The sequence below is a fragment of the Arvicanthis niloticus genome, chromosome 26, assembly GCF_011762505.2.
Source record: "Arvicanthis niloticus isolate mArvNil1 chromosome 26, mArvNil1.pat.X, whole genome shotgun sequence".
NCBI lineage: Eukaryota > Metazoa > Chordata > Mammalia > Rodentia > Muridae > Arvicanthis > Arvicanthis niloticus.
This window is the reverse complement of record NC_133434.1, coordinates 7,694,778-7,766,866: the sequence shown is the minus strand read 5'-3', so window position 1 is coordinate 7,766,866 and position 72,089 is coordinate 7,694,778. Positions and strand designations below refer to the sequence as shown.

Genomic DNA, 72,089 nt, shown 5'->3' with positions numbered 1-72,089 from the left:
GACAAAATTTTGCTAATTATGCAACATTACTGTGAATATTGGTATACTTCTGTATTTAATGTAAGCCCATGACTATGCAATAATAATCACACTGATTAGAACTTTTATTGTCTCTTCATCCCAATTTTATCTGATCTGTAAATTTTATATATTCAGATATCAGTTCTAATTAATATAATTATAATAAGGGAGATCTAGGTTGTGAATTCTTTAAAGCAGAGCAGAAGTTCTTTTATTTTATACTTCAGCAGTGACCTAAGGATTTTATACTTCAGCAGTGACCTAAGGTCATTATCATTTCCTTTTTAATTCAGCAATATTGAGAGAGAGAGAGAGAGAGAGAGAGAGAGAGAGAGAGAGAGAGAAAACTAAAAAGAATATATATATATATATATATATATATATATATATATATTCCCATGAGTAGATTATCTCTGTTGTCAGCAATCATTAGTTGCCCATAGCTCTTCATTTGGAAGCTCTCTTCATCAATGGGGTCCAAATGGGGGTTGTTGAAATTAACAAACCCCTTATACATTGGCATGTCATCTGGATAATTTTTGTTTCTTGTCTAGATAACTTTATTGTTGACATTTGCTGTGCCACTACCCTGGAGTACATAGAAGACATGATCTTACCACAGACTTCCTTGTACTGTTGTCAATAGATTACTCTTTTCTTCTCTTACAAAATGTTCCTGAGCTTGAAGCAGGTGGTGATGTAGCTGGATAAATTGTGGCTCTTCAATCCATCATGAATTATTTACCCTATTGACTTCAGTTATGGAATTCTGTAATTGTGGCCATCTACTATAAAATGAGTTACATGCACCTGTGTGTGGAATAATAAATAGTAGATATGCAGTTAATTAGTTAACTAGTTTACTAGTTTGTGTATTTGTCATTATTAGATTCTACCTAAATTCAATAATCTCATCAGAAACTCATAGTTGACTATGGTTTAGAACAATGAGGCTTTAATATTGAATGAGATCAAAATCAACAATCAGAATGCCTAAGATTAAAAAAAAATCTCAAGAAACAGCAAACAATGGCTAGGATGTAGAGAAAGGGGAACACTTCTACATTGCTGGTGGGATTGCAAACTTGTACTACCACTATGGAAATCAATGACAGTTTGTCAGAAAATTGGAAATAGTTCTACCTAAGGACCCAGCTATACCATTCCTAAACACATTCCAAAAAGATGTTTTACCATACTACAAGGAAATGTGATTTACTATATTCATAGCAAAATTATTTGTTTCCAGATGTCTCAAAACCAAAGAACTGATGCAGAAAATGTGGTTCATTTTCAAAATGGAACACAACTGAGCTATTAAAAACAAAGACATCATTAACTTTCTAGTTGAATGTGACTAGAAAATATCATCACAGCATCCTTTACATACCCTTGTAAATTTCTGACGGCCACCAAAAAAATTGTAGGCCTTGTTCCCATAAAGATGTGGCACTATTTGGAATCAGTGAACAGTAAAAGGCACAACCAGAACCAAAAAACAACCAAAACCAGAAAGAGATGCAGCCTGCAGTAACAAGAACCAAACAGAAGGTGACACAGAAGATGACTGTGGTACCATTCAGACCAGGAAGAAAAGCATACAGCCAGCAGTAATACAAACCAACAAGAAGATGGCAATCACACACACAGATAGACACACACACACACACACACACACAAACACACAAAAGTCATTACTACACAGATGTCTACTTAGACCTGAAAAAATTACCATAGCAACAGCAGACCACATAGAAACCTTCTGCAGTACGGCTCAACCCTAGAAAATTGCCATGGCTACACAAGCAACCAGGTTCCAAACAAATAAATATTCTCAGCAAAGCTGGAAGAGTCACCACATTTATCACTACACATGATAGCTTCTGTTCTACTCTATAGATCTCACAGAAAGCTCAGACAAATTCAGCACTCATACAGGCAAGAATCAGGAATTTTAAAACAGTGTTACAAAAATTAAAATATAAATATGTAGGCTAGTTTTGCTGGCTTCAAGGCCCTCTAGATCAGTAGTCCTGTGTATCAAGGGGAACTTCCTGGACAATGTACCAAAATGTAGTGCCAGGGAAATGTTAGTGGTTCCCCCCAAAGCAGACAGAAACCAATCTGATGCTACTCACAGCAGGGTCTTTTTTCTATTTGAGCTAGCTCTGCTCCCCACACTGTAACACTGTCATGCGGGTCTCATTTACTATGTGGTTGAGCCCCGAATATCTCTTGGGGCAAGACTTTATAGTAAGCAGCAAGCAGGGGATAAGTGTGCAAGCATTTCATTGGAAATTACTGTGGGCTTTTCCATAATCAGCTAGTGCTGGGAGTTATATAATAACTTAATTTCTGCTCCCCTCTGCATTGGTGGTTATTAGGAAGTAGGTTGGCTTGTATCCTGGGACTACAGGTTTTTTGGGGGAACAACCTGGAGACAGTGAGGGTGTAACCTGGAGAAGCTGGTCTTCTTGTGGGTATAACCAGGAGAAGATGGTATTGTTGGGGATTATCCTATAGAGTGGAACTAGGTTTGATTCGTTTACCTGAGTTTAAATTAGGTCAAGTTCTTTAAATTGGAGTCTGAACTTAAAAGATTTGGCCTCTCCGAGCACAAGAAATTAGGGCCAGAGGGCAACAAGAATGAACAAAAATCTGCAGTTCAGGAGAGTCAGGAGCTTAGAGAGCACCTCAAGGATCTGCCAGAACCTGGGAGGGGAGAGACTCCCAGAAATCAATGCTACTGACCTTGGCTGAGAATCACAGCAGTGAATTATGTTACCTAAAGTGGCCATTTCCTGTATCCAGGCAGTAACCTCATTGGATTGATAGGGACACCAACCCACCCACACAATTTTCAAAAAAAAAATTATTCTGTAAAGATATTCAGAGAAGGAGGATGGAGCAGATCCTGAGGGAATGGCCAAGCAATAACTGGCCCAACTTGGGACCAGTTCAGCGGGAAGTATAGGGAGCCGACAGAAGGCAGTATATCATCCTTGCAGCCATCTAGAGCCATATACCCTGATAAGAGACTTGATTACAATAGCTGAGCACACTCTTGATAACATCTTGGTTTAGATACCCAGGATATTTTCTTGGGTGTGTGAGATTAAAGGTGTGTGACTTAAGGGCGTCACTTAGAGATCAGATTTAGAAACAAGACCTAAAGGCATGACTTAAAGGCATGACCTAAAAGGCGTGGCTTAGAAGTGAGACATATAAAAGGCAAGAGTCAGACAGAAGAGTTCAGTACAACTTGGAGTACAACTTGGAGTTAGTTGTTAGGCATTAGGTAGCAGGCACTTGGAAGAGAACTTGGAACTGGAAACTTGGAACTTGGAGGCACTAGTGACTAGGAACTAGGAACTCGGGACTAGGAACTCAAGACTTGGGACTTGGAGAGAAGAAGAGAGACTGAAGAATAAACGGGATTGAATCACACTCTGTCTGGTCTCCATTCCTCGAGTCCGTCCTCCCTCTCTCTCTTGCTGAACACTAACCCGAGGACCTGACCAGCTTGGGGCAGTACAGGCTCTAACAACTTAGCCCCCAAGGCTTTTGGCAGTGCCCGTTCCAACATTGACAGAGCGGTCCCCAACAGGGAAGGAGTAGTCCCTGAGACTATTAATGATACTCCATTATGGTAGCAAACAGATGCTTAACATAAGAGTCCTTTGAGCTCCATCCATCAGCTGACTGAAACCTATTCAGAGACCCACATTCAAACATTGGATGGAGCTCAGAGACTCTTATGGAAGAGCAGGTAGAAGAATTGAGGGCCCAGATAGGGATAGGATCTCCACAAGTAGACCAACCTAGTCAACTAACCTGGACCCTCAGGAACTCTCAGAGAATTAACCACCAAACAAAGAGCATACAGAGGCTGGACCTAGTTCCCCCTGAACATATGTAGCAGAAGTACTGCTGGGTCTTCATGTGGTTTCCCCAACAACTGAAGCAGGGACAATATAAACTCACTTAACTAGGCTGCCTTGTCTGGCCTCAGTGGGAGAGGATGTGCTTAGCAGTGCAGAGACCTCATTTGCCAGGGTTGGGGAATTTGGGGTGTTGGGGGAGCATTGCATTCCCAATTTTTATAAACTAAACCAAGGAAGGATCTCTATACTGAAGTATTGTATCTATGAATAAAGTAATTAAAGAAGGCATTCTAAATTGGAAAGATGACATCTTTTGGTCTTGATCTTTAATTAAATGAGCTTTCTTCCAAAAAAACATTCATAGATACAATGTTAGACCAATTCCTATGACATTTCTCACAGATATAGAAAAATAGTCATGAAATTCATAGGGAGTACAAAGATGTCAGATAAATGAAACAATCTTTAATGAAACAATATAACACAAGAGGGAAAATTATGCATGATTTTAAATTATAGCACAAACAATCAGCAAAAGGAAAGATTTCATTGTAAAAGGGAATTATCTAGCTAGATTCATCACCTGTCTAGCTCCACAGGTTTGCTCAAAGTTTGAACTATAACTTAAGAAATTAGTGAAGTTTTGTATAGATAAACCCAGGCAATATTTTCTCTTCTGTCCCGGTACCTATAATAAATTGTGAATTCCTTTAGTGACCTAGGTTAATTGTTTTACAACTTCTTGGAATGTGCTCTGAGAAGGAGAAGGTTCTGGTTACTATCTCTCTCAGGGCAATTAACTGATGACACTCAGGAGACTGGCAGAGTTTTCATTGCAATTTAGACTATGTGTGAGGGATCTAATAGCAGTCCCATTATAAAAGAGCTTAATAATCATTGATATAATTTTAGGAATTCTTATAGGATCATCATTAAGACTTAAGAAGTCATCCATTTGTCTATATAGCATCACTACAAGACAGTACATCTTCATGGATCTGCAGAGATCTGCTACAAAGAGGTGTGCTATTACTTAGTGATTGTTACATATGTTTAATAATAGTAATAATAGGAAAAGGTTATTAATAGCAGGAATATTTCCTAAATTTATGTCTCCACAGCCTTGCTGGACGGAGCACACTCATCGCAGATTATATAATAACCTGAGGCAAGCATTTCAGGATGATCATCTGCTAATTATTAGCTTGTCCCATTATGCCTCCTGACACTTTTGTAAGAACCTTGCATTCTACAATTATTGTTATTGACTTCTAATAGATTTCTTTTGCAGATTCTTCATTGTGTATAGTATAGACTTAATATATTAAATATATTAATTTCTATAGACTTAATCATATTTATTTATATGTAAGCATGTTTTTTTTTAGTTTTTTTCTTATACTGGCTTCATATTTTAGAACTATATCTATACATATGGATACATAAAATGAAAGAATGTGAGGAATTGTGTAGATGACAGGGGATCATTGATAGAGAGGGAAGGTAAGAATAACCAGGCATTTTCAAAGTGATTGTATCACTGTGAAATCAGAACAGCAATGGAGGAGTGCTCTTCTTTCTCCACATCCTTCAACATGTGCTGTCATCCGAGGTTTTGATATTAATCATTCTGATCGGTATAAGGTAGAATCTCAAGGTCATTTGATTTGCATTTCCCTGGTCACTAAAACTTTGAAGATTAACTGCTTATTAGCCATTCAAAATTCCTCTGTTGTGAATTTTCTGTTAACGTCTATAATCTAATTTTTGATTGGGTTGTTTGGTCTTTTGGTGATTAGCTTCTTGAGTTCTTTATATATTTTGAACATTAGCCCTGTATTAATTTTTTATATTAAAACGCCTCTGTTGTAGAAATTTTAATCCCATTCCAGACTTTCCACCTTGCTTTTAACCTTTTTGTTCCTGAAAAAAGAAAGTCACAGTCTTTATATTTACAATAAACCTTAGTATAAGAAATGTTCAGATATCTACCGTCTATGCTAGTATGTCTATTTGCAAGTCAATAATCCCATCATATAATTTTTCAGCTTTCAGTTGGGCTACTCTTAACATCAGTTAATCAATCCACAAGGTCATTATATTAATATTCTTACCTCATGGATGCCTCTTTCTCCATTCAACTTCTTTTCCTTCATATCCCCTTTTACTACCTATGTCTCTTCTGCACAGTTATTGGACACTGGCATCTTCTTTTTGTTTTTATTATTAAACACTCCATTCATTTACACCTCAAATGATCTTCCACTTCCTGATTACCCATCCACAAACTCCCTTTCTACACCTGCCCTCTCCCTAATCTCCTTTGCCTCTATGAGGGTGTTTCCACACACCCACCTTCTCCTGCCCTACCACTCCAACATACCCCTACCCTGGGGCATCAAACCTCTACAAGACCAAGGACTTCCCCTCCCACTGATGTCAGAAAAGGCCATCCTCTGCTACATATGTATCTGGAGCCATAAATCCCATCCTGTGCACACCGTGTTGGGTGGTCTTGTCCCTGAGAGCACTTGGTAGACTGGCCAGGCAACATTGTTCTTCCTGTGGGGTTGCAATCCCCATCCGCTCCTCCAGTCCTTCCACCAGCTCCCCTTCAGAGTTCCCAAGTTCAGTCTGATGGTTGGCTCTAAGCATCTACCACTGCATTGGTTAGTTGCTGGCAGAACTACACAAGGAGCAGCCATACCAGCTTCCTGTTAGCAAGCACTTCTTAGCAATAATGTTCAGGATTTGGTGGTGTCTGCAGTCAGAATGGATCCCCATGTGGGGTAGTCCCAGGATGAGCCTTCTTCCAGAGTCTGCTCCAATTTTTGTCCCTGCTTATCCTTTGGACAGGAATGTTTCTGGGTTAAAAACTTTTAGATGCTTTTGGAGCTGCTTGGCAAGAATCTGACATGAGCCAAGGACAAGGAAAAGGTGTGCTTGGCAGGAATATGACATTGGTCAAGCAGAAGGAAGTGGGCTTCAGGCAGGTATCTGACATTAGACTAGAACAAAAAAGTAATTTCAGGCAGGAATCTAAATCTTAGGCTAGAACAGAGAAGTAATTTCAGGTAGAAATCTAAATATTAGGCTAGAATAAAAAATAGGCTTCAGACATGAACTTGAATTTGGGCTAGGAAGAGGGAAGATGGCACAGATATTTTGGTCATCCTGATAAGCCCTTAGAAACAGTGATCATGGGAGTGTTCATGGAATTTTGTTTGTTGTCTTATTTGTTCCTTGACTATTTGCATCTAGTGTATTTCTAGTTCCTCAAACTGGAACTGACCTTAATACTTTCATGTAGTTAAAATGGTATAAAAACAAAAAGAGGAGGGGGATGAAATAGACAGTTTCTAGGGGGCAGAAATGAAGAAAGGGGATGACATCTGAAATGTAAATAAATAAAATATCCAATTGTAAAAAGGAAAAAAACAACTTTGAGATGGATAAGTGACCCTATCCCTTGACTAGAGGCCTTTCCTCTCTACTGGAGGTAGTGTTTAAAGGTTCTATCTCCACTTGTATGCATATTTTAGCTAAAGTCTTCCTCCTTGAGTCCTGGGAGACTCTCACTTCTTTTGTATCAGGGATCCTCCGGTGGCTACCCCCAGTACTTACTTCCCCCATTGCTACATACATTTATTTAATTTCCTGACTCTCTGTACCTCTCTGGAATACTCTCCAGCACTTTATATCCTCCCCCTCCTCTCTGTCTCCCAGCACCTCCACACTCCAACTTCTGCAATCACACTGTTCTGCCTTCAATGCCGGACTGAAACATCTACATCCTAGCCTTCTTTCCTCCTACTCCATATGGTCTGTGGGTTGTGTCATGGGCATTGTGAGGTTTGGGGCTAATATCCACCTGTCAGTGATTATATACCATGTGTGTCTCACTCAGGATGGTATTTTCTAGTTCTATTCATTTGTCTGCTAAGTTCATGAAGTCATTGTTTTATAGTACTCCATTGTGTAAATGCACCACATTTTTGTGCAGTCATTATTCTGTTGAGGGACATCTGCAGTGTTTTTCAGCAACCTACAGATTGGGAAAATATCTTTACCAATCCTAGATCCAATAAATGGCTAATATCCAAAATTTGCAAAGAATTCTAGAAGTTACACTCCAGTGAACCAAATAACTCTATTAAAATTGGGGTACAGAAATAAACAGAGAATTCTCAACTGAGGAGTCTCAAATGGCTGAGAAAGACTTAAATGATCAACACCCTAAGTCATCAGGGAAATGCAATTCAAACAGACCCTGAGATTCCACCTCACACCAATCAGAATGGCTAAGATCAGTAACACAGGTGACAGCAGATGCAGGCAAGGATGTGGAGAATGAGGAATTTTCCTCCATTGCTGGTGGGACTATGACTGCAAGCTGGTAAAAACCAGTTTGCAAATCAATCTAGCAGTTCCTGAGGAAATTAGAAATACTTCTAGCTGAAGAACCAGCTCTACACTCACTCCTGGGCATATACCCAAAAGGTGATCCAACATATAACAAGGTCAGATGATCCACTATGTTTATAGAAGCCTTATTTAGGGGCATGTTTATTTGCCAATCAGAAATAACTTGGAGGCAAGTTCACACAACATCTTTTGCATCTATATGTAGAATCTCTAGTCCCTGGAACAACCAAGTCTTAGGATCCCACACTTTGCATTACAATATAGAACAAAAGACTAAACCTCAACACACCCCTGCATCCCTGGGAAGAAGCCTACTTAAATATGGTGAATGATGTCTTTGATGTGTTATTGGATTCAGTTTGTTAGTATTTTAACATCAATGTTCATAAGGGAAGGTGGTCTGAAATTTTTTTCGTTGAGTCTGTGTGGTTTAAGTGTCAGGGTGACTAAGGCCTAATAGAATGAGTTTGGCAATGTTCCTTCCTTTTTTGTTTGGTGGAATATTTTGAGGAATATTGGTACTGAGTCTTCTTTAAAAGTCTGGTATTATGCTGTCTTAAAACTTTTTGGCTATGACCTTCTTTTTTGTCCCCCTGGTGGGTAGACCAATAATGACTTCTTCTATTTTGTCAATAGGTACAGGACTGTTTACATAGTTTACTGATCTTGATTTATCTTTGGAATGTGGTATCTGTCTAGAAAATCATCTACTCCATTGAGATTTTCAAGATAAATATTAAAACTAAGAGTCTATGTATTATGTTAACATAAAGGGTATCTAAAATCTATTTCATCCAAACACAAAAAAATATAGTTTCTTCTCAGCATCTCATGAAACCTTGTCCAAAAATTGACCATGTACTTAGTCATAAAGGAAGCCTCAACAGATACAAAAAAGATTGAAATATCCCTTGCATCTTATCAAATCACCATGGACTAATACTGTACTTTAACAAAAATAGAAACAAGAGTTAACATTAAATTCCAATGACAACTTGGTCAAAGAAGAAATAGAAAAGAAATCAGTGATTTTCTAGAATTTAATGAAAATGACAGCACTGTACCCCCAAATTTAAGGAACACATGAAAGCAGTGCTATGAGGAAATTACAGAACACTAACTGCCCTCATAAAGAAATTGGAGAAGTCTTATTTAACAACAGCACAGCTGAAGCTCTAGGACTAAAATAGTCAAATGCACTCAATAATAGTAGATTGTAGAAAATAATCAACGTCAAGGCTGAAATCATCCATTTAAAAACAGAGACAACAATATAAAAATCAACAAAAGCAAGAGCAGGTTATTTATGAAAATCAACAAGATAGAAAAACCCTTAGCCAAACTTACCAAAAGACAGAGAGACAGCACCCAAATTAACTAAATCAGAAATGAAAGAGAGACATAACAGCAGATAGTGGGGAGATTTTAAAAATGATTAGGTCTTACTTCAAAAGCATATATTCCACAAAATTGGAAAACCTAAATGAAATGATTGATTCTCTAGATAGATACCAATTATAAGAGTTAAATGAAGGTCAGGTAAACTATTTAAGTAAACACTTTATTTATCCAGCCTGATTCAGTACTGCTACGTTGTATCTGGTGACACTCTAGTTTTTACTTTCCTGTTTTAGCCAAAATCATTGTGACTCATATATACAAGCAGAAATTTTTGTTATCAGAAACTATTGCTGCCCAAGTCTTAGAATAATATTTTCCTTAATAATTATTTATTTCTTATTGTTTAATCCTTTTGTTGGTTATTTTATTTATTTACATTTCAAATGTTATCTCCTTCCCAGTTTTGCCCCACCAGCCCACTATCCCTTCCTCTCTCTCACTGCCTCTAAGAGGGTGCTCTCCCACCTGCCCTCCATCCACTCCTGCCTCAGCAGCCTAGTATTCCCCTTTCCAGGGTCATCAGACCTCCACAGGACCAAGGGTCTCCTCTACCAGTGATTCTAGATAAGGCAATCCTCTGCTACATATTCGGCTGGAGGCCTGGGGCCCCACTGTGTACTCTTTGGTTGTTCATCTTAAAACTTATTATATCTTTAATGATTTTCTTATGACTTTTATGAAATATTTAAGGGAAGCTCCAGGAAATCATAGTGTCCATATCTGTCAATGATTTGGTATTGTTTCTTGAAGCTATGTCTATTATTAAACTAAATTTAGTCTAGTACATTTCTGTAAATAAAATACTTTAAGGTTTATGTGTTTTCATTCTTTCAGGATATGTAAAATCATAATGACACTCTGATCTATTTCACATAAGGCTTAAAAGTTTTAATCTTGAGTAGTATATCTCTGGCAAACCATTCCAAAAGAGATGATATGTGAATTATCGATTTTAGAGTTCATTAAAATCCTGTTAATAAACAAATTCTTAAATTAAGTCTTAGTTTTTAATTGTTTTTCACACATTGGAAAGGTAAAAATAAGTAAGTTTGACAATTTATACTTCAAGTTGAAAATCTGTGAAATATTGATTGTGCAAAATCAAACCACTTGTAATAGTGACAAATTTCCAAATATGAGTAGAATATAATTTTGCTTATGATGAAATCAAAAAATTGTGGCACATATTCAATTATATATTTATGTAAAATCAGCTATAGAAAATGTAACAAAATGAAAAACACCATATTATTAAACACAATACCATGATTAGAGAATAGAGATTTTTGGGCTATCTATCGATCTATCTATCTATCTATCTATCTATCTATCTATCTATCTATCTATCTATCTATCTATCTATCTATCTATCCCTACGTAGCCATTCATTCATTTATCTTCACTGGGTTGAGTAACCATTCTGATTATTTTCCCATTAGTTTATTGTTTTTGTAGCCTTTTTCATATTGCAAATTGTTGTTTCTCTGATACTTCAGATAAAAGGATGAAGGACAAATGGTATTGCTACAGCTCTATAGAGTTGTCCTTCTATTGGACTCTTAGATTCTCTAATAATATATCAATAATATATCATGTGTCAAATTGAGCACAGCATAATGTTGGACCTCACTGTCTCAGTAATTCTTTGTCATTCATGATTTCTCTGGATCTGAGCTTAAGGGGATTCTACTGTTAACCTAGTGTGCATGGATGAAAATGACACACTCAAATCCAGTGACATATAAATATAAAATATACAATACATAAACATATATGTATAAAAATAATGTATATTAATAAAATAAATACATAAATGTAAAACAACAGTCTAACACATATTATAAACAGGATTTGCAGAACACTTGAAGACTGCTACTGTATGATATATAAACTATTATTTGCTAACTTTTAATCATTTCCCTATAATTTATATAATATTAAGGATATTGTTTTGTGAAATTTCTCACATCTCACATAAGTTATTATTCACACTAAGCAATCACATGCAACAATTTATGAATGCATACCAGTGTTTCCTATAATTCTTTTCTACGAACATTATCATCAAAGATATTTTTAATTGCTACAGAAAATTAAAGTGTTGGTATATGCTGAATGGTATAAAATTTTAATCATATTTTATGTGCTCCTTATTAATTTGAGTATTTATTATCTTTAAGGCTTACAGAAGAAAAATAGAGAATGAATTATTTAAATCATATAAAATTGGTTAGAATGTAAGACACAGTCTTACAAACTACACTGATAGTTTAAGAATTTAGATTCTTCTGGTTTCATCTACTTAGTCCTGAAATAATTCAACTCCTCCTACTTCCATCTCTTTCTTTTAGACCTTTCCTTTGCTTTTCAGGTTACTTAAATGTGGAAGAACGCAAGGCAGTTTGTGATCTTCAGGAAACTGTTAATAATGTTCTTGTGAATAAATTTATTATTTAAATAATGTTAAACTTATGAGAAATATAACTCATTGGAAAAGTCATTGTTCCTGTAAAACCTGGTTACAAAACCCGTGGCCTTTGTATATTGTTTAAGCGAGAGCTCCTAAGAAATGTACAGTCTCTCACATCTACACATACATGGTGCATCATAAGGATTTTAACATAGTAAGCTTCTCAGTGATCCATATTCACTAAATCTTTATTAGGAGTTGAAAGTTTACAAATTACAGAAAATCATTTTTAGAATAACTAGGCAATTGGGGAACTAGCAATAATAATTGCTTACTTTTCTCATTCAAACATATCTAGAATAATGAATGTCCTTAGGGAATACTTATTTAGTAACACACAGTACCTGAAGAAGTTAAATTCAGGACAGAGCCTCATAACTGTTCAGTTGAAAGTAGATATGAAATTGAAACTGCAGGGGCACAGACTAGGTGAGTCCTGGAAGAAGGTGACCAGGATCAAAGGTACTGTTGACATTGAGGACTAGGTCTTGTCTTTTAAATCCTAACTGTAGAATGCTTGGTGCCTACTTCTCCCTATTTCTGGATGAATGCCATTGGCAAGAGGCAAAGCAAATTTGATATTGAATATTTCGGGAATAGTTAGGTAGTGTGTATTTCTCACATACTAACATGTTTTATTTAGAATTACAAGGACTGGAGCAATCACTGAAAGAAGTCAATTAAAAATTCCAAATATTTCCATTTATTCATGTAATTATTTCCTTATTCTGAAAAATACCATAAAAACCCATAATGTGTCAGACAAATATTACTGAGGGGGGGGGTGGTAAATAAGGCCAAAAGGTCATCTGGTTAGTAGTATTGTTTATTTCCTGAGGAATTGAGAGGTTCAGAATTTACAACTTTCTATGCATATTGTAGCAAATATGATTTTGGAGAATCACACTATGCCAGCAATAGTTTTAAATGGGATATACTAGGAATTACATATTTACCAGATAACAAAGAAAAAAGTGCATAGTGATCTCTTTCAAATAGAATGAAGAGCATGCTAAAATGTAGATAACAAATAACTATGATGTATTCTAGGTACTGTAGCAGCCTAATATGTACATCACAGAAGGAGGGGTGGTATGCATGAAGAATTAAGCAGAATCAAGTGAGTGGACTATTGGAAAAGTTTTTAACCCCTACTTGGGTGGTTTTCTTTTGTGTGTGTGTGTGTGTGTGCCTCTAACCATTTAGTTCCCAGATAAAATACACACACACACACACACACCTTTTATACTCATAACAAGACTTAATCCGCACATGAGCAGGACAGATTTTTTTTCAGCTATACTGTTGTGTCAATTTGCCAATATTTCCATTATATAATTTGACATGTTTAATCTGGACTGCTCTTAACTCCAGTTAGCCAACCCACATGGCCATTATTTTAAGATTCTTCCTCTATGGCGGCTTCTCCCTCCCACTTTCTTCTCCCTAATTTGTGGTCTCCTCTGACCTTCAACCCAGGAATCCTAAACCCTGGTTATGTCTCTTCTAGCTCATTATTGGTTGTTTATATCTTTATTTATCAATCACAGAGACTTGGGGGCAAGGTCACATAGCTTCAGTTGGCTCTGTGTGCAGACCCCCTCTTTACAGGGGATGCCAGGTCTTGGGGGTCCTCGCTTGGCATTACAATACACAGCGAAAGCCAAACCTTAACAGTGGACAGTGGTGTTTTTTGGGGCAGTGGGTTGTGAGAGGCAGCTGGGTACCTGATTGAGTGCAGGCCTCTAACCCCATATAATACCTTAATGGGACAGTAGGTGTTTGGCCATATCAGAAGTCTTTCAGAAATCACTGTGAAATAATTCATTAGGATATTCAAAAATTATATACTATATATACTATATACTATATATATACTATAATTATATACTATATAATTATATACTATAATTTGATACATTCTAAGATTTTCATGAAAAGTTATGCATTTCCATTCATTTTCACTTAGTCTAGAAGTTTATTTTTTCATTGATTGAATATTTATCTTCATTTTTACGTATGAATTGGACATTTATATACATATAGTATGTTAATAGTCATTTTAAAACAAGTGGTTAATTAATTTGCCCTTGTTTAATTTATTTTCACTGTTTCTATATGAAACAAATTATAGCTGATTTTGTATTTTACTTTTAATATGTAATGAGTTAAAATTATGTTTTTCTTGTATGGATGAGTCATAGTAACTTCAAAAGCCTGCTGGGTAGAAATGGGTGATCTCTCATTCAATTTAAGTCAAAAAGAAAAAAAATCATAGTTTTAGATGGTATGAAACCCTCTTAATCTGTAATTTTCACAATTATGACTGTAATTGATGTAATTAATCTCAATAACAAGATTAGACCTCTTTTATTTTATAGAAGTAGCACGCAGCTAAATTTTGATTAGGTACATGATTTATAACAACTATGCATACATACAACATGTTTTGAATTTTTATTTTATTATGATAAGTATTGGAGACTAACATGAATTTTCAGAGAAAAATATTAAGATTTATAGACATTGGAATAATTGTATAGCATAAACATATTTATCAATGATAAAAATATTAAAATGTTAAAATGAAAACCTTGAATATTGAATACATTGAATAGTATTAATTTTATGTTTGCAAATTTAGCCAAATTTTAGTTTGTTAGGTATCAATGCTGAGAATATTGTTACAATTCTGTATTTAGTATAAGCCCGGGATTATGCAATAATAACTTCAGGAATTTGAAGTTCTTTACATACAGATCTTTCACTTGCATGATTAGAGTTGCACCAAGATATTTTATATTATTTGTGGCTATTGTGAATGGTGTTGTTTCCCTAATTTCTTTCTCAGCCTGTTTATCATTTGTATAAAGGAAGCCTAAAGATTTGTTTGAGTCAATTTGATATCCAGCCACATTGCTGAAGTTGTTTCTCAGCTATAGCTCTGGTTGAATTCTTGGTGTTTCTTCTGTATACTACTCATATCATCTGCAACTAGTGATACCTTGATTTCTTCCTTCTTCATTTGTATCCCCTTTGATCATCTTTGTTGTCTAACAGCCTTAGATAGAATTTTGAGTACTATGTTGAATAGATAGGGAGAGAGCGGGGCAGCTTATTCTTGTCCCTAATTTTCATGAGACTGCTTCTAGTTTCTCTCCATTTAATTTTATACTGGCTGTTGGTTTTCTATATATTGCTTTTATTATGTTTAAGCATGTGCCATGAATTTCTAATCTCGAATTTTTTAGCGTGAAGGGGTGATGTAAATTTTCAAAGGCATTTACAAAATATTATAGGTGATCATGTGACTTTTTCTTTGAGTTTGTTTATTTGGTGGATTATGTTGATGGATTTTTCATATATTGAACCATTTCTGCATTCCTGGGATTAAGCTTACTTACCATGGTGCATGATGGTGTTGATGTGTTCTTGTATTCAGTTTTAATCATTTTATTGAGTATTTCTGCATTAATATTCATAAGCATATTTTGTCTGATGTTCTTTCTGTGTTGTGTCTTTGTGTGGTTTAAGTATCAATTAATTATGTAGATTTTCTTGTGTTTCTATTTTGTGAAATAGTTTGAGGAATCTTTGTATTAACTCTTCTTTTAATGTCTGGTAAAATTTTGAACTAAAACCATTTGGCACTGGCCTTTTTGTGGTTGGGAGGATTTAATGACTGCTTCTATTTCCTTAGTGGTTACAGGAGTTTTTAGATGGTTTACCTGAGTTGATTTAACTTTGGTAAGTGGTATCTGTCTAGAAAATCCTCCATTTTATTTAGATTTTCCAGTGTTTTTGAGTACAGGCTTTTGTAGTAAGATCAGATAATTTTTTTTTTTTTTTTTTTTTTTTTTTTTTTTTTTTTTTTTTTTTTTTTAGTTTCCACAGTTTCTCTTGTTATGTCTCCCTTTTCATTTCTGATTTTGTTGATTTGGATACTGTCTCTGTCTCCTTTACTTAATTGGCTTAAGGGTTTATCTATCTTGTTAATTTTCTCACAAAAAAAAAAAAAACCCACCTTTTAATTTTCTTGATTCTTTGTATAGTTCTCTTTGTTTCTAATTGGTTGTGTTTAGACCTGAGTTTGATTATTTCTTCCTTTCTACTGATCTTGGGTGTGTTAGCTTCTTTTTTTTTTTCTTCTACAGGTTTCAGATATGTGGTTACGTTGCTAGGGTAGAAACTCTCAAATATCTTTATAAAGGCACTTAGTGCTATGAATTCTCCTCTTAGCACTGCATCCCATGAGTTTGGGTATGTTCTGCCTTAATTTTCATGGAATTCTGAAATGTTTTTAATTTTGTCCCTTATCAATTAATCACTGAGTAGAGAGTTTTTCAGTTTCTATTATTATGTGGGCATTCTCTTGTGGTAATTGAAATCCAGTCTTTTCTGTATTGATCTAATAGAATGCAGGGGAGTAGTTTAATCTTCTTTTATATATTTATATTTGTTTTGTTGATTTTATTGTCCATTTTGGAGAAGTTCCCATGAGGTGCTGAGAAGAAGGTGTGTCGTTTTAGAGTAAAATGCCCTGAAAATATCTGATAAATTCATTTGCCTCATAACTTCTGTTAGTTTCCCTCTGTCTCTGTTTAGTTTCTATTTCAATAATCTGTCTGTTTTTGAGAGTGGGGTCTTGTTATCTCCCATTATTCTTGTGTGAGGTTCAGTGTGTGTTTTGAGCTTTAATAAAGGTACTTTTGTGACCATGGGTACCCTTGCATTTGGGGCATAGATGTTCATAAGAGTTCATCTTGGCGGACTTTCCCTATGATGAGTAGGAAGTGTCCTTCCCGTCTCTTTTGTTGTATTTTGGTTGAAAATTTAAAGTATTAGATATTGTAATGTGTACTCAAGCTTGTTTCTTGGAACCACTTGCTTGGAATTTTTTTCCAGCCTTTTTCTCTGATGCAATGTCTGTCTTTGTCACTGAGTTAGGTTTCTATATTCAGCAAATGCTTGATCCTGTTTATGTATCCAGTCTGTTAGCTTTCATCTTTTATTGGTGGATCGAGCCCATTGATGTTTAGAGATATTAAAGACCAATGATTGCTATTTCCTGGTATTTTTGTTATTGGACATGGTGTTATGTCTGTGTGGTTCTCTTCTTTTGGGTGTTTTCTTGGGTGTAGTTACCCTTCTTGTGCTGCAATTTTCCTTCTAGTATCCTTGGTAGGGCTGGATTAGTAGAAAGATGTTTAAATTTGGTTTTGTCATGGAATATCTTGATTTGTCCATCGATGGTGATTGAGTGTTTTGCTGGGTAAAGTGACCTGGGCTGGGATTTCTGTTCCCTTAGGGTCTGCATGACATCACTTCTGGGCCTTCTGTCTTTTAGAAACTTTGTTGAGAAGTTTCATGTAATTCTGATATGTCTGCCTTTTTCCTTTACATTCTTTAATATTCCTTCTTAGTTCTGAGCATTTAGTGTTTTGATTGTTATGTGAGCTGAGGATTTTCTTTTCTGGTACAATCTATTTGGTGTTTTGTAAGCTTCTTGTACATTTATGGTTATCTCTTTCTTTAGATTAGGGATTTTTTTTTCTGTGATTTTGTTGCAGATATTTTCTGGGGCTTTGAACTGGGAATCTTTACACTCTTCTATTCCAATTATTTTTAGTTTTGGTATTTTTGTGTGTCCTGTATTTCCTGGATGTTTTGGGTTAAAATCCTATTATACTTTGTGTTTTCTTTGACTGAAGCTTCAATATCTTCTATGGTATCATTTATGCCTGAGATTCTTTTATCTCTTATATTCTGTTGGTGATGCTTGCATCTGTAGCTCCTGATCTCTCTCCTGGAGCCTGTCTGGAGACAGGTTTTCTGTCTCCGGTGTTTGTGATTTCTTTATATTTCTATTTTCATTTCTAGATCATGGACTGTCTTATTCATTTATTTCACCTGCTTGATTTTGTTTTTCTGTATTTTTTAAAAGGATTTATTCATTTCCTCTTTAAATGCTTCTACCTAATTGCCTGTGTTTTTCTGTATTCCTCTAAGGGAGTTATTTATATGGTCCTTAAAGGACTCTATAATCTTCATGAGATAGGATTTTAGGTCAGAGTTTTGGTTTTCAGGTATGTAATGGTATCCAGGACTTGCATGGTGGGAAAAAAATGGGTTCTAATGGTGCCAGATTATCTGACATCTGTTGCTTATATTTTTGTGCTTGCCTCTTGCTGTCTGCCTATCTCTCTGTTAATTGGCCTGTGTGTCTTTTATTGGAACCTGCCTGCTTGGAAGCAGTAGAGCTATGTGACCTGGGTTAAGTCAGACATCCTGGGAATCTGGCAGTGCTGTTTATGTTGGGAGTAGGGCCCTTGTGTCCTTCATTAGAGCCTTAGAGACAGGCATGCTGTGAGGTGGGGGACAGAAGGCAGGCAGCCTACATATCCCAGAGGGAGGTGCAGATCTAAAGGATGATGGGACTGTGGCAGAGGGCAGAGATCCACCTTCTGCTCTGTTGGGGTTCCAGCTGACTTGGGTATTAGGGCAGGGGTCTCACTTGTGTTTCTAGTTACACCAAACCACTTGGACACAATCAGGCTGTGGGGTGTTGGAGAGGGGCAGGCAAGCCCATTTGATCTGAGTAGAGGTGCAGAGTGGAAGGAAGGAACTTCTTACTTTTTAATGACAAAATTTTAATTCATTTAGAAATTTACTTTGTATATACAATCAATAATTGATTCAAAGTTTAATAGGATAGAAGACAGTAATTATATTTTTCCCTAGTTAATAATTATATTAGTTTTACTGGCATGTCATAGGAATGAATATGGGCACATTGTCTTAGTAAGATTATAAGGTAACCTCTAGTGACTGTTTCTCTTCCAAGAATTGCATCCCAAACCAGAATCCCCTGCTAATAGCTCCATGTGTTCACTACTTAACCTTAGTAGAACCAGGTTTCAAGTATTTAATGCAATGGATGTTCCAGAGGTGAAATAATTTTCACTTTTGGGTATTCAAGATTTTATGTATCTTAAGCATTAGAGAAATAGTAATGTCTAAAAGTAGAAAGGTGGAAATCCCATCTGAAATTAGATTTTGGATAAAAATTCACTGTTTTGGAGAAAAGCTTACTTCCTCAACACAGTGGGACATTCTCCCATACTAATGTCTATACAACATCTCAAATTCAAGGCATAGTTTTGAACTCATGACAATTCTAAAGCTGCAATTCAGTGATAGTATTTTATATGAAATGTATTCCTAATCTTAAGCATATGTTTAAAATTACAATAAAAGATTAATTGTATTTATCTAAGTTTATTCAATTAAGGTAATTACATTGAGGGGCAACATATACTAATACACAAAAAATTTATATGAGGATTTTGTGAAAACGTAAAAGAAAAATAAAATCTTAATGTTTAATTGGCTTACAACCCTTTTTCTTTTTTAGATCTGAATAGAGGACATGGCAGCAGGAAACTACTGCACAGTGACTGAGTTTTTCTTGGCTGGGCTCTCAGAGAAGCCAGAACTCCAGCTACCGCTCTTCCTCTTCTTCACAGGAATCTATGTGATCACTGTGGCAGGGAACCTGGGCATGATCACACTGATTGGGCTCAGTTCCCACCTGCACACACCCATGTACTTTTTCCTCAGCAGTCTGTCCTTCATTGACTTCTGTCAGTCCACTGTTGTTACCCCTAAAATGCTGGTGAGCTTTGTGACAAAGAAGAACCTCATCTCCTACCCTGGATGCATGGCTCAGCTCTACTTCTTTCTCACTTTTGGCATTGCAGAGTGCTACACATTAGCTGTAATGGCGTATGACCGCTATGTTGCCATTTGTAACCCCTTGCTTTACAATGTAACCATGTCCTATCAGATGTACTGTTCCCTTGTTTCAGAAGCATATATATTTGCTGTGTTCTGTGCATCCTTAAACACTGCCTTGATGTTTAGGATTCATTTCTGCAAATTAGATGTGATTAACCACTATTTCTGTGATCTTCTTCCCCTCTTGCAACTTGCATCCTCTGATACCTATATCAATGAAATATTGATTCTGTTTTTTGTTACACTGAATGGCTTTGTCCCAGTGCTGACAACTATTACTTCCTACATCTTCATTATTGCCAACATCCTGCACATTCACTCAAGAGAGGGCAAGTTTAAAGCTTTCAGTACTTGCAGTTCTCACATCTCTGCTGTTGGTATCTTCTATGGTTCAGGTGCATTCACGTACTTTCAGCCATCATCATTAAATTCCATGGACCAAGCGAAATTGTCCTCTGTGTTTTATACTATAATTGTACCCATGCTGAACCCCTTGATATACAGCCTGAGGAATAAGGATGTAGGTGTTGCATTGAAGAAAATACTTCAAAGAAAACGATTCATATAAGCAGAACTTATGTAAAAAATTATTTATTACAGCAAAGTAATTAGAAATAAATAGAAATAATTATTTGACTCCACCTGTCATTATTATTACATATTGGATAGGATTCTTTAATAATTTTTACTATTACAAATTACAACTAAATTTTAAGCACCTAGTAGGTTATATGTTTATCAGAATCAAAAATGTATACAAATAGTATGGATGACATGAATTGTTATGCCAATAGATCATATCCCATAATGTTATGTATACTTTTCTTTGTATTTAATAATCATTACTTTAGAAATATAAACCTTATTCTTAAGTACAGAAGAATGATAACTTTTAAAAATTTTATTTCATCTTTTTTATAGTCTAAATTTCATCCTCCTCTAGATCTACCCACTGACTCTTCCACATCCCATACTTTCACCTCACATCCCATCTCCATAATAATATCCCTATCTCCCACTCCCTGTCCTACCAGATTTCCCCACTTCCTTCCTCCAATCTCTTGAGGCTTAGGTGCATCTTCTCTGACTGAACCCAGACCCGGAAATCCCCTGATGTATATGTGTTGGGAGCATAATATTACATGCCTGTACACTGCCTGGTTGGTGACTTGGTGTCTGAGATATCTCAGGAGCCTAAATTTGTTGAGATTTCTTCTTGTCCTACAGGGTCACCATCCTCCTCAGCTTATTCCAGTTTTCCCTAATTCAACTACAGGGTTCAGCAGCTTCTGTTCATTGGTTGGGTGTAAATATCTGCATCTAAATCAGCTGCTTGTTGTGTCTATCAGAGGACAGTCATGATAAGTTTCTTTGTGTGAGCACACCATAGCCTCAGTAATAAGGTCCATCCTTTGAGCATCCCCTTGTGCCTGATCACAATTTGGTCCTGTCACTGGACCTTCTTTTCTTCAGGCTCTTATCCAATTTTATACCTGCAGTTCTTTCAGACAGGAACAATTATGGATCAGAGTTTTTGATTGTGTGATGGCAACCCCATTCTTCATTTGATGCCTTGACTTTCTCCTAGAAGTGGGCTCTACAAGTTCCCTCTCCCCACTGTAGGGCACTTCATCTAAGGTCCCTCCCTTTGAGTCCTAAGAGTCTCCCACAACCAAGGTCTCCGGTACATTCTGGTTGATCCCTCTACCCCCTACCTTCTGAGATTGCTTGTTTCCATTCTTTATGCTGGCCTTCAAGGCTCCAATTCTGTTCCCCTGACCTGATCATGTTCCCCTCTTCTCCTCACTGTCTCCTTTCTCACCCTGGTCCTGCCCTTTCTCCCATTTCCATCCTTTTCTTTCCTTTACCCTCCCATGAGGGATTGAGGCCTCCTCACTTGGGCTCTTCAGCTTGTTAACATTTTTGAGTTCTGTGGACTGTATCCTGGGTATTCTGTACTTTATTTTGGCTAATATCCACTTATTTGTGACTACATACAATGCTTTTTAAATTAATCTTTAATTCATTTTGAGAATTTTATATGCATGTACTGTAATTTTATAAATTCACTGATCTCCATTCAACTACTCCCATGCTTTCTCTGCTCTATCTCAAATTGGTGGCTTCTTTTCCTTTAAGCCATGTATACTCATAGGAAGTCTCATTCTCTTCTCAGTGATCATTAGTTTTTCACAGTTCTTCATCTCAGCATGGGACACTTGAGATTTCTGTTTGTCCTTCTGTTTCTGAGTCACCTCCAACAATCTTTTCTAGTTCCATTTATTTACCTGAAAATTTCAAAATCTCACTTTACTTTATACATAAATAAAATTCCACTATATTTTCATTATCATTTAATCACTTTAAGTCATTGACATTTCTTTGCTCTTGTGAATATCAGTAGATGGAACATGAATGAACAGTTAAGTGTGGTATAGAATGTCAAGGTCTTTGGTCATAGGCCAAACACTGGATTTTCAGAGTCATATGTTATTTTATTTACTTATTTACTTACTTAGTTGCTTATTTACACTCTTAGTTACTTATTTAACTCACCACAGTAATTCAAATGTAGCTACAGCAGTTTGTAATACTTTGTTTTTATTTTTTGTTTTGTTTTGTTTTTCGAGACAGGGTTTCTCTGTGTAGCCCTGGCTGTCCTGGAACTCACTCTGTAGACCAGGCTGACCTCGAACTCAGAAATCCACCTGCCTCTGCCTCCCAAGTGCTGGGATTAAAGGTGTGTGCCACCACTTCCTGGCTGTAATACTTTTAATAATGAATGAGGTTTAATTATTTAGTTACCATTTCCCTATATCCTCCATATATATATATATATATATATATATATATATATATAACTATATATAGTCTTTTATTCTTGAATTCATTCTGACTAGGGTAAGTTGAAATTTGAAATTTGCATTTTTGTTTTATGCTTCTTTTCTTTGTTTACTAACTTGTTGGTTTTGTCAAAATGGGATTGCTGAGGATTTGATTTAATAGATTTCCACATCACATGAGAATTTGTATATCTGCTTGCAAGAAACTGTGTTGTTGGGAGCTGACTTTTAGCAGAAAGCGGCTATCAGCTTTGCAGCCATCTTGAGCTGTATACCCTGACATGAGACTTATATTACAATAGCCTACAACAGCTGAGCACACTCTGATAACATCTTGCTTTGGATACCCAGGACTTTCCTTGGGTGTGTGAGATTAAAGGTGTGTGGGATTAAAGTTATGTGACTTAAGAGTGTGACTTAGAGATTAGATTTAGAGACAAGACCTAAGGGCATGATTAAAGGTGTGACTTAGAGGCATGGCTTAGAAGTGAGACATATAAAGGCGAGAGGCAGACAGAACAGAGAATCAAACAGATCAGAGAGAGAATCAGACAGAAGAAACAGAATCAGACACTTTAGAGAGAATGAGACACTTTAGGAGACACTTCAGAGAGTACAACTTGGAGTACAACTTGGAGTAGGAATTAGGCATTAAGTAGCAGGCACTTGGAAGATAACTTGGAAGAAGTAACTTAGAACTTGGAGGCACTAGGGACTAGGAACTAGGAACTAGGAACTCAAGATTTGGGACTTGGACTAGGAAGAAAGACTGAAGAATAAAGGGGATTGAATCACACTTTGTCTGGTCTCCATTCTTCGAGTCTGTCCTCACTCTCTCTCTTGCTGAACCCTAACCCTTGGACCGGAGCGGCAGCTTGGCCGGGATACAGTGACAACCCCAAACGTGGGGCAGCCCGGGCCTCAACATTTTGCTCGGGTCTCGACACTGTGTGTCTTTGCCCCCAATTTGTTTTGATTTGGAAATGGAGTTTCAAGCAGCCAATTGTTGGGGGCCAACTTTTAGCAGAAAGCAGCTATCAGCTTTGCAGCCATCTTGAGCCATATACTCTGACATGAGACTTGTATTACAATAACCTACAACAGCTGAGCACACTCTGATAACATCTTGCTTTGGATACCCAGGACTTTCCTTGGGTGTGTGAGATTAAAGGTGTGTGAGATTAAAGGTGTGTGACTTAAGAGTGTGACCTAGAGATCAGATTTAGAGACAAGACCTAAGGGCATGATTAAAGGTGTGACTTAGAGGCATGGATTAGAAGTGAGACATATAAAGGTGAGAGGCAGACAGAAGACAGATCAGAGAATCAGAGAGGAGAGAGAGAATCAGACAGGAATTAGGCATTAGGTAGCAGGCACTTGGAAGAGAGACTGAAGAATAAACAGATTGAATTACACTGTGTCTGGTCTCCATTCTTCGAGTCTGTCCTCACTCTCTTGCTGAACCCCCAACCCGCAGACTGGAGCAGCAGCTTGGGCTGGGATACAGTGGCCGCCCCAAACGTGGGGCGCAACATTTTGCTCGGGTTGAGACAGCCAATGGCTTGGCAGGGAGACAGATGCAGGAATTTTAGGAGTCAGATGCCAGAAACCCAGCTGAGGAGGAAGAAGGGAGTCCACCATGAGAGTGGTGTAAGACAGACCGCACCTTGGTAGCAGAAATTCAGGTGCTAGAAGGAAAGAAGCCTAGGGAGAACTGTTCCTAAGGGTCTAGAAAAGGATGGCTTGGTTTCATGTAGAGCACTGTCTAGAAATGGCTGGAGACCCTGCTAGGGACTGCATGCATTTCACTATGCTCCTGGACTCCAGGCTCCCAACAGGAGGCCAAAACCTCCATTGATCCATGCCTTTCAGTCATGTAGGGCAATGCACCTATCAGCCCCTTGACAGGTAGAGGGTGTGACTACAGGCCTCAAGGCCTCAAGAAATTTGTATACAAATGAGATAGCTAGAGGCCAGAGGGCATAGCCAATTAAGCATTCCTTCCCAGACCCTCCTCCCTGCTTTCTCTTCCCTCCCCATTTAACTCATGTCTGTCCTGAGAGAGGGGGGAGGGTTGCAGCCAGATTCATCTACCCTCAGCCATGACAATAAACCCTTTAAAACCATGGACTTCCTTGTGTCTTCCATGGGCCCCACCATGAGGAACCATGGAGAAGGCCTTTAACTAAAGAGTCTTTGCCTTCGATGTCAATGCTGCTGTCTAATGTCCCTCCAGAAGACCTCTCTGCATTCCGGCCACAACAACCACCAATTCAAACAAGCTAGCTGAGCTGCTGAGTACATTAACCAAGACTCTCCTTCCTGCAGGGCACTGTTGGGGCTTTTCTTCCCCTCGTTCCCCTTGCATATCTGTTCTTCTGTGGCCCCCAGCATCTTCTGGGAGCCCAAGGACAAAGACCATAGGCCTCCAGTTCCACTCAAGAGCCCGGCACCCATGGGACATTCAGACTGAGACCTCTTCATGCCTGGGAGGAACTCCGAGCAATTTCTCAGTCCAGCGTTTGCCAGACACCATGTGGAGACCTCTCCACGCTTCTTAGTCCAGCATCTGCCCAGTGCTCCTTGGAAGAAGCTCAGTCAAATTTCCGAGCTTTTGCTCCCAGGAGCTTCAGTTACAACTGCACTGGGGAGGGGTGGGGGAAGGGGGCAGACATGCGGGAACAACAACTCCACCCAACAGGACCCACACCTGCCCCCACACACGAGCTAACAACCCCACAGGAGGGGAGTTTGTTAGCCACATGGATGTTCAGGAATGACCAGCCTTTGAGTGAGTTAAGGCATTATAAATTATAAAGGGTGTGTGCGTGTGCGTGTGCGTGTGTGTTTCTATCTTGGATCCAGAACATTAGGGCAGATATAGAGGAGGGGTGCACAAGAGGAATCAGGCAGCATCCACTGGAAGTATAGATTGGTTTAAGTATTAACTGCAACATGGACTGTTTCTTATCACCTTCAGTAGGAGGTGGGTGTTCTTGCTCCTCAGATAAAACTTTCAATAAACATGCTCATATGTAAAAGTAACTTTTATTTGTCTAATATCATTATTGTCTCTAAGGCTTACTGCCTCCATCTGCTAACCCAGGCCTAGTCCTTGAAGATTGTAACCTCTCTATTAGTATAATTTAGGCTTAGAATTGTTTTAGCCTCTGAGACTTACTGCTGAATAAATCCACCCTTTCTAGCTCTTTCTGAACTGTGGCTACATGGTTTACTTCATGTGTCTGCCTCAAAACTCCTTTCTAAGACGATTAATTCAAACTAGTTTCTCTCACTTATGACTGAATTTCTCCACTTGACCTAAAACTACCTCTAGCAATCTGTTCTAATATTCTGGCCCTGTCTACCTCTGTCTTCACCTGTGTCTAGCTTGTTCCATCTTCAACCTGTCTTTGTATAAACCAAAATAAAACTGCCTCTCTCTCTCTCTCTCTCTCTCTCTCTCTCTCTGTGTCTCTCTCTCTCTGTGTCTCTCTCTCTCTCTCTCTCTGTCTCTCTCTCTCTCTCTCTTTCTCTCTCTCTCTCTCCCCCTCTCTCCCTCTCTCTCTTCAGTTCTCTCTTCTGCCACATCCTCTTTCTTTATGTTCTTGTTAGCATTGACCATATTCTATTCTGTTGAAGCTTTCTTTTATTTATCACTTCTTCCACTCACTTAGACATTGCTTTCCAACATGGGTGATTCCTCCTACAAACTAATGTTACCTTCACTGTTTGGGATTGAAAGTGAGTACTATGGGTGTGTTTGCATTCCAGCCAATATAGACATGCATGTAGGATTGGAATCTCTATAAACTCATGGAGAATGCTAAAGTTATACTTCTATTGTAATTCTATAAACAGTAGCTGAAAGTAATATTATTCATCACAAAGACAGTGAATAAGAATTATTCTTAATTTTCAGTACATCAATTCAATTGTATCTTGTGCATCCACAGCTATCCTGTGGAGATTTTCCCTGCTTATTTTCATCTTCATCCATTTTTTTTCATCTTTATCGGGGTTTTTTTGTTGTTGTTGTTTATGTTGGACATTGGATCTTCAACAAACCCTGGGCCAGAGTTTCAATAGCTATTCAAAATGATAACAGCAATAACGTCTCAGTCCTTGAGTCAAGTCTACAAGGTCTGACCTAATAAAGAGTGTATATGGAATGGGGTCAGGTATGATTTGGGGATTTTCTAAAAAATTTCACTTTGCAAACCTCTTTAGTCTTTGACATCTTTGATGCTGTAATTTCTAACCCCAAAATACCCATATAAAAACTCAATCCAATTATTTTAATTGTAAGCTATATGTATAGATTGAGTAGATCTAACACCTCACTTACTTATTCTCCAGCTATAATACCCCTTCTTACTTGGTGTTTCTCCTGGCCCCATGCTTCTGGTCTATCATATCTTCCTCATGGTCTTCAGTCCTCTCTCAGCCCCCTCTCAACTACCCCCATTTTTACCTGTCCCCAGTCTCAAAGCTCCAGTTACCTCCACTGCCCAGTCACAGGCTCTAGACTTTAGTGAAAAGTTAAAATGGGAGAAGGTTCACATGCAATCACCTGAGTATGTGATGGATTGCTTGTAGTGTGCAACCCCTCTTTCAAGAAATTGGAAATAGTTCTACCTGAAGACCCAGCTATACCATTCCTAGACTCATATCAAAAAGATGTTCTACTTTATTACGGGAAATGTGCTTTACTATATTCATAGCAGGATTATTTGTTTCCAGATGTCTCATAACCAAAGAACTGGTACAGAAAATGTGGTTCATTTTCAAAATGGAACACAATTGAGCTATTAAAAACAAAGACTCATTAATTTTCTAGTCAAATGAAACTAGAATATATCATTCCAGCATCCTTTACATACCTTTGTAAGTTTCTGATGATTATTGTTTTTTGTCCATTTTTTAAATTTGATACTGGCTGTTCCTTCTCACCAAAACTCTTCACTGCATCTTGCAAAGGCAACTTCTATTCTACCATCTTAGCAGGAAACAGTCACCTTTATAGTTAGTCTCTCAAAAAATATAAAGACAGTAAAAGATTGAAATCTAGTGAGTGTAAAACAAATGCCTTAGACTTATCGTTACCCTTACCCATTACCTTATCACTATGTCTTCTCTTTCACGTAGACTTACTTCAATCCCAACAAAACCCCAACTCCAACCCAAAACCTTACCAACACAAGTACTCCTAACCCTACACCAACCCTAGGCCTACCCCATCCCTAGCCTTAACCCTAACACTAGACTTAGCACTGAGCCTAGGCCCGAGTCTAAACATAAACCAAAACCTAAACCTGAACTTGAACCTAAATCTAAACTTAATCATGAAATCGACCTTAAGTTTTACAGTTAAAACTTAAGAGGGAAGTTTCTTACCACATCCTTTGGTGAGATTAGGACAAACTGTACATTTGTGTAAATGCAGCACTTGCAGTATGTTCATTAAAACACATATGGCAAAGTACAGAAGGTAAGAAAAAAACAGTGTCCTATTAGTAAATCAATGCCGCATCCTTTGTAGCAGTTGCTTACAATGCAGCTTAAACATATAAAACACATTATGAATGGAAAAAAGACCTTGAATTTTCTATTAAAAGTACACATGGGCAAGCAAAGATAACTGAAAAAACAAACAAAATCAACCAACCAACCAACAAACAAAAACACTTCTAAATTTTACACCCAGAGCACATGCATTTTAAAAGCACAACCACAGAGCACACGTTTTACACAGGAGCTAGTGCAGAACTTTTAGGAGAGGAGATTTTTGGAGTTCTGCCTGATGGACACACAACACTCATGGATCAATTTTGAAGAAGAAGGAGAGAAAGAAAGAATGTCAGCTCTGGGGCCTAGCTTGTTGGCTGTAAGAAAATCTCTTTTATATTCAACTGGTGTGTGTTTAAGAAGCAGAGGTGGACTGTGAGAGGAGGCTTGGTAAAGTTGAGCTGAATTTGAAGCCCCAGGGAAGGGCTGGTAGAAGCTTTGTCTGCTCCCAATACCAGGCTCTTGTTACTTAGTCACAGCCCCCCCATGGAAATAGTTGTAGCCATAAATCATTTAGGGAAGGTGCCCCCAAACCCTTCCATATGTGAATTCCTAACATCTCAGAGCAAACCAATAGGAATCACTATCAGTTAGAGCCCAACCCATATATATATGCATACGTACAAACATACATATGTGTATGTCCATCTTTATTTTTGAAAAATGTATAAGTTTTAGAGAATTTGGGGAAATATAAGAGGAATTATTTCAGAGTGGGAAGACTGGAAATGATGCAAATAGAGTATGCTTTTATGACATCCTCAAAAAAAAGTATTCTAAAAATAAAACAGAAAATATTTAGGAAGAATATTGGGCAGTCTGTTATCCTCAGTCATTTCAATGTCTTTCCTCATGTCCTAAATGAAGCAATTAAGTGAAAGAAGTAAATAAAAGAGATTAAAAAGCATCTAAAATTAGTTTTGTTTGCAGGCAATATAATATTATATACAAAAGATCCATAAGATGCCACCAGAAACATTCCAGAATTGATGAAGTATCTTACCACAAAAACAGAATACAACTAACAAAATTTCAAACCCTTTATATATAACAACAGCAAACAAACTGATGGGGAATAAAATATTCATAGGAGGCAGATGGAGGGAAGGAAGTGGGATGGAGAAAGATGAAGGGAGAGGTAATGAGGAGAATGTGTGAGTTTGGAATATGGAGAGCTACAGTGCCAGGGAAATGTTAATGGTAACACATAATCACACAGGCAGGAGCCAATCTGATGCAACTCACAGCAAGGTCTTATTTCTGTTTGAGCTAGCTTGGGTCTCCCCAATTCACCACTGTCATGCAGGACTGTTATGGTATGTGTGTGGGGGGGTGGACCTCAAATATCTAACAGGGCAAGGCTTTATAGTAAGCAGCAAGCAGGGGATATGTGTGTAGTTGTGTAATTGAAAAGTTATTGTGTACTTTAACATAATTGGCTGGTGCTGGGGTAATATAATAACTTAATTCCTGCTCCCCTCTGCATTGGTGATTATAAGGCAGTAGATGGTCTTGTCTTCTGCAGCTCCAGGTTTGTTGGGGGAATAAACTAGAGACAGTGAGGGTGTAACCTGGAGAAGCTTGTATTATTGAGGATTAGCCTAGAGATTGAAGCTAGGCTTGGGTTTAGCAGGGGGCCATCTTGGAAACTAATGCTAATTGACCAGCCTGTTAGTTTATCTGAGTTTAAACTTAGGTTAGGTTCTCTAAAATGGAGTCTGAATTTAAAAGATTTTGGGCTTAGATCCCCTAATTTGTCTTGTTACTAGAAGGCTCAATCATGGGAATTTCTGAAGCTTCATAAAAAAAAACAGTAACAGGGCTATATCATTGTGGTCTCCCTTGGGCATGCATAGTGGTACATTAGCTGGTGACAGGAGGGAGTGTTGAGGTTGAATTCTGTTTCTGCTGGCCAGGGTCTTCTTAAACTGTAAACAAATGTGCAGTAGATCCACCCTGTAACTCTGTAGCATGGGGACCCTTTCAGCAAAGCTCTAGTGACCCATGGCAGTGTCTCTTGACTAGGGCTTACTCTCAGGGTTAAAGCTGGTAGAACTCCAGAGGTGGACCTGTTTTAAGCTAAACATGTTTGTGTAACCATTGGACACTCTCAAGATTATGTAAAAACTTTTGGCAATAGGTGAACCAAACCTTTTGAGTCTGTTGCTTCTGTTCTCTCATGTGCTTCTCTTCTGTACGCTCTCTTTTACTATATACTGTCTGTGCTGCTAGCACTAAGTCTCCCAGACCCCTTTTTCATAACCTCTCAAACCTATGGAGCTTTTTCTTAAATATCTGGTCCTCCCTGAATAATAAAGCTAGAATAACTGCAGCCTTTGATTCTGGTGCTTTAAGGTTAATGAGATTGTATTGTTGAAAAGCCTCCATGACCATCTGTAAAAAAGCTCTAAGTCTTTTATTTTCTCCTGTCCAATGTCATACACTATGGCCAAATTTGTAGGCCATCTTACAGCAGATCCTGACTGTAGACCAAGAGCCTACTTTTTCCTTTAATGGTGTTAAAATTCCAGTCTGGGTAAGTTAGGGGGAAGCAAGCATTAATAGCTGCTTGGTTACTTGTAAGGAGAAACACAAACACAACATACAAAAACACCAATAACATATTCTCTGTTTATTGAGCAGAAGCAAGAAACCACCAGATAGTCACACTCATAAAAAAGACCTCTCTATGCTACCCAAAACCCAAAGCCCCAAGCCCAAGTCTCACCTTCACTATCATGTAGAAATGAGAAACAACCGAAAAGTTGTACATACACACACACACACAGACACACACACACACACACACACACACACACACACACACACACACACAGATGCACACACACACACGAAAAGAACCAGATTGGTGGTCATATCTTGGCTCCCCTGAGCCCATTCCCACCCAGACAGGGGCTCAGGATGTCTCAGGGAGACAGAGTCTCCCTGGCTTAGCCACAGCTCTCAGACATATCTGTCCAAACACAAATTGGCCACTGAACAAATTCAAGGCCTTGTTCCCATAAAGGTGTGGCACCATTTCAAATCAGTGAACAGAAAAAGACAACCAGAAACAAAAACAACCAAAAAACTAGAAAAAGATACAGCCTGAAGTAACAAGAACCAATAAGAAGAAGATACTCAAAGAAGATAGGTGTGGGAACACTCAGACCTGGAAGTATACAGCTGGCAGTAACAAGAACCAACAAGAAAGTGGCAATCACACACACACACACACACACACACACACACGTCATTACTGCAAAGATGTTTACTTAGACCTGAAAAAATTACCATAGCAACATCAGACCACATAGAAACCTTCTGCAGTATGGCTCAAACCCAGAAAATTACCATGGCAACAGAAGCCACTAGGTTCCACACAAATAAATTGTCTCAGCACAGCTAGAAGACATCACATTTATCTCTACACAAGCTAGCTTCTGTTGCATTCTGTACATCTCACAGAAATCTCAGACAAATACAGCACTAAGACAGGCAAGAATCAGGAATTCTAAAACAGTGTAATAAAACTGTAATTCTAAAACAAATAATAAAACACATTTAAAACAATAAAACCTAGACTTGTTTTGCTGGCTTCAAGACCCTCCAGATCAGTAGTTCTGTGTGTCATGGGAACTTCATAGCCAATGCACCAAATGTAGAGCCAGGGAAATGTTAGTGTTTTCCTCCAAAACAGACAGGAGACTGTTTGATGCAACTCACAACAGGGTCTATTTTCTATTTGAGGTAGCCCAGTTCCCCACACTGCACCACTGTCATGTGGGTTGCATTTACTGAGTGGTGGAGCCCTGAGTATCTCTTGGGGCAAGACTTTATAGTAAGCAGCATACAGGGGATAAGTATGCAAGCATCTCATTGGAAAGCTACAATGGGCTTTAACATAATTGGCTGGTGCTGGGCATCATATTATGAACTCAATTTCTGCTCCCTTCTGCATTGGTGGTTATTAAGCAGGGGGTGGGCTTGTATCCTGGGGCTACAGGTTTGTTGGGGAATAACCTGAAGACAATGAATGTGAAACTTGGAGAAGCTGGTTTTATTGGGGGTATAACCAGGAGAAGATGGTCTTGTTGGGAATTAGCCTAGAGACAGGAGCTATGTTTTGGTTTTGTTGGTGGGCAACTTGGAAACTAATATTAATTACCAGCCTTCTTCTATTTTACCTGAGTTTAAACTTAGGTCAGATTCTCTAAAATGGAATCTGAACTTAAAAGATTTTGTCTCTCAGAGCACAAGGAGATAGGGCCATAGCACAAGGAAAATGAATGGAAATCTGAAGCTGAATAGGGTCATGCCCTTATGGAGAATCTCAAGGATCTGCCAGAATCCTGGGAGGGGCAAGAATCCCAGAAATCAATGGGACTGGCATTAGATGAAACTCACAACAGTGGATTATGTTACTTGAAGTGGCCATTTCCTGTAGCTAGGCAGGAACCTCATTGGATTGATAGGGACACCAACCTACTCAAACAACTTTCAAAAGAATTTATTCTGTAAACAAGAAATACAGAGAAGGGGGATGGAGCTCATCCTGAGGGAATAGCTAACCAATAACTGGCTCAACTTGAGACCAGTCTGTTAGGGAAGCAGCAGTCCCTGACACTATTAATAATACTCTTTTATGCTAGCAAACAGAAGCTTAGCATAAGAGTCCTTTGAGAGGCTCCACCGAGCAGCTGACTGAAACCTATTCAGAGACCCACATCCAAACATTGGATGGAGCTCAGAGATTCTTATGGAAGAGTGGGTAGACGAATTGAGGGCCTGGAAGGGAATAAAAATTCCATAAGTAGACCAACATAGTCAACTAACCTGGACCCTCAGGAACTCTCAGAGAGTTAACCACCAAGCAAAGAGCATACAGAGGCTGGACCTAGTTCCCCCTGCATATATGTAGAAGTGCTGCTTGGTCTTCATGTGGTTCCTCCAACAACTGAAGCAGGTATAATATAGGCTAACTTAACTGGGCTGCCTTGTCTGGCCTCAGTGGGAGAGGATTTGTTTAGCACTGTAGAGACTTCATTTGCCAGGGTTGGGAAATTTGGGGTGTCGGGGGAGCATCACATTCTCAGAAGTAAACAGAGAGCAACTATGTGAGGGTGGGACAGGAATGAGGTACAGCATTGGAAGTAATGTGCATTTATTAATTAAATAAATAGTTAATTAACCAAAAAAGAACACCACTCACTACAACATTAAAAAAGTAAAAGCAAAAAGTAGAAAAAAACAAATGAACCCAAATAAATACCCCAATTTTTATTAACTATACCAAGGGAAGATCCCTATACTGAAATATTTAAATCTATGAATAAAGTAATTAAGGAAGGCACTCAAAATTGGAAAGACAACATCTTCTCAGTCTTGATCATCTATAAATGAGCTTTCTTTCAAAAGAACATTCATAGATACAATGCTAAACAAATTCTTATGACATTTCTCACAGATATAGAAAAATAATCATGAAATTCATAGGGAAATACAAAGGATCCAAGATATATGAAACAATTACAATTCTTTATGGAAAGAGGGAAAATTATGCTTGATTTTAAATTATACCACAATCAGAAAAAAAAAGAGATTTCTTTGTATAAAGGAAGTTTGTAAAACTTCAATCAATTTTTGTAAGAACCTTACATTATACGATTATTGTTATTGACTTCTAATGGATGTCATTTGCAGATGCTGCATTTTGTATAGACTTAATATAATAAATATATTAATTTCTATTGACTTAATCATATTTATGTATATGTAAGCTTCTTTTTCCATTTTTTTCTAACAGTGGCTTGATATTTTAGAACTATATCTGTACATATGGATACATATTAGTTAAACTTAGAGTATAGATTTAACATAACAAAACAAACAAAAAAATGAAAGAATGTGAGGAATTGTGTAGATGAGAGAGGATCATTGCTAGAGATGGAAGATGAGAATAACTAGACATTTTCAAAGTGATTGTATCAGTTTGAAATCTGAACAGCAATGGAGGAGTGCTCTTCTTTCTCCACATCCTTGAAACATGTGCTGTTGAAAGGGTTAAAAATTTTCAGAAACTTCTAGCAGGCTGAGCAGAACCAAGAGTGCAGGTCAGCTTTGTCGTGAGCTCTGTGTTTCAGGAACTTGGCTGACCAGAAGATAGATGGTTGATTACAAATAGGCTCTTTGAGAATAGCCTATACAAAATGTTCCTCATGACTGTTCCTTGGACCCTGTCACAAACTAAATAATGGGCTGGGACTTTTCACAGGTACTCTCCAATAACCCTCCTTCACTCCCCCTGCGTTGTGGTTTTTGGCTTTAAATTTTCACTGCCTCCAAAGCCCCAGGGTCAGACCCCACTGCCCCTGCATGGGTCATGGGTCTTGACCTCAACATGTTAATCGAGATATATCTCTTGCTGATTGCATCATGTTCAGTGTCTTGTGAGTTATTGGGTGGCCACTAATTCCTGAGGCTTGGATGAGGTCCTCCCTTTGTGGGGGCCTTACACTGTCACCTGCAGTTTTGATCGTAATCATTCTGATTGGTTTAAGATGAAATCTCAGCGTCATTGATTTGCATATCCCTGGTCACTAACACTTTGAACATTAACTGCTTCTCAGCCATTTAAGATTCCTCTGTTGTGAATTTTCTGTTTAGTTATATATGCTATTTTTTTGATCGGGTTGTTTGGTCCACAAACATCCATCCCACACCTGCCCTCACCCCCATTCAATTTACCCCTATGAGGATGCTCTCCCACACACACCCTCTTCTGGCTTACTTCTCCAGCATCCTGCTATGCTGGAGTATCAAACCTCCAGGGAGGACCAAGGAGCCCCCCTCTCAATGATGTCAGAAAAGGCATCTGCTACATATGTATCTGGAGCTATGGATCCCACCCTGTACACTCCTTGTTTGGCATGCTTGTCCCTGGGAGCACTTGGTTGTCTGGCCAGGCAACATTGTTCTTCCTATGGGGTTACAATCCCCATCCACTCCTCCAGTCCTGCCAGCTCTCCCACCAGGGAGGGAGTTCCCAACGTCTGTCTGATGGTTGGCTCCAAACATCTACAACTTCATTGGTCAGTTGCTGACTAAAGGAATAGTCACATCAGGTTCCTGTCAGTAAGCACCTCTTGGAACAGCAACTGTGTTCAGGTTTTGGTGTCTACAGAGAGAATGGATCCCCATGTGGAGCAGGACCCAGATGGCCCTTCTTCAAGAGTCTGGTCCAATTTTTGTCCCTGTTTATCCTTTGGACAGGAACATTTGTGGGTTAAAAAACTTTGAGATGGGTTCATGACCCCCATCCCTTACTGGACGCCATGCCTATCTACTGAAGTGTTGTGGCCCGAGCTGCCCCACATTTGGGGGCCAAAATGTTGAGAACTGCTCTGCCCCATGCTTGGGGGCCAAATGTTGGGGACTGCTCTATCAATGTTGGAACCCATACTGCCAAAAGCCTTGGGGGCTAAATTGCTAGATCTCTCACTGACCCAAGAGAGAGAGAGAGTGAGGACAGACTCGAAGAATGGACAGAGTGTGATTCAATCCCATTTATTCTTCAGTATCTCTTCTCTCCAAGTCCCTAGTTCCATGTCCCTAGTTCCTAGCACCAAGTCTCGGGTCCTAATTCCTAGTTCCTCTGTAATAAATCTCAAGTCCTAATCTCTATTCCAAGTTCCAAGTTGCCTGCCTCAAGTCTCAAGTCTCAAGTACTCTTCCAAGTACAATTGTCTAATTTAAGTGTCTACTATCCAAGTCTCAAGTGTCTAATAATTTCTTCTGTCTGCCTCTCGACTTTTATATGTCTTACTTCTAAGCCACATCCTTAAGCCTTTAAGTCTTATCTCTAAATTACACCTTTAAGTCACACCTTTAAGTCTCAGCTCTAAATCACACTTTTACATCTCACACACCCAAGGGAAAATCCTGGGTATCCAAAATAAGATGTTATCAGAGTGTGCTCAGTTGTTGTAGGCTATTGTAAACAAGTCTCTTGTCAGGGTATATGGCTCAAGATGGCTGCAAGGATGATAGCTGCATTCTGTTGGCTCTCCACACTGGAGGTATTTTTTTTATAGGTTATATCTCCCCCTGTATGCTTATTTTGGCTAAAGTCATCCCTTTTGGGGCCTGGGAGAATCTCACTTCCCTTATGTCAGGGACCCTCCAGTGTCTACACCCAGTTCTTCTTCCCCCACTGCTACATAATTTTACTTGATTACCTGACTCTCTGTATCTCTCCTGAATCCCCTTCAAGCACGTAATACTGCCCTTTAATTTTCTCCCCATCATTTCTCTCCCCCTGCATCCCCTCTCTCCACTTCCTGCAATCATCTTGTTCTGACCTCAATGCAGGACTGAAACATCCACACCCTGGTCTTCTTTCTTCCTATGCTCCAAATGGTGTGTGGGTTGTGTCATGGGCTTTGTGAGAATTTGGGCTAATATCCACCTATCAGTGAGTACATACCATTTGTGTTCTTTTGTGTCTGGGTTACCTCATTCAGGATGATATTATCTAGTTCCATTCACTTGTCTGCTGATTTCATGAAGTCATTGTTTTATATGGCTCTGTAGTATTCCATTGTGTAAATGTACCACATTTTTCTGCAGCCATTAGTCTTTTGAGGGAAATCTGGGTTGTTTCCAACAACGAACAGATTGGGAAAAGATCTTTACCAATCCTAGATCCAGATTGCTAATATACAAAATTTGCAAAAAAAAAACAAAAAAAAAAAAAAACCAAAAAACTCTAGAAGTTACACTCCAGGCAAGCAAATAACTCTGTTAAAAATGGGGTACAGATTATTCTCAACGGAGGAATCTCAAATGGCTGAGAAAAACTTAAAGAAATGACCAACAACCTTAGTCATCAGGAAAATGCAATTCAAAAAGACCCTGAGATTCCACCTCACACCAATCAGAATGGCTAAGATCAGTAACACAGGTGACAGCAGATACTGGCAAGGATGTGGAGAAACAGGAATACTCCTCCATTGCTGGTTAGACTATGACTGCAAGCTGGTAAAAACCAGTTTGCAAGTCAATCTGGCAGTTCCTGAGGAAATTAGAAATAGTTCTAGGTAAAGAACTAGCTATCCACACACTCCTGGGCATATACCCAAAAGATGCTCCAACATATAACAATGATAGGTGATCCACTATTTTTATAGAAGCCTTATTTATTGGCATCTTTATTTACCAATCAGAAATAACTTGGAGGCAAGTTCACACAACATCTTTTGCATCTATATGTAGACTCTCTAGTCCCTGGGACAATCAAGTGTTAGGATCCCACACATTGCAGCACAATAAAGAACAAAAGACTAAACCTCAACACACTCCTGCATCCCAGGGAAGAAGCCTACTTAAACATGGTGGATGATGTTTTTGATGTGTTATTGGATTAAGTTTTTTAGTATTTTGACATCAATGTTCATAAAGGAAGTCGGTCTGAAATTCTTTTTGTTGAGTCTTTGTGTGGTTTAAGTGTCAGAATGACTATAGCCTAATAGAATGAGTTTGGCAATGTTCCTTCTGTTTCTGTTTGGTAGAATAATTTGAGGAGTATTGGTATTGAGTCTTCTTTAAAAGTCTGGTATTATGCTGTTTAAAACCTTCTGACTATGGCTTCTCTCTCTTTTTTTTTTTTTTCCTGGTGTGTAGACCAATAATGACTGCTTTTATTTTGGGAATAGGTAAAGGACTATTTACATAGTTTACTGATCTTGGTTTATTTTTGGAATGTGGTATTTGTCTAAAAAATTATCCACTTCATTTAGATTTTCCAGAGAAATAATGAAACTAAGAATTTATGTATCATATTGACATAAAGGATAACTACAAACAGTTTTATTCAAACACAAAAGAATATACTTTTCTTCTCAGCACCTATTGAAACCTTGTACAAGATTGACCATGTACTCAGTCATAAAGGAAGCCTCAGCAGATACAAAGAAGATTGAAATACCTCCTTGCATCTTATCAAATCACCATCAACTAATACTGTACTTACACCAAAACAGAAACGAGAATGATCATTAAATTCATAGAAACTAAGCAATTCCCTATGCAATGACAAGTGGGTTAAAGAAGAAATAGTAAAGAAATCAATGATTTTCTAGAATTCAATGAAAATGAAAGCACAACACCCCCAAATTTAAGGGATACATGAAAGCAGTGCTATGAGGAAATTGCATATCACTAACTGCCTTCATAAAGAAATTAGAGAGGTCTCATTTAACAGCACAGCTGAAAGCTCTACAAGAAAAAGAATCAAATTCACCAAAGAATAGTAGATTGCAGAAAGTAATCAAAATTAAGACTGAAATCATTCATTTGGAAACAAAGACAACAATATGAAATCAACAAAATCCAGAACTGGTTCTTTATGAAAATCAACAAGCTAGACAAACCCTTAGCCAAACTAACCAAAAGGAAGGAAAACAGCATCCAAATTAACTAAATCAGAAATGAAAGGGAAATACAACAGCAGATAGTGAGGAAATTTTAAAAATCATTAAGTCCTACCTCAAAAGCATGTAGTCCATCAAATTGGAAAACCTAAATGAAATGGATGATTCTCTAGATAGATACCAATTACAAAGGTTAAATCAAGGTCAGATAAACTGTTTAAATAGACAATTTCATGTATTCAGCCTGATTCTGATTCAGCATTGCCATGTTGTATCTGGTGACACTCTAGTTTGTACTTTTCCATTTTAGCCAAAATCACTGTGACTCATAAATAAGCAGAAATGTCTCTTTTCACAAACTATTGCTGTCCAAGTCCTAGAATAATATATTCCTTAAAAATTATTTATTTCTTATTCTTTAATCTTTTTGTAGGTTATTTTATTTATTTATATTTCAAATGTTATCCCCTTTCTAGTTTTGCCCCACAAGCTCCCTATCCCCACTGCCTCTTTGAAGCAGCTCCCCCTCCTGCCCACCCACTCCTGCTTCAGTAGCCTAGTGTTCCCCTATCCAGGGTCAGCAAGCCTTTACAGGACCAAGGGGCTCCCCTCCCAGTGATGCAAGATAAGGCAATCCTCTGCTACATATGCAGTTGGAGCCATGGGTACCCCCTGTGTACTCTTTGGTTGGTGATCTTAAAATTATTATATCCTTAATGACTTTTATTAAATATTTAAGGGAAGTTTCAGGAAATCATACTGTCTATGTCTGTCAATGATTTGTTATTATTTCTTGAAGGTATATCTATTATTAAACTAAATTTAGTCCAGTATATTTCTGTAAATAAAATACTTTAAGTTTTATGTGTTTTCATTCTTTCAGGATATACAAAATAATAATGACATTCTGATCTATTTCACACAAGACTTAAAAGTTTTAATCTTGAGTAGTATATCTCTGACAAACCATTCCAAGAGAGATGATATGTGAATTACTGATTTCAGAGTTCATAAAATCCTGTTAATGAACAACTTGTTAAATTAAGTCTTAGTTTTTCTTGATTTGTACACATTTGGAAAAGTAAAAATTAGTAAGTATGACAATTTATAGTTCAAATTGAAAATCTGTGAAATATTGTTAGTACAAAATCAAACCCATTATAATACTGACAAATTTCTAAATATGAGTAGAATATCATTTCACTCATGACATCAGAAAATTGGGGCACATATTCAGTTATATATTTATGTAAAATTAGCTATAGGAGATGTAACAAGATGAAAGATACCATATTATTAAACACAATACCATGATTAGAGAGTAGAGTTCTTTTGTGTTATCTATCTATCTATCATCTATTTGTCTGTTTATCTATCTGTCTGTCTGTCTGTCTGTCTATCATCTATCTACCTACCTACCTACCCATTCATTCATTTATCTTCACTGGGTTGTGTAACCATTCTGATGATTCTCCCATTAGTCTATTGTTTTATGTAGACTTTTTAATATTGCAAATTGATGTTTCTCTGATACTTCAGATAAAGGGATGAGGGACAGATAATATGGCTCCAGTTCTACAGAGTTGTCTTTCTATTGGTCTCTGAGATTCTCTAATATTATGTCATGTTTGTAGCATGGCTGGGAAATGCTGAGGGTTCCTCTAGAGGGACGTTAGGCACAGCTGCTGTGGCTCTACATTTCCTTCTCGGCACAGACCCAATGACACGAGAAAGTCCTTGGGTTTCCAAAATGGGTTTATTGACATGATGGATGATGATTGAGTCTGGTTGTGCATGCCTGAAACTCAGGGCAGACCTGAGTTAAATTCAGAGGGAGAGAGAGGGGAGAGGCTGGGGAAGAATTCTTAATTAGCTCCACCCTCTGGCTTTCAGGTACCTCATTAGTATGTAAATCTCTCCAGGGCCTGAGGCCTGTTCCTTTTGCCTGCTGGCCATAGACTTCTCTGTGGGAGGGGCTGTGGAGGGCTGAAGCTAAATGAAAAGAACCAGGGCCCCAGAGCAGAGATGAACTTCTGCTGTCCAATAAGGGTCTGGGGTTCCAAGCTCATGCTCGACCAAGTACCCAGCTTCTTCTCACAGCCCACCGCTCCACAATGTCATGTGTCAAATTGAACATAGCATAATGTTGGACCTCACTGTCTCAGTAATTCTTTATCATTCATGATTTTCATGGATCTTAAGGGGATTTTAATGTTAACCTAGTGTGCATGGATGGAAATGACACACTCAAATCCAATAATATATAAATATAAAATATATAATACACAGATATTTAATTATAAAAATTAATGTGTATTGATAAAAATAAAGAAAATATAAAACAAAATTCTTGCAAAACACTTGAAGATAGTTACTGTACATTAAATAAACTATTATTTAGTAACTTTCAATTATTTCCATATAATCTATATACTATTAAGGAAAATGTTTTGTGAAATTTTCCAAACTTTTCATATCTCACATAAGTTATTATTCACACTAAGAAGCACTCTCATGCAACAATTTTTGAATGCATGCCAGTTTTCTATAATTCTTTTCTATGAACATTATCATCAAAGATATTTTTAATTGCTATAGAACAATAAAGTGTTATTCTGTGCTGAATGGTATAAAATTTTAATTATATTTTATGTGCTCTCTATTAATTTGAGAGTATTTATTATCTCTAATGTTTACAGAAGAAAAATAGGGAATGAATTATTTAAAGCATATTAAATTGGTTAGAATATAAGAGGTGTTAGTCTTACAAACTACACTGATAGTTTAAGAATTTAGATTCTTCTGGTTTCATCTACTTAGTCCTGAAATAATTCAACTCCTCCTACTTCCATCTCTTTCTTTTAGACCTTTCCTTTGCTTTTTGTGTTATTTAAATGTGGAAGAACGCAAGGCAGTTTGTGATCTTCAGGAAACTGTTAATAATATTCTTGTGAATAGATTTATTATGTAAATACTGTTAAACTTATGAGAACTATAATATAACTCATTGGAAAAGTCATTATTCCTGCAAAACCTGGTTACAAAAATTGTGAGCTTTGCATATTGTGTCAGCCAGAGGCTCCTAAGAAATGTACAGAATCTCAAACCCATGCACATATGTTGGATCATACTAAGCATTTTAACATAGCTCCTCAGTGATTCATTTACACTAAATCTTTATTGGGAATTGAAGGTTTAGAAATTGTGGAAATCATTTTTAGAATATTTTGGCAATTGGGGAAATAGCAGTGATAATTGCTTACTTTCCTCATTCAAACCTTTCAAGAATAATGAATGTCCTTAGGTAATACTTATTTCACAATACATAGTACCTGAAGAAGTTAAACTCAGGACAGAGCTTCATAACTGCTCAGTTGAAAGTCAGAATGAAGTTGAAACTGCAGGGGCACAGACTAGGTAAGTCCTGGAAGAAGGTGATTTGAGACACAGACCAGGATCAAAGGTACTGTTGACATTGAGGACTAGGTCTTGTCTTTAAATACTAACTGTAGAATGCTTGGTGCTTGTTTCTCCCCATTTCAGGATGAGTGCCATAGGCAAGCAGCAAAGAAAATTTGATATTGAATATTTCCAGAGTGGTTAGGTAGTGTGTATTTCTCACATACTCACAATTGTTATTTAGGACTATAAGAACAGGAGCAATCACTGAAAGAAGTCAAGTAAAAGAGGCCAAATATTCTCATTTATTAATGTATTATTCTGAAAAGTACCATAAAAACCTGCAATGTGTCAGATATATATTACTGAGGGGGCTAGAAAATAAGTCAAAAAGGTCATCTGACTAGCAGTATCGTTTATTTCCCAAGAAAGTGAGAGGTTCGGAATTTACAACTTCCTATGCACATGGTAGAAAATATAATTTCGGAAAATCACACCCTGTCAGCAACAGTTTTAAATGGGATATAGTAGGAATTGCATATTACATATTTACCAGATAACAAAGAAAAAGTGCACAGTGACTCTTTCAAATAGAATGACAAACATTCTAAAATGTAAAAACAAATAATTATAATATAATCTAGGTATTGTAAGCAGCCAACATAAGTATATGTACAGAACAGAGGAGGTATTGTATGCACGAATTATTTAGCAGAATCAACTGAGTGGACTATTGGAAAATATTTTAATCCCTATTTGGGTGTTTCTTCTTTGTGTGCCATTAACCATTTAGTTCCCAGTTAAACACACACACACACACACACACACACACACACACACACACACACACACCTTTTATACATATAACAAGACTTAATTAGCACAAGAGCTGGGCAGAAGTTTTTTCCTGTATACTATTTTGTTAATTTGCCAATATTTCCATTATACAATTTGCCACGGTTCATCTGGACTGTCTTAACTCTAGTTAGCCAACCCACATGACCGTTATTTTAAGATTCTTACTCTATGGTGGCTTCCTCTTCCAGTCACTTTCTTCTCCACAATTTGTTTTCTCCTTTGATCTTTAACCCAGGAATCCTAAACCCTGGTTATGTCTCTTCCAGCTAGTTATTGGCTATTTATATCTTTATTTATCAATCACAGAGACTTGGGGGCAAGGTCACATAGCTTCAGTTGGCTCTGTGTGCAGACCCCCTCTTTACAGGGGATACTAGGTTTGAGGGTCCTCACTTGGCATTACAATACACAGCAAAGGTCAAACCTCAACAGTGGACAGTGGTGGTTTTACAAATATATTTAAAGCACTTGTTTCTGTAGGTGTATGAATGCGAATTATCATAACATTTAATGTGCGATATAGTCCATGAACACAAATAAGTACATGTTCCCCTTTTCAAATAACAAACTGACATAATATTCCCATAAAATTATTAAAGTTTGTCTCTTTTATGCTTCCAAACATCACAAGCTATCTTAAAATGTGTTAGCTGCATACTAATTATATCACTTCTGTCACCATTAGTATTTCATGTTGCCAATATCCTTCCATTACCTAGTAGTGAATGTCACTGCCTGAAATTTAGCATAATGGTTTTATATTAGTGTTTCCTAACTTTGTGGAACATAGAAGACATGGCAGCCTTAGCAAGGCCTTGGGAAAGAGTACAGCTGGGGTAAATGATCAGTGCTAAGAGCATTATTGGTTGAACTCTCAGGCATCATTGTGACCTCTTGGCTGTATTCCAGTTCAACAGCTCCTGAGCTGAGAAGACACATCAGAGATGCTTCAGAAATAATTGCGTAATAATGCATCAGGATAATCTAAAATTATAAAGTATAACATGTTACCTTCTAAGATTTGGTTTTCATAAAAATTTATGCATTTCCATTCATTTTTACTTATTCTATGAATTTTATTGTTTCACTTATTGAACATTTATCTATAATTTTACATATAAATTGGACACATATATAGTATATTAATAACATTTAAAAACAATTTAGTGGTTAATTAATTTGGCCTTGTTTAATTTACTTTCACTGTTTATATATGTAACAAATCATAACTGATTTTGTATTTTACGTTTAATATGCAATGAGTTCAAGTTATCTTTTTCATATGGATGAGGTCCTAGTAATTTCAAACATATGCTGACTACATGATATATTCCTTACCATGAGAAATGGGTGATCTCTCATTCCACTTAAGTCAAAAAGAAAAAATTCATAGTGCTAGATGGTATAAAACTCTCTCAATCTGTGATTCCTACAATTATGACTGTAATTGTTGTAATTAATCATAATAACAAGATTAGACCTTTAAAGTAATAGCCCACTGAGCTAAATTTTGGTTAGTTACATGATTTGTAACAACTATGCTAACATATAAACTATTTTGAATTTTTATTTTATTATGATAATTATTGGAGACCAACATCAATTTTCAGAGAAAAATATTAAATTTACAGACATTGGAATAATTGCATTACATAAAGATATTTATGAATGATAAAAATATTGAAATGTCCCATGTAAAATTCTTGGCAAGCAGCCCCAAAAGCTCTCTGCCTCTCCCCCTTTTTTGTTTCATAAACACGACTGAGCCTGTCTTATATTGCTAGTTCCTCAACCTAGAACTGAACTTAATACTTGCATGTAATTAAAATTGTATAAAAGCAAAAAGGAGGAAGGGGGATGGGATAAGGGTTTTCTAGAGAAAGAAATTTGGGAAAGGGGATGACATCTAAAATGTAAATAAATAAAATAAATAATAAACAAGAAAAAATGTTGAAATGTTTACATAAAAACATTGAATATTAAATACATTGAATAGTATTGATTTTATAGTTGTAAATTTTATCAAATCTTGTTTATTATGCATCAATACTGCAAATATTGGTGTACTTCTGTATTTAATGCAATCCTATGATCATGCATTAATAACCCATTCAGTAACAGCTTCTATTGCATCTTCCTCCTAGTTTCATTCTGTATGTAAATTTTATCACATATTTAGAATCCAGCTCTAACTAATATACTCTAATAGGAAAGATTTAGGTTGTGACTTACTTAAAGCACAGCAGACATCACATCAATTTATACTGCTTCAGTAACCAAAGATCTGAGTTATTTCCTTTGTAATTCAGCAATATTTAGAAAGAGGTGGTAAGTAAAAGACAGAGCGATAATTAAGAGGAATAACATGGGTATAGATGGAAATAGTTGCCAGATTCTGTCTTTAAAGTTGCTATTAGAATAATTTGACTCAACCTAAAAGCTCCCAAGTGCACAACTATTTTGATATTTCTATAGGTTTATATTTTTTATTCCCAATTTTTTTAGGTGGTTCAGATTTCCACATGCTACCAAAAGGTATTTCTATTTATGAAAATTGACATAGAGTTAAGAGCTCTATAATAAATAAATTCTAAGAGGTGAATGAGTAATCTTAAGTATATTTAATATTTGTATAAGCTACCAGTCTATCTACAATAAAACATAACTTCCAAATACAATAATGAACAAAGAAGTAATAGCACCTGCTTAATGTATCTGAGTATAGAATGCAGACAGGTGATATAATATTAAAAGTCAGTTTGCCTACAAATAGAATAGGTGCTATTTATCCCTGTTGAGGTGATAGTGAGAAGAGATAGCGATTAAACTGGTAGGTACAAATCTTCAGAGATTCACTTTTCTCTTGGTGATAAGGCTAAGACTAACACCAAAAAATGCAATACTTTGTGTTTTTATTCATGAGCATGTTTGTGTTTTTGTATTGGAAAATTTTTGTTTTAAATTGCAGCCATCTTATATGACTTACAAGAATAAGAATGTTAGGAAATAAATTAATACATAATCATATTAATACATGTTTTACATCTGAGTGAAAAGAAACTACATATATTACTCTCTGAGAAATTAAGACACTACTTGGGAAGACAAGATAATTCCAAGGTTAAATAGTCTTGCAGCCCAATCCTGATAACCTGAGATCTATCCTCTGAACCTGCATGGTGAAAGGAGAAAACATGCTGTCCAAACTTAACCACTTACACTACAAAATATCATACAACCTGTGCATACATACTTCATATAAAGAAACATAATATTTCTATTATTTTTTATCTTTTAAAATGCATGTTTTAAACATCTGGCTACACTGATTTATCTGTAAATTATGAAATAATCTAAAGAAGACAAATGCTTCTTTAAGTACTTCTTTATTTAGTGTCTTAAATACTATAACTTTATATGTAAAATCTACTAATTGGATTATGATAAACCTATCCATAAGTCTTTTGAGACTTAGTTTCCTTATCATATTAAACTTTAAAGAACACTATTAATATTAGTTGTTCTCTCATTAAAATTTTATTCATGTTCTCAGAGAGCTACTTCAAAGATACAGCATATATGGTCTGTTTGTATTTTATTAGAATGACTCCCTGATAATATTTTTGTCATTGCTATTTCATCTTTAAATTTTATAGATGCCATTGCATTATTTTTTAATGTAAAAACACATCACAATAAAGTATAAATACAGAACACAATGCTTCAATTTTAAGGACTAACAAATATAAAGTTTGTGGTGAGGTATTTACATGATAAAAAGCAACATAAAATGGTACAAGAGCAAAACAGAAATTGTGTTATAGTATATTGAAAATAGGTGTGACTCGAGTTTGAAAAACAAAAGTAAGAAAAACGTAAGTATTTTGGTGCATGAGTAACCGTGCTTTGCTCAATAGTTATTAGAAAAGCATCTACAGTTACTGTAAACACAAATGAATAAAAATATCATAAAAATAAACAAACAATATACATAAATACAATGCTTCAAAATGGTGTCAATTTTGAGACAGTATAATATTTAATATGCTTTGATAACATTTTAAAATAGTTAAAATGCAACAGGTCTTTGGTTTGATAGTACTGTCAGGTATATGTTTTATATTGTGGATGGAAAATGGTTCAATGCCCTCATGATGTTCATAACACCATTGTAGCAATGAGAATGTCTTCCAGTCCAAATGTTAATATAGTTCACAGTTTTACCAATGAATAAAGTTGTCGAGCAGCTGTTTCCTCCAGTAGTGCCCATAGTAGCTTTCAGCAGTATGAAAGCTAGCCAATAGTGATGAAAATTCAAGGCCAAACCAGATATCTTTATAACTTCATGCTGTATGATTCAAGTACAGAGTGCCTTCAGCAACAAGGTCATATCATTGACCTCTGGTGTGTAACCAATATTAATGAGAAGAGCCTGTGATTTTGGCAGGGATTGATGGAAACCCACTGGCCAACAAATTCAAAAGAGGGAACCTATTCACCCAAGATGGTGGATGAATGCAAGGCAACAACGTCATCCAGACACAGACAATAATGGCACATATGAACTTACAGTGATTGTGACAATATACATAATTCCTGTACAAGCTCAATCTGATTTAAAAAGTGTACTTCATAACTATTCCAATAATATCATGCTTTTTTTGCATTATATGTTATTGACTGCCTGAGTCATTTGTTCCTTAATAAATGTTAACTAGAATTACATTGTATACAAAAATGCAACAGAAAATTTGGGTTCTTACTAAAGCTTTAATAATGAATGAGTAAAGCTACCAGAACAGTTTTCACAATTCTTAATAAAGAAAATTGTTCCCATTTATTCTGAATATAAACTAAGAAACAATAATTGAAGTGCATGGAAGATGTTTCTTCGCACACATAATATGTTGTAAGCCAGTTTTACAAATAGTCAAGGCTTTACATATTACTACACTAAAACATGTTGTGCGATGTGTCTAGATATTCCTCATATGGGTTAGGAATTACTAGAATTTTTCAATGTCTCTTTTAATATCCTTGTATGATGATAGCACACTTTGATTGCATTAGGGATTAAATATAATGAGCATATTCTTGTATACAAATATACTCTTCACATACTGACATTGTACATATCTTATTTATAAGGTTTATTTTTCATTAATATATTTATTTTACTTTAAACATAGTTGTCTTTATGGTATTACAAATTACAAATGTTTGAGGTATTGCATATTAAATCCTTTGTCAGATGTATTAATTACTGTGAGTCTGTCACATTTTTATCCCTTTAAGCTTTTAAATATTTTAATTGACTCTTGCATTTTTCATAAGCATACGTTGATCACTATCCATTCTCCAACACTTTCTGAGCCCATGCTTCTTCCCTGTCCATCCCATGTAGGCTTGTGTAATCTTGTTACTGATTTCCCACCATGGCCAATTTTTTTCTGTTTATATTTTAGGGCTTATATTTCCCTATGTTACATTACCACCTTGTCTAGCTGCAAATGAGAAAAAACTGGAATGTCATTTCAGCAATTATTGATTGCCAATATCTCCTCAGATGGTATGAACTCTGTGTGTAACTGCCCTTTCCATGGTGGCATTTGGTCTACTTGGGCTTACACAGATCCTGTGCATACTGGAGCAATCACGGTGACTCTGTTTCCCCTTGCCCAGATACACTGCTTTCTTACAATCATCCACCACCTTTGGATTTCCCATGGTTCCTAACCTTCACACTGATTCCTGAGCAATTGAAAAAGGGCTGCTGTTTTAAATTTAGATGACATGCTCAATAATTTTTTTATTAAATTTTTTGAAATTTTTATACTAGTACATACAGATACATACACACACATGAATGCACACACACTTGCACGCACACACACATGCATGCACATACACATGCAAGCACACACACACATGCACGCACACACACATGCATGTACACACACATGCACGCACACACACACATGCACACACACATGCATCCATACACACACATGTATGCGCATGCACACACACAAACACGTATTGATTAGTATCGTTCTCATCATCTTCTGTCTGCTACACTTTATTAAAAGTTATGCTACCTACAAATGTCTTTCCTACATTGGTGAATTTTGCTTTGTTTTCTGGCTTTATGTTATCTGTATGACTATAAATTTAGAAGTATGCAGTGATGTATAGTACTCTTATTAGTAACAACACAATTGAAAAGCAGTGTCTGCTCCATTTTAGAACTATTAGTAGCCCATAGCTTAATGGGCAGTGGAAGTGTCAGGTCCACCTCCTCACAAAGTCATGATGTATTATTTACAGGCTCAGTCTGATGTGCACCATTGAAGCAGAAACTGCTGCTTTGAAAATGTGAATGCACTGGCTGGGTCATTGTAATAAACAAATATATCACAGATTGCTGAATTATTTTATGTTTCCTACAGTCCTTCTGACCCATCTCATATTATTATTAGAATTATTGTATGTTTGTGCATTTATTTCTTCATTTCTATGGAATCTGAAGTTGAATTCTTCTAAAGCTGCCAGTAATTTCATCTGTGTTGTCTGCAAGACCTTCCGTCTTACTCTGTGTACTTCAATCTGTGAGCTTTCTTGAGATTTATGTTGTTATCTATGCAAGAAGTAAGTGTTTTAAAGCATTTTGTTTTACTTTTTTTGTTTTTATTGAATTATTTTATTTATTTATAATCCCAATGCTGCCATACTTTCTTGCCCTCCTCACTGAGTTCTTTACCGATACCCCATCCTTGTTGCTTCTCAGAAGGTGCTCCCACTTCACCCTCCAACTTCTACCCATGCAACCACACACACCTAACCCCTGTCAGAATTCCCCTCCCTGGGGCATCAAATTTCTATAGGCTTAGGCCCATCTTCTCCCACGGAGGTCAGATAAAGTAGTCATCTGCTTCCTATGAGTCAGGGTTCATGGCCTAGCCTGTGTATGATCATTGATTGGTGGCTTAATCTCTGGGAGCTCTCAAGGATCTGGGTGAACTGGCACTGTTTCTCTTCCTATGGGGTTACAATTCCCTTCAGCTCCTTCATTCCTCCCCCTAACTCAGCTCAATGGTTGTCTGGAAATATCTGCATTTGTGTCTTTTGGTTTCTGGTAGAGTCTCTCAGAGGACAGTCACCCTAAGCTCCTGCCTGCAAGCACAACATGACATCAGTAATAGTGTTAGGGTTTGGTACCTGCAAATGGAATGGAACCAAGTTAGACAAGTCATCAGATAGCCTGTCTTTTAGTCTCTGCTCCAATTTTGTGCCTGCATTTTCTTTGGATAGGAACAATACTGGATGAGAACTTTTGAAGATGGTTGAGTGGCTTCATGCCTTTGCTGGGGGTAATATCTATCTACTGGAGGTTGTTATTTTCAAATTCTATCTCCCCATAGTTGGGCATTTTGCTAAGGCAAAACCCATTGAGTCTTGGTCACCTCTCACATCCCAAGTCTCGGGGATTTTCTAGTGCTTCTCACCACCCCCACAGCCCACTGCTGCCTATTCCCATTCATTCTCTTGGCTCCCTGGACTTCTCTTCTGTCTCATAAATAATCCTGCTCTGCTTTACCCCTCTTCCACACAAGTCACTTCCTTCCTCTGGTTCCTGTGATTATTTTGTGTAGTTTCTGTTTCCATGATCTGTCCATTACTGAGAGTATGGTGTTTACATATCCCACTATTTATTGTGTAAGGTTCAGTGAGTTTTGAGCTTTAATAAAGTTTCATTTATGAATATGGATACCCTTGTATTTGGGATGTAGATGTTCAGAATTATGAGTCCCTCTTCATGGAAGAGCATCCTTTGATGAGTATGAAGTGTCCTTCCCTGTCTCTTTTGTTATCTTTTGGTTGAAACTCTAGTTTATTAGGTATTATAATGGCTACTCAAGCTTGTTTCTTGGAACCATTTGCTTGGAATTTTTTTCAGCCTTTTATTCTGAGGTTGTGTCTATCTTTGTTACTGAGCTATGTTTCTTGTATACAGCAAAATACATAATCCTGGTTGTATATCCAGTAATGTTAGCTTTTGTCTTTTTATTGGAGAATTGAGCTCATTGATGTTGAGAGATATTAGAAACCAATGATTATTATGTCCTGTTTTTTTTTCTGGACATGAGATTATGTTTGTATGGTTCTCTTCTTTTGGATTTGTTCTGAGATGACTAACTTCTTATGTTTTCTTGGATGTAGTTACCCTCTTTGTGTTGTACTTTTTCTTCTTGTATCCTTTGTAGGGCTGGATTAATAAAAAAGATGTTGTTTAAATTGGTTTTGTCATATAAAATCTTGGTTTCTCCATTGATGGTGATTGACTGTTTTGCTGTGTAAAGTAGACTTGACTAGGATTTCTGTTCTCTTGGGGTCTGCATGACATCTTTCCTGGGTCTTCTGGGTTTTATAGTCTCTGTTGAGTAATCTGGTGTAATTCTGATAGGTCAGTAATTTTCCTTTACACCCTTTAATATTCTTTCTTTGTTCTGTGCATTTAGTGTTTTGAGTATTATGTGACAGGAGGATCTTTTTCTGGTATAATCTATTAGGTATTCTATATGTTTCTTTTTCACGCTGGCCGTCTATTTCTTTAGGTTAGGAAACTTTTCTTCTATGATTTTGTACCAGATGTTTTCAGTCTTTTTGTTGTGTCTGGATTTCCTGGATGTTTGGGTTAATAGCCTATTATACTTTGTGTTTTCTTTCACTGATGTTTTAGTATATTCTATGGTATCTTTTGTACCTGAGGTTCTTTCTTCTATCTCTTGTATTCTGTTGGTGATGCTTGCGTCTGCAGTTCCTGATCTCTCCCTAGGTTTTCTGTCTCCAGCGATTGTGATTTAATTATTATTCTATTTCTGTTTTTAGATCATGGACTGTTTTGTTCATTTCTTTTACCTGCTTAATTTTATTTTTCTGTATTTCTTTAAGAAATTTATTCATTTCCTCTTTAAGTGCTTCTACCTATTCACCTGTCTTTTCCTGTATTTCTCTACGGGAGTTATTTATATCATCCTTAAAGTTATCTATCATCTTCATGAGATGGAATTTTAGGTCAGAATCTTGGTTTTTTCAGGTATGTTGGTGCATACAGGGATTTCATGGTGGGATAAGTGTGTTTTAATGGTGCTAGATTACATGACATTTGTTGCTTATGGTTGTGTGCTTCCGTCTTGTTATTTGGTTATCTCTGGTGCTATTTGGCATGGGTGCCTCTTATTGGAGCATGCCTACTTGGAGGCAGTAGAGCTCTTTGAATTGAATTAGATCACCTCCAGGGAGGTAGGCAGGGATGTTTATGGTGGGGCTCTTGTGTTCCTCATGAGGGCAGGCCTCTTGTGTTCCTGATTAGAGCAGTTCTTCTATGTCCATGCTTAAGGCAGACCTCCTATGTCCTTGGTTAGGGTGAACCTCCTGAGACACAGTCAGGTTTTGGGGTCCAGGGGTAGGATCTACCACAGTTCCAGATGGAGGTACAGAGTAGAAGGCCTATGGGGCTTATGTGGATCAGGAAACATTCCAAATCTGCTGGGCTCTGTATGGGCATAAGGTCACAGCTAGTGGGCTTATTGGGTCAAGGGTCTCAACTGTGTCCATGGTTAAGCCTGACCTCCTTGGACAGGCAGTCTGTGTGGTGTGGAAGAGGGGCAGGTACACTGATCTTACCAGGTTGAAGGTACAGGCAGGAAGGAAGATGGGGATCCTGGAGAGAGGATATTTCCCGTATCTGCTGGCTCTATTAAAGTCCCTGTTGGTGGAGATATTGTAAGGGGGGGGGGGTCTCACCTGTGTCCCTAGTTATAGAAGATGTCCTTGGAGACAGGCATGCTGTGAAGTGTGGGAGAGAAGGCAGGCAGTGGATCTGCCTCAGAGGGAGGTGCAGATCGAAAGTATGATGAGGCTATGGCAGAGAGGAGAGATCCATCTTCTGCTCTTTGGGGGTTTCAGCTGGCTTGGGTATTGAGGCAGGGGTCTCACCTATGTTTCTAGATACAGCAGACACCTTGGAGGAAGGCAAGCAGGCTGTGGTAGATTTATAATTTTAACATGTAGAAACACCCAATTTTCCACTTGAGAGATTGTCTATATGAACTTACAAAGCAAAAATCATACTTCAAATTTTTTGAGTGATAAGATGCCAGTAATAATTACTTCTTTACACTGTAAAAATTAAAAAATTACATTGTATTAGCTATTGGTTTTACTGGTATGTAATAGTAGTAATCATGGGCACTTTGTCTTAATGGGATCATTAGGTAACCACTACTGACTGATTCTTTTTCAGGAATTGGTCCCAAAACCAGAATCTTATGCTAGTAGCACCATATGTTCAGTACTTAATCCTTCTAGCACCAAGTTTCCAGTACTTAATCACAGTAGCAACATGTTTCAAGTATTTAATGCAATGGGCGCTGCAGAGGTCAATTAATTTTCACTTTTGAGTATTAAAAGACTTTATGTATCTTAAGGATTAGAGAAATGGTAGTGTTTATAGGTAGAGCACTAGAAATCCCATCTTAAAGTAGATTTTGGATAATAATTTATGTTTTTTGGGGAAAGTGTATTTCCTCAACACATTGGGACATTTTCCTACACTAATACCCACTCCACATCTCAAATTTGAGGCATAAATTTGAACTCATGAAAAATTTAAAGCATTAATTCAGTGATAGTATTTTATATAAAATGCATTCTTAAGTTTAAGTATATGTTTAAAATTATAATAAAAATCAATTGTATTTACATAAGTTAATTCACTTAATATAATTATATTGAGGCATATACTAACATTGAAATAATTTACATGGAGTCTTTGTGTACATGCAAAAAAAAATAAAGTCTTACTGTTTAATTGGCTTACAAATTTTTTTTTTTCTCTTTAGATCTGAATGGAGGACATGGCAGCAGGAAACCATTGCACAGTGACTGAGTTCTTCTTGGCTGGACTCTCAGAGAAGCCAGAACTCCAGCTGCCCCTCTTCCTCCTCTTCACAGGAATCTATGTGATCACTGTGGCAGGGAACCTGGGCATGATCACACTGATTGGGCTCAGTTCCCACCTGCACACACCCATGTACTACTTCCTCAGCAGTCTGTCCTTCATTGACTTCTGTCAGTCCACTGTTGTTACCCCTAAAATGCTGGTGAGCTTTGTGACGGAGAAGAACCTCATCTCTTACCCCGGATGCATGACTCAGCTCTATTTCTTCATCACTTTTGGCATTGCAGAGTGCTACACATTAGCTGTAATGGCATATGACCGCTATGTTGCCGTCTGTAACCCCTTGCTTTACAATGTAACCATGTCCTATCAGATTTACAGTCCTCTGATTTCAGGGGTGTATATTTTTGCTGTGGTTTGCGCTTCAATAATCACTGGCTTCATGATCCAGATTCAGTTCTGCAAATCAGATGTGATCAACCACTATTTCTGTGACCTCCTTCCCCTCTTGAAACCTGCATGCTCTAATACGTATATCAATGAAAGGTTAACTCTATTTTTTAGTATGTTTAATATCTGTGTTCCAGTGCTGACAATTATTACTTCCTACATCTGCATTATTGCCACCATCCTCCACATTCGCTCCAGGGAGGGCAAGTTTAAAGCCTTCAGTACTTGTAGTTCCCACATCTCTGCTGTTGCTATCTTTTATGGTTCTGGTGCATTCATGTATTTACAGCCATCATCAGTGAATTCTATGGACCAAGCGAAATGGTCATCTGTGTTTTATACTACTGTAGTACCCATGCTGAACCCCTTGATCTACAGCCTGAGGAATAAGGATGTCACTCTTGCATTGAAGAAAATACTTGAAAGAAAAAAATTCATGTAATCAGAAGTCATGTGAAGACTATTTATCATAGAAAAGTAATGAGAAATCCATAGAAGTATTTTTGACTCCACCTGTTATTATTATTACATATTTGCTAGGATCCTTTGATAATTGTTACAATTACAAATTACACCTTACTTTTCTAGCACCTAATATTTATATGTTTATCAGAATCAAAACTGTATACAAATAGTATGGATAACACTAATTGCAATGCCCATAGATGATATTCCATCATGTTGTGTATTTTTCTTCATATTTGATAAACATTACTTTAAAATATATAAACCTCCTTCTTAATTACAACAGAATGATACCTTTTTAAATTTTTTTCTTTCATCTTTTATTACAGTCTAGATTTTATTCTCCTCCCAGTGCACCCTCTGACTGTTCCACATTCCATATCTCCTCCCTCTGTGTTCACAAGGATATCTTTACTCCCAACAGTCCCACCGTACCAGACCTCCCCACTCCCTGGGGCCTCCAGTCTTTTGAGGGTTGGGTACATCTTCTGTGACCCATTCTATACCAGGCAGCCTACTGCTCTGTATGTGTTGGGGGTCTCATATCAGCTGGTGTATGTTGCCTGGTTCATGGTCCAGTGTCTGAAAGATCTTAGAGGTCCAGGTTAGTTGAGACTGCTGGTCCTCTTACAATTGCTCTCCTCCTCAGCAAGTATAAAGGAAGGGTGCACAAGAGTAGCTGGGCTAGCACCCACCGAGAATATAGATTGGTTTAAATATTAACTGCAACATGGGATGTTCCTTATCACATTCAGTAGGAGATGGGTGTTCTTACTCCTCAGATAAAACTTTCAATAAACATGCTCATATGTTAACGTAATCTTTATTTGTCTAATATAATTGTTGCCTCTGAGGCTTACAGCCTCCATATGCTAACCCAGGCTTAGTTCTCGAAGATCTAGCCTCTCTACTAATATAATCTAGGCCTAGAATTTTTCCAGCCTCTGAGACATACTGCTGAATAAACTCCCCCTTTCTAGATCTTCCTGCTCTCTGGCTACCCAGTTTAATTCATCTGTCTGGCTCAAAATGCCTCTCCAGGATGATTGATTTGAATTGGTTTCTCTCACTTGTATCTAAATTGTTCCACTTGACCTAAAACCACCTCTAGGATAGTGAAAATTATTCTCAAAAATAAAAGAATTTCTGGGGGAATCACCATTCTTGACCTCAAACTGTATTACAGAGCAATAGTAATAAAAACTGTATGGTATTGGTACAGAGACAGGCAAGTAGATCAGTGGAATAGAATTAAAGACCCAGAAATGAACCCATTACACCTATGGCCACTTGATCTCCGCCGAAGAGCTAAAACCATTCAGTGGAAAAAAGACAGCATTTTCAACAACTAGTGTTGGTTCAACTTTAGATCAGCATGTAGTAGAATGCAAATTGATTCATTCTTATCTCCTTGTATAAAGCTCAAGTCCATGTGGATCAAGGACCTCCACATAAAACCAGAAACACAGAAACTAATAGAAGAGAAAGTGGGAAAGAGCCTTGAACACATTGTCACAGGGGAAAAGTTCCTGAACAGAACACCAATGGATTATGCTCTGAGATCAAAAATAGACAAATGGAACCTTGTCTGCTCCAGTAAAGACACCATATCCTGAGCCATTTTAGAAAAACCCCTGCACTCAGAGCTGTGGGTTGGAACCCCCTCCCACAACCCTATGCCCAGAACTGCAACTGGGTGCCTTGGGCACTCAGGACAAATCACCCCCCAAAACCCTGCTTCTCAGGAATACCACTCTTTTTCAACACCTTGGTAGGTCCTTTTGGCTGGGGCAGACAACTAGGTGGTCTGCTCTAATGAAGACACCAAATCCTGAGCCATCCTAGAGGAACCATTGCACTCAGAGGAGAGGACAACTACCTGGTCTGCTCCTGTGAAGACATGGTATCCTGAGCCATCCTAGAGGAACCACTGCACTCGGAATAGCAGAGGAAGCACTGCACTCAGAGCAGCAGGAATTCAAGATCCCAGAGGCAGCCTGAGTCTCAAGAGCTCTTCCACCCAAGAGCTCAGGATCACCAGATCACAGAGACAGGATCACAGGATCACATCTGGACTCTGAGGAGTTCTGACACAAGCAAGATAACTGGAAAAATAGGCCCCAGTCAGAGACTGTGAGTACAGGTATCACTAGAGATAACTAGATGGTAAAAGGCAAGTGCAAAAACATAAGCAAGAGAAAGCAATGTTACCTGGCATCACTAGAACCCAGTTTTCCCACCATAGCTAGTCCTGAACACCCCATCACACCGGAAAAGCGGGACTCAGAACTAAAATCACTTCTCTTGATGATGATAGAGGATTTTAAGAAGGACATAAATAACTCCTTTAAAGAAGTACAGGATAACACAGGTAAACAGGTAGAAGCCCTTAAAGAGGAAACACACACACAAAAAAAAATCCCTTAAAGAATTGCAAGAAAACACAACCAAACAGGTGAAGGAATTAAACAAAACCATCCAGGATCTAAAAATGGAAGTAGAAACAATAAAGAAAGCTCAAAGAGAGACTACAGTGGAGATAGAAAACCTAGGAAAGAGATCAGGAGTCATAGACACAAGCCTCATCAACAGAATACAAGAGATATAAGATTGAATCACATGTGCAGAAGATACCATGGAAAACATTGTCACAACTGGCAAAGAAAATGGAAAATGCAAAAAGCTCCTAACACAAAACATCCAGGAAATCCAGAACACAATGAGAATACCAAACTTATGGATAATAGGTGTAGATGAGAATGAAGATTCCCAAATTAAAGGGCCCATAAATATCTTCAACAAAATTATAGAGGAAAACTTCCCTAACCTAAAGAAAGAGATGCTGATGAACATACAAGAAGCCTACAGAACTCCAAATAGACTAGACCAGAAAATAAATTTCTCCCATCACATAATAATCAAAACATCAAATGCACAAAACAAAGATAAAATACTAAAAACAATAAGGGAAAAAGGTCAAGTAACATTAAGTCAGACCTATAAGAATTACAGTAGAATTTTCGCCTTAGACTATAAAAGCCAGAAGATCCTGGACTGATATCATACAGACCCAAAGAGAACACAAATGCCAGACTTTTATATCCAGCAAAACTCTCAATCACTATAGATGAAGAAACCAAGATATTTCATGACCAAACCAAATTTACACAATATCTTCCCACAAATCCAACACTACAAAGGATAATAGATGGAAAGCTACAACATAAGGAGGGAAACTACAACCTAGAAAAAGCAAGAACGTAATCTTCAAATAAACCCAAAAGAAGATAGCTACAAAAAAATAATTCCACCTCTAATAACAAAAATAACATAAAGCAACAATGACTTTTCCTTAATATCTCTTAATATCAATAGATTCAGTTTTCCAATAAAAAGACATAGACTAACAGACAGGACACATAAATAGGACTCAGAATTTTGCTGCATACAGGAAATACACCTAAGTGACAAAGACAGACACTACCTCAGAGTAAAAGGATGAAAAACAATTTTCCAACAAAATGGTCCTGAGAAACAAGCTGGAGTAGCCATTCTAATATCTAATAAAATAGACTTTCAACCAAAAGTTATCAAAAAAGATAAGGAAGGACACTTCATACTTGTCAAAGAAAAAATCTACCAAGATGAACTTTCAATTCTGAAATTCTATGCTCCAAATGCAAGCGCATCCACATTTAAAAAAGACACTTTACTAATGCTCAAAGCACACATTGCACCTCACACAATAATAGTGGGGGATTTCAACACCCCACTCTCAGCAATTGACAGATCATAGAAACAGAAACTAAACAGAGACACAGTGAAATTAACAGAAGGTATGAACCAAATGAATTCAACTGATATCTGTAGAACATTTCATCCTAAAACAAAACATATACCTTTTTCTCAAAACTTCATGATACCTTCTCCATAATAGACCATATAATTGGTCACAAAACAGGCCTCAACAGATACAAAAATATTGAAATAATCCCTTGCATCCTATCAGATCACCATAGACTAAGGCTGGTATTCAATGATAATAATGAAAAAAAAAAAAAAAAAAAAAAACAATGGAAAGCCCTCATACACGTGGAAATTGAGCAATACTTTACTCAATGATGACTTGGTCAAGGAAGAAATAAAGAAAGAAATTAAAGACTTTTTAGAATTAAATGAAAATGAAGGCTCGTCATACCAAAACTTGTGGGATTCCATGAAAGCAGTGCTAAGAAGAAAACTCATAGCTCTAAGTGCCAACAAAAAGAAACAGGAGAGAGCATACACTAGTAACTTGACAGCACACCTGAAAGCTCTAGAACAAAAAGAAGCAAATACACCCAAGAGGAGTAGATGGCAGGAAATAATCAAAATCAGAGCTGAAATCAACCAAGTAGAAACAAAAAGAACTCTACATAGAGTATCAAGAAAACCAGGAGCTGGTTCTTTGAGAAAATCAACAAGATAGATAACCCCTTAGCCAGACTAACCAGAGGGCACAGAGACAGTCTTGAAATTGATAAAATCAGAACTGAAAAGGGAAATATAATTCCTTCACATGTTAGATTGTTTTTTTCTTGCAATTTTTAAGGAATTTTTGTGTTTCCTCTTAAAGAGTTTCTACCTTTTTACCTGTGTTGTCTTGTATTTCTTTGAGGGAGTTGTTTAGGTCTTTCTTAAAGTCCTCTATCATCATCATAAAAAGTGACTTTAAATCTGAATCCTGCTGTTCCCATGTGATGAGGTGTCCAGAACTAGCTATGGTGGGAGAACTGGGTTCTGATGATGCCAGGTAATATTGCTTTCTGTTGCTTATGTTCTTAAAGTTGCCTTTTACCATCTGGTTATCTCTAGAGATACCTGCACTCATGGTCTCTGACTGGGACCTATCTTTCCAGTTATCTTGCTTGTGTCAGAACTCATCAGAGTCCAGAAGTTTCTGTGATCCTGTGATCCTGAACTCTTAGGTGGAAGAGCTCTTGGAACTCATGCTGCCTCTGGGATCCTGAAATCCTGCTGCTCTAGTACAGTGCTTTCTCGGCTACTCTGAGTACAGTGGTTACACCACTGCTCTAAGGTGGTTCAGGATATGGTGTCTTCACAGGAGCAGACCAGCCAAGTGTCTGCCCCAGCCAAAAGGACCAAGTGAGGGGCAGAAGGGAAGTGGTATTCCAGAGGGATGGGGTTTGGGTGGGTTGCAGCTGTGGAGTTTAGGGTTGTGGGAGATGATATGAGAGTATACTTAAGTAACTCCAAACTTCTACCCGAGAACTTCTAAACCTGATAAATAGCTTCAGCAGAGTGGATGGTTATAAAATCACCTCAAACAAATCAGTAGCCTTCCTCTACTCGAAAGATAAACAGGTTGAGAAAGAAATTAGGGAAATGTTACTCTTCACAATAGTCACAAATAATATAAAATACCTTGCTGTGAAACTAAGCAAGCAAGTGAAAGATTTATATGTCAAGAACTTCAAGTATCTGAAGAAAGAAATCAAAGAAATTTTCAGAACATGGAAAGATCTCCCATGCTAATGGATTGGCAGGATTAATGTAATAAAAATGGCTATCTTGCTGGGCAGTGGTGGCACACGCCTTTAATCCCAGCACTTGGGAGGCAGAGGCAGATGTATTTCTGAGTTTAAGGCCAGCCTGGTCTACAGAGTGAGTTCCAGGCTACACAGAGAAACCCTGTCTTGAAAAACAAAACAAAACAACCCCCCACCACCAAATGGCCATCTTGCCGACAGCAATCTACAGATTCAATGCAATCCCCATTAAAATTCCAACTCAATTCTTCACAGACTTAGAAAAAGAAATTCTCAAATTCATTTGGAATAACATAAAACCCCAGATAGCAAAAAACTATTCTCAACAATAAAAAGACTTCTGGGGGGAATCACCATCCTTGACCTCAAGCTGTACTACAGAGCAATAGTGATAAAAACTATATGGTATTGGTACAGAGACAGGCAGGAAGATCAATGGAATAAAATTGAAGACCCAGAAATGAACCCACACACCTATGGTCACTTGATCTTTGACAAAAGAGCTAAAAGTGTCCAGTGAAAAAAAGAACAGCATTTTCAACAAATGGTACTGGCTCAACTGGAGGTCAGCATGTAGAAGAATGCAAATTGATCCATTCTTATATCCTTGTACAATGCTGAAGTCCAAGTGAATAAAGGACCTTCATACTAAAACCAGATACACTGAAACTAATACAAGAGAATGTGGGGAAGAACCTTGAACACTTGGGCACAGGGGAAAAGTTCCTGAACAGAACATCAATGGCTTATGCTCTAAGATCAAGAATTGACAAATGGGACCTCATAAAATTGCAAAGTTTCTCTAAGGCAAAGAACACTGCCAATAGAACAAAGTGGCAACCCAGAGATTAGTGAAAGATATATACCAAGTCTACATTCGATAGAGGTCTAATACCCCAAATATACAAAGTACTCTAGAAGGTAGCTACCAGAGAAGGAAATAACCCTATTAAAAATGGGGTACGGAGCTAACAAGAGAATTCTCAACAGAGGAAACTCAAATGGTCAAGAAATACTTATGTTCACCATCCTTAGTCATTGAAAATGCAAATCAAACGACTCTCAGAATCCACCTCACACCAATCAGAATGGTAAGATCAAAAACAGCGGTGAGAATAGATGTTGGAGAGGATGTGGAGGAAAAGAAACACTCCTCCATTGCTTCTAAAACCACTTTGGAAATAAGTCTAGCAGTTCCTGAGAAAACTGGAAATGGTTCTATCTGAAGACCCAGCTATACCACTACTGGTCATGTACCCCAAAGATGTTCCAAGTTATAACAAGCACACATGCTCCACTATGTTCATAGAAGCCTTATCTATAATAGTCATAAGCTAGAAAGAACCCAGATGTCCCTCAACAAAAGAATGGATATAGAAAATGTGGTACATTTACACAATGGAATACTACTCAGCTATTGAAACTATGACTTCATGAAATCTGCAGGCAAATTGATGGAACTAGAAAATATCATCCTTAGATAACCCAGGCACAAAAGAACACACATGGTATGAACTCTCTCATAAGTCAATATTATCAGTATTATCTCATAAGTCAATATTAATAGACAGGAAAGGCCCCCAGTTGAAGGATAGGGCACTCACCCCTCACTAAGTTTTTAACCCAGAAATGTTCCTGCCCAGAGGAAGAACAGGAACATAAATTGGAACAGAGACTGAGGGGAGGGCCAACTGGGGACTTCCCCACCTGGGGATCATGTCTGCAGACACCAATTCCAACACTGTTGCTGTGACCAAGAGATGCTTGCTGACAAGAACTTGGTGTGGCAGTTCTTGGTGTGGCAGTTCTTTTGGAGGTCCAGCCAGCAACTGACCAGTGCAGATGTGGATGCTTGGAGCTAACCATCAGACTGAGCTAAGGGAACCTGGTGGAGGAGCTGGCAGAAGTACTGGAGGAGCAGAGGGAGATTGCAACCCAATTGAAAGAATAACATAGGTTCGCCTGACCACCCAGTTCTCCCAGAGATTAGACCACCAACCAAGGATTGTACCTGGAGGGATCCATGGCTCCAGATAAATATGTAGCAGAGGATGGGCTTGCCTGACAGCAATGGCAGGGGAGGCCCTTGGTCCCCAAGGAGGTTTGATGAGCCAGTGTAGGGGGATGCAGGAGTAGTGGGGCAGGAGAGTGTGGGTGGGTGGGAGAGCACCCTGATACAGGTGAGGGGGTGATGGCAGATGTGGGATGGGGGTGGAGAGGTAATTGGGAAGTGGAATATCAAGTGAGATGTAAACAAATGGAATAATTATTTTAAAAGTCCACACCTGAAGTATGATAAATGTTTGTTTTATGCCCCTAAAATAAAACTATTCTGTGAATGTATGCCTGTTTCCTGTGATTCTTTTCTATGAAAGTTAGCATCAAAGATATTTTTAATTCCTTTAGAACAATAAAGTGCTGTATTTTGTTGAATGCCATAAAGTTTTAATTGTATGTTATGTGCTCTGTATTAACTTCTGTGTTTACTCTTTGTAATGTTTACAGAAGAAAAAAGTAAAAGACAAATTATAAAAAGCAAAGTAAGTTGGTGAGAATTTAAGGCACTTACTTTAGCCTTACAAATCATTTTGATAGTTTAAGATTTCAGATTTTTTTGTTTTCAAAGTATTTAGTCTTGTTAGAACACACCTGATTCTGCCGTCACACTGGTGCCCCCATCCTTTTCATGTAGGCCATTTAATGTTCTCCTGAGTTTCTTAAATTGGGAACAAACCAAGGCAGTTTTGATACTTGGAGAAACTAGTTAGGCCACTGTGGTCTCTGCCTGTTGTGCAGCCAGAGGTTCCTAAGAAATATACAGAATCTCACATCCACTCACACCTCCTGGATCAGGGTTAGCAATTTCATACAACTTTTCAGGGGTCTACATACTCAAAACCTTTATTAGGAGCAGTAAGTTTAGACATGACATGGAAGTATTTGAGAAATAACTTGCCAATTGGGAATTAGCAGTGATAATTGCTTATTTTCTCATTAGCATATCTTTAGAATAACAAGAGTCCTCAGGGAAAGTTTATTTCCTCACACACAGCATCTGAAGTAGTTAAACTCAAGATAGAGCTTCAGAACTTCTCAGTTGACTGTGTCTTTGAAATTGAATCTGCAGAAACACACAGTCCTGGAAGAGGATGACTGGATCTGAAGAACAGGCTTCAAGGTACCATAGCCATTGATGACTAGATTTGTCTTCAGCAATTAAAACTTGATATTTAGAATTTCAGGAAAAGTAAAATACTGTGGTTGTCTTACATACTCGACTATGTATTTACGATTGTAAGGACTGGAGCAATCACTGCCAGAAGTCAGACAGAAATAGATGAATATCCTCAATCATTCTTCTAATTGTTTCTTTATTCTTAAAGAACCCAAAAACAGCAATGAGGTAGACATTTATTACTTATGAGAGTGAAGAATAAGTCAACCAGTCATCTGGTTTGTAGTGTACTTTATTTTTGAAGGAGGTGTAAGGTTCAGAAATTACAACATCCTAAGAACATTGTAGAAAGGATGAATCCATTTAAAATTTTTGGAGAATCACATCCTGTCAGCAACAGTTTTGGGCAGAATGTAAAAGGATATACACACTTAATAGAAAGTAGAGAAATAGTATTTAGTGACAGTCTTTCAAGTAAAATGAACAGCATTCTAAAATCGGGACAATGAACTAATATAGTTTAGGAACTATAAGTAGCCAAGTGTGTCCATTGCAGAGGAAAAGGGTTGTATGAATGAAGAATTTAGGAGGAACAGGAAGTGGAAATTTGTGATTTTACAAATAACCTGGAAAGGAATTGTTTCCCTAGTTCTTTGAAAGTGAATTATCAACAGACTGCATAGACTGCACAGATTGCACAAGTGTAGCATAGTCTATGATCACTAATCAGTAACTTTTTTTCTTTTTAAAAATAAGCAACAGGTATAATCTTCTTATGTGATTATTAAAGTGTAATTTTATGCTTTTGAACATCAAAAACTGTCTTACAACATGTTACTTGCATACTAATTACATTACCTTTCAAAAATTTCCACACTTCTTTGTTTCATCTTGCTTTCCTTTCCTTAGCTAGAATGTTTCACAGTGAATATCATGGCCTGAAACTTAACATGACAGCATAATGTGGGTGTTTCCTAACTTCATAAAACACAGGAGAACTAGAATCCTGAGCAAGGCCTGGGGAGAAATTACAGCTCTAATAAGTCATGAGTGCTCCGAGGCCAGGTGGTTAAACCATCGGGCATCGTTGTGACCTCTTGGCTATATTCCAGTTCACCAACTCCTGAGCTAAGAAGTCACATCAGAGATGTTTCATAAATCACTGGGTAATAATGTATTAGGATAATAGAGAATGATATAGTATAATTTACAACATTCTAAGGTAATGATTGACATACACAGAGTAGCAAATATAAACCTTGCAGTTATACATCTATACAACATAATGCAGATTTAAAACTATACATCAGGTAAAAGAAAATATAGTTAATTGAAAATAGGTGTGATTCAAGTTTGAAAATTAAAATAAGAAAAACATAAAAAATATTTTGGTGTGTGTATTCCTGTACTTTGTTCACTAGTTATTAGAACAGTATTCAGAAAGTCATTGGGTACATGAATAACTAAACAATGAAATAAATTGGTGAACAAATAAAATACATACATGCAGTGCTTCAAAATAGTCAGTGTCTATTTTAGAATATTACAATGTTTAATATGCTTTGATAAAATTTTTAAAATGTATAAAAAGCAACATATGTTTGGTCTGACTAGATAGATAGAGTTTATTTTATGGAGAGAAAATATTTCAATACTTCCATGATGTTCATGACACAATTTAAGCAATGAACATATCTTCTCAGATATTAATGCAGGTTGCAGAGATCAATAAGTTTGTTGAGTAGTTGCTTCCTCCAGTAGTATCTATAGTATCTTCTAGCACTATAAAAGCTAGCCAATAGTGATGAAACTTAGAGACCAAGCCAGATATCTTGATCTTCATGCTCTTTGTTTCAAGTATAGGGAACCTTCAGCAACAAGGTCATAACATTGAACTCTGGAGAGTAACTAATAGTAATGAGAAGAGCTTGAGGTTTTTGCATGCTTTATGAGATCTTACTGACTAACATCACCAAAAGAGGAACCAGTTCACCCAAGATGGTGGATGATTACAAGGGAACAATGTCATCCAGAAAAAAAGATACAGCTTCACATATGAACTCACAGAGATTGTGACACTATATATAATAGCTGTCCATCTTAACCTCCCTGAAAATTTTACTTCATGACTATGCTTTTGAATTATATACTCTTGTCTGCCTCAGTGATTTGTAGCATTATAAATGCTAATTAGAATTACCTTCTCTTAGAAATATACAATTGAATGTTTGGTTCTTTCTTACTAGTGTTTTAACAGTGAATGAGTAAAGCTGCCAGAACATTTTCACCACTTTTTATGTATAAAAGTATTCCCATTTATCCTGAAAAAATAAAACTGAGAAACACATCATTGAAGTGAAGAGGAAATATATATTCACACTTATAATATGCTGTCAAGCCAGTTTTACAAATTTTCAAAGTTTCATAATTTACTTTCAAGATTCAAAGGGAGGGACCTTAAATGAAACGCCAGAGACTAGGGAGCTCTGAAGATCCCCTAGAGATAATACATTTTGGGTAATTATTCACTGTTTTTAGGTAAAGCTTACTTTTTCATCACAGTCTTGTAATTTTGCTCACTACTACACATTCTAAATCTTAATTTTGAGATCTTGCTATATGCAATATTGAAAAATCTTAAAACTTGAATTCATTGTGAATATTTTATGTGAAGTGCAATTTTAACTTCTAAGTTTATCTTTAAAAATAATAAGAGATAAATTTCATTTATCTAAGATGATCCAGTTAAGGTAATTATATACATGCAAAATGTACACGAAACCCAAAATAATTCATATAGGTATGTTGTATAGATGAAAAATAATGTTGTTGATTGCCTTGGTGCTATTTGTATTTTGGTGCTAATCCTGCCCCTGAAGAGGAGTAGATCACATACTCAGGTGATTCCATGTGAACCTACTGCCCAATTTAACTGGTCAAATAAAGGCTAGAGCCTTTGATTGGGCAATGGAAGGGGAAAGTAGGGCTGGAAGTTTTAGAGACAAGAGAGAAAGAAGAGAAAATGAGATGGAGTACACAGGGAGAAGAAGTGAAGAAGGAGGAGGTAGAAGATAGAGCAGACACACATGGTCTGGAGGAGCAGCAAGTAGCAAGTGTTCTGTTAGCTGGGCAATAGAGTAGGGTAGTGGTATATCTGCCCAATCTAGGTGTGCATTTTGTAAATATATTAACTGAGTTGTGTGTTCTTTGCATGGGCATATTAGGGTTGGAAATTTACCAATACAAATCTGACTGGTATAAATATAAAAGTCTCTAGTGTTTTTCTTTCACAGGGGTAAAAGGAGTGGAGACCAGAGAGGTCACTGGTGTTCTGCAGACCAGCCATGGGGGTGGATGGCCTGAGGAACCAGAGTAGCTCCAGGCATTTTCAGAAAAAGACTGGTTTGTTTGGTATAGCAGGCCAGCTGCAGGAACCAGGGCCAGACAGCTGCTTGGACCTAGCCTGGAATGCTGAGCAAGACCTCCACTGAGGGCACCTAGTCAGAGAGTGTGGGTTCTGTTTGTTTGTTTGTTTGTTTGTTTGTTTTACACACTTCAAAATAAAGTCATTCTAACAAGTTTATGATTGTTTTACTCCTTCAGGATAATAATGGCAGATATGGCAGCAGGAAACCATTGCACAGTGACTGAGTTCTTCTTGGCTGGCCTCTCCGAGAAGCCAGAACTCCAGCTGCCCCTCTTCCTCATCTTCATGGGAATCTATCTGATCACTGTGGCAGGGAACCTGGGCATGATCACACTGATTGGGCTCAGTTCCCACCTGCACACACCCATGTACTATTTCCTCAGCAGTCTGTCCTTCATTGACTTCTGTCAGTCCACAGTTGTTACCCCTAAAATGCTGGTGAGCTTTGTGACAGAGAAGAACCTCATCTCCTACCCTGGATGCTTGGCTCAGCTCTACTTTACCATCATTTTTGGAACTGCAGAGTGCTACACACTAGCTGCAATGGCATATGACCGCTATGTAGCTATCTGTAACCCCTTGCTCTACAATGTAACCATGTCCTATCAGATTTATGGTTCTCTGATTTCAGGGGTGTATATTTTTTCTGTGTTCTGTGCATCAGTCAACACAGGATTCATGTTTAGGATTCAGTTCTTCAAATTAGATGTGATTAACCACTATTACTGTGATGTTGTTCCCCTTTTTCAGCTTGCATGCTCTAGTACCTATATCAATGAAATGTTGATTTTTTTTTTTTTTTGGTATACTGAATATCTTTGTCCCAGTGATGACCGTTATTACTTCGTATATCCTCATCATAGGCAGCATCCTCCGCATTCCTTCCACTGAGGGCAGGTCCAAAGCCTTCAGTACTTGCAGTTCCCACATCTTGGCTGTTGTTGTTTTCTTTGGATCTTTAGCATTCATGTACCTTCAGCCATCATCCGTCAGCTCCATGGACCAAGGGAAAGTGTCTTCGTTCTATACTACTATTGTACCCATGTTGAACCCTTTGATCTATAGCCTGAGAAACAAGGATGTCAGTGTTGCATTGAAAAAATTACTTGAAAGAAAAAAATTTATGTAAGCAGAAGTCATGTGAAGCTTACTTATTAGACCAAAGGATTTAAAAATACATAGATTAGATTGTTTGATCCTACCTATCATTATTATTAGTCATTTGGTAGAAACCTTTGATATGTTTTACTATTACAAATTCCAACTTTAATTTTAAGCACCTCATATCTCATATGCTTCTCAGAATCAGCAATGTAAACAAATAGTAAGAAAGATATGGATATTCATACCCATAGTTGATTGTCCATTATGTTATATATTTCTGCATATTTCATTAAAATATACTTTTACATGATAAAGATTTTTTAATGACAATAAAATGATTTTTTAATTCATTTTTATTTCATTTTTTGATAAGTTTTTATGTAAAGGTTCATTTTCCTCATCTCCCTCCAGCCATTCCCATCATCCTTCTGTTCTCTCTCAAATTAATGGCTCTTTAACTTTCATTCATATATACGCATAGAAAGTCTGACTCTGTTCTCAGTCATCATTAATTTCCCTATTCCTCCACCTTGGATTTGGGTCCCTGTGAATTTCTTGTCCTATATTAGCATTTCATGTGGTATAAATTTTAGGAAACAATATTGTTGAGGTTTTCAGTGCCTCTTTCCTGTCATGTGTAGAAATTAAAATACTACCACAGTCTTCCTTGTACTTTCTTTACTAGAATATTCTTTTATTTTTTTTCTAAAATGTGACCTGGAGGTCACACTTTAAGCATGGAGGTGGTACTGTGTTTGGATGAAGTGTGGCTGTTACCCCAGCATCAGTTGTTCCCTCTATTAGACAGTCATGGATTCCTGTAATTGTCTTCATCCATTGTGAAAAGAGTTGCATTTCTGTGGGTGACATGGTTAGAGATTATAGTAGTTTGCGTAGTTGTCACTATGAGATTCTCCTCTAGGTTTCGTATCCTCAACAGAAACATATAGTTGCCTATATTTATAGAAGAAGGCATGGGTTTTCCCTATTGATTGGGATTTAAGAACTCTTTATTATTTATTGATTACTGTCCTTTCATCATATGCCAAGGGGTGGAATTTCAGGATCCTATGGTACAAAATTTCTTTGTTTATTTATTTATTTTCTTATGTTAATCATTTACATATGTATTTTCTTTTCTAGTTATTTAACTCACCACATTGAGTTCAAAGCAGCTGCACCAGTTTGCAATTCCATCTACAGTGAATGAGAGTTTGTTTCCATATCCACATATCTTCTGTAGATTAATTTTGGTTTTCATTCTTTGTTTATTCCTGCAGTAGTAATTTGAAATGTCAGAGTTTCATTTTTGCTTATTTATTGGTTAATTGGTTCATTTTTCTAATTTGATATCTCTGCAAAAATTGAATGTTCCTAATCTCATTCAGGTGGATATTAGTGTTCTTGCTCCTCTGTTAATCATTTAAAAAAACATGCTCATATGTATAAGTCATGTTTATTTACTGGAAGTAATTGTATCTAAGGCCTACTGCCTCCATATTTTAACCTAGGAATAGACCTGTAAGATTACAGACTCAGTACAATTTTATTTAGGCCTAGAAAATTTTTGTCTCTGAGACTTACTGTTAAATAAATTCACCCTCTCTAGCTGTTTCTGAGCTCTGGTTACTGGGTCTAATTCAGCTGTCTGGCTAAAAACTCCTCTCCAGGCTCACTGATTCAAACTGGCTTCTTTCACTTCTGAATGAAATTTTACACTTTTCCTCAAACTATCCAGCAATCTGTTCTAATCTGGCTCATTTCAATATATTCATATTTTTATCTTCACCTGTGTCTACTTTGTTATATCTTCAATTTGCCTCTTTAAAACTCCTCTGGTCAAACTGCCTGTTCTCTCTCTCTCTCTCTCTCTCTCTCTCTCTCTCTCTCTCTCTCTCTCTCTCTCTCTCTTGTGTGTGTCTCTCTGTGTGTGTGTCTGTTCTCAGGAGAATTGGACATACCCCTATTCAGCCATTTTTTTTCTCTGAGTTGTCACTTAATTAGACATTGGTCTCCAAAATGTATGCTTCTTTCTTCAAACTAACTTTAACTTAATTATATCAGAAGAAAGGTGTGTAACACCGGTGTGACTGTATTTTACTCAGTGCAGCCATGCTGATGGACTGGAATTTTTCTACACACATAAACACTGCTAAAGATATATTTCCGTTGAGATTCTGAATAAAGTAGCTGAGAATAAGTATTATTCATCACAAATATGTTGGCTAATAGACTTACTGTAAGTTTTAAGTATTTCAATTCTATTATAATTTGTAAATCTGTAGCTACCCTGGGATGGTTGTTTCCTAGGTATTCTTATTTTCTTGCATTTTCATGTATCTTTATGTTTCTTTTATATCTTTACTTGAAGCTTCAGCAATACCTTGGGTTAAAGTTTCAGTAGCTATTTATAATGACAATAATAACAGCCCTCAGTTTTGTGTCAAGTCTACAAGGTCTGACCAATTATAAAGGGTTTAAGAAATGGGGTCAGGTATGACTTTGAGATTTTATAAAGCACTTTCACTTCACAGTACTTCTTTTTCCTGTAACATCGTTCTGTTTTGTTTTATTTTTCTATATTTCCCCCTATCCTGTAAGTCACTTTGTAGATTTCTAATACTTATTGTCTTTTGTCTGTCTTGACTATAGAGTGTTATATCTCACAAAGACTCCTCGTTCTTATATCTTGCAAAGGCAGCTTCTAATTTACCATCTTAGCTGAAATTAGTCTATCATCTTTACACTGCTCTCCTACAAAATATCATGATAGGAAAATAATTGGCGTCTAATAAATATAAAATGGATGCCTTGCAGTTCATTTCTTAGTGGAATGATCATGTTCATCTGAGGATTCAGCAGAATGTTTACTCTCTTTGCTTTCATTGCCATTCTTGTATTAAAAGCACATATAATAACTGCACATTAAGATCTTTATGCATGTCTTCTCTAGCCTCCACATTCAACCCTCTATTTATTTGCAAAACCAGTTTTAGAGGCTTGAGAGTCACTGGATCCTGAAGGCATAATGATCACAGCAATAAAACTGAACATGATACTTACTTTCGGTGCTACTCAGAATTTATCCATCATGACTACAGTACCCATGAGAATACACATAAAAGAGAACATTTTGTTTTGTTTTGATTTTTGTTTTTGGTTTTTTATTTGTTTTTTTTTTATTACAAGTCATAGAGTTCCAAATATTAAGCTGGCTCCAATTATACCTAATATCATACTTGCTGATTTTAGAGAAAAAAATGTCTGGACATACTGAGCCACTTTTTGATAGTTGGTCCCCACATTATACAGTTTCCATCATCTTCCAAAATGCGAACACAGTGTCAGAGCAAGTAATTGATCATGTGATTTTGTATGAGACATATTATATTCAATCTGAAACAGTATATATAGTAAATATTTTGTGTATACATACTAATTGGAATGTTGCTTATGTATTGTTAGAGAATGCTTTCAAAGGTTTATGTAGAAGAAATTTTCATCATATTACTTAATAATATTAACTAAAACTTTTATCATAATGAAGGGTAATAGGCAGAAAATACTCTTTATGAAATTGTTATTTTTGAAGTGCTTATGCACACACACAAGCTATTAAAAATTATTTGGAAGATTACCCAAGTCCTCCTGTTTTCTGTGATTATAATAATCAAAGAAAGATAGCATGAAAATATTAACATAAACATCATATTGATTATGAAGTAATGTGTTGTGACATAGAATAAAAACAAATGATGCCAAAAAAGAAATAACACTATAAAGAAGACTAGAAATAATATGTAGGAGTTTTCAAACACTATGATAAAAGAAAACATTTGTTTCAATAATACACAAATGTT

General features: G+C 37.1%; 2 protein-coding genes and 1 pseudogene across 3 annotated transcripts; all 3 read left to right on the top strand.

Moving 5' to 3' along the window:
• Positions 1 to 12,567: 12,567 nt before the first annotated feature.
• LOC143438828 (olfactory receptor 8G18-like) lies at positions 12,568 to 22,013 on the top strand. Of its 2 annotated transcripts, none has more exons than XM_076924511.1 (2): positions 12,568 to 12,663; positions 19,616 to 22,013. In XM_076924511.1, the coding sequence occupies exon 2, from the start codon at positions 19,631 to 19,633 to the stop codon at positions 20,564 to 20,566; it is 936 nt and encodes a 311-aa protein (XP_076780626.1). In that variant the 5' UTR covers positions 12,568 to 12,663; positions 19,616 to 19,630; the 3' UTR covers positions 20,567 to 22,013. The 2 variants fall into 2 exon arrangements, with proteins under 2 accessions (XP_076780626.1, XP_076780627.1); XM_076924512.1 differs by having other exon boundaries at positions 12,575 to 12,630.
• A 20,184-nt stretch (positions 22,014 to 42,197) lies between these two features.
• On the top strand, positions 42,198 to 55,729 carry LOC143438827 (olfactory receptor 8G18-like). Its single transcript, XM_076924510.1, has 2 exons — positions 42,198 to 42,256; positions 54,001 to 55,729. Exon 2 carries the CDS (start codon positions 54,007 to 54,009, stop codon positions 54,949 to 54,951), a length of 945 nt encoding a protein of 314 aa, XP_076780625.1. The 5' UTR covers positions 42,198 to 42,256; positions 54,001 to 54,006; the 3' UTR covers positions 54,952 to 55,729.
• An 11,579-nt stretch (positions 55,730 to 67,308) lies between these two features.
• LOC143438826 (olfactory receptor 8G18-like) lies at positions 67,309 to 68,419 on the top strand (annotated as a pseudogene).
• The last annotated feature ends 3,670 nt before the right edge of the window (positions 68,420 to 72,089 follow it).

What these genes read in the sequence shown, in the direction of transcription:
- LOC143438828 (XM_076924511.1), top strand. Translation starts at nt 19,631, where the DNA reads ATGGCAGCAGGAAACTACTGCACAGTGACTGAGTTTTTCTTGGCTGGG.
- LOC143438827 (XM_076924510.1), top strand. Translation starts at nt 54,007, where the DNA reads ATGGAGGACATGGCAGCAGGAAACCATTGCACAGTGACTGAGTTCTTC.